The sequence below is a fragment of the Ctenopharyngodon idella genome, chromosome 20 (assembly GCF_019924925.1).
Source record: "Ctenopharyngodon idella isolate HZGC_01 chromosome 20, HZGC01, whole genome shotgun sequence".
NCBI classification, from domain to species: domain Eukaryota; kingdom Metazoa; phylum Chordata; class Actinopteri; order Cypriniformes; family Xenocyprididae; genus Ctenopharyngodon; species Ctenopharyngodon idella.
Genome location: NC_067239.1, coordinates 2,818,260 through 2,890,348, shown reverse-complemented (window position 1 = coordinate 2,890,348; position 72,089 = coordinate 2,818,260). Strand labels below are relative to the sequence as shown.

The 72,089-nt window shown below is 38.5% G+C and overlaps 1 protein-coding gene across 1 annotated transcript; it reads left to right on the top strand.

Moving 5' to 3' along the window:
- The first annotated feature begins 15,231 nt into the window (after positions 1 to 15,231).
- On the top strand, positions 15,232 to 69,641 carry cdh2 (cadherin 2, type 1, N-cadherin (neuronal)). The gene is made up of 16 exons (XM_051874753.1): positions 15,232 to 15,487; positions 18,648 to 18,756; positions 45,667 to 45,875; positions 48,869 to 49,009; positions 49,169 to 49,324; positions 51,742 to 51,886; positions 51,978 to 52,150; positions 53,390 to 53,527; positions 53,616 to 53,801; positions 55,149 to 55,402; positions 56,516 to 56,658; positions 60,121 to 60,354; positions 60,449 to 60,682; positions 62,243 to 62,382; positions 64,593 to 64,757; positions 67,560 to 69,641. The coding sequence occupies exons 1-16, from the start codon at positions 15,440 to 15,442 to the stop codon at positions 67,764 to 67,766; spliced, it is 2,682 nt and encodes an 893-aa protein (XP_051730713.1). The 5' UTR covers positions 15,232 to 15,439; the 3' UTR covers positions 67,767 to 69,641.
- The last annotated feature ends 2,448 nt before the right edge of the window (positions 69,642 to 72,089 follow it).

Below are 72,089 nucleotides of genomic sequence, written 5' to 3'. Positions count from 1 at the left end.
CCTAATAACAAAAGAACCAGGAGTCAAAGAATACTGAGAATGTGTCAACACGAGATACAGCCAACATGTCACATGGACAAACAATGACTTACAAAGAACAAGGGAAACACAAGGGTTATATATACACAAGGGCTAATAGGCTAACATGACACCTGGGAACAAAGAGACTAATCAACAGAGAAAACTACAATGGACTACAAATACGGCATTCAGAACAGGAAACAAGATACAAGAACAGCTCCAGGTGCGAGTTACAGGTACGAACAGCAGCAGCAGTTCTGATGTATTCTGACATTATTTTTGAATGCTAATGTTACTTTTTTTTTTTGTTAAATATACCTGCAGCATTTTAGCCATAAATTAGTTATATTTATACAACAGTTCTTTCTGGTTCTCAAATCTGAGAGCCGTGCGATGTTCCCAGCAGACGCCCAACACTGGAACCGTTTCACTGTTTGTATCACTCCGCTTGCGGCGACTTTTTTTGAGAGTTTTTTTTTTTTTTTTAGGTGAGAATGTAATTATTTAGACCTCAAATATGTGACTCATATATAAACATAGCGCCTGTTTTACAATTTGTTTAGACGTTTTCGCAGATGTGAGCTCCAGGCCATCAGCGCTCATTCAGTGCTCGTGTACCCACAGAGAACAGCTTCATCTCAGCCGGTCCTTGGGGAATTTGCCATTGCTCTTAAGTAGATACTGGTTAAACATGATATATAATTCATTTTATATAATTCTATTTTCTAATGGCTATTGTTGTTCATTTAAATATTGTTCAATAAATATATTTTTTTTATAAATTATATGCCATATTTGGTATTGAGAATGGGTCCGATAGTGATTGTGATTTCGACTTCAGTGAAAGTTACATTATTACGCCATTAGATGGTGCAGAGACTGTCTTTATGAGTGAGTCAGTAGCAAATGGAAAGGGGCTGTGTTCCACTCCACTTTTAGACACGCACTCGCAAACTTCCCTAAGCACTTCCCCTCGGGGGAATCCCTGCCACCATTTTGAAGTGTGTTCAACTTAAAGTGGACGAGGGAAGTTTATATGGACAGACCCTCGCTCCCTTGATTTTGACAGAGGGAGCGAGTCTACTTCATATGTACACTTCAGGCAGCTCCATATACCACAATGCAACACAACTGTGACATATAATAAAAATAAGAAAAATAATAAATCAACTCCATAGCAGATTCCAAGTGATCAAGGGCTAGGACGTTCCAATACAGCCCATTGCACGAGTTCCGCCAGTAGTGGGCACTCGTGTATGTAAGCAATGATGTATACCCGAGTCAACGAGACTGAGGGAAGTTAGCGAGGGAAGGGCATAAAAAAATGAACTGGAACACAGCCAGGGACTGGTTGTAAACAAGGAAGTTGTTTTAGCTTTGTAATGGGAAATCCCCTTAACTTTTAAAAGGACAAAGACAAAGATATTGCTTTCCTCAGCAGACATTCAAACCGATTTTTTTTATATAATTGGATATAATATTATGGACATCGACCTGAAAAATTAATGTTATATCAGATGCAGGTAATACACTCGTTTAGTCAATCTCTTTCTCATAATACCATAATACTCTACATAATACAATGAGCTTCAAGTAGTTCTACACAAAACAGGGGTTTTAAAGACACTCCGTTGTTGTTTCTTATTTATTTACTCACTCGTGCCGTCGAACTGTTGTATAAATGCAATATCACACAAGTAGCCATGCAATATGGCTGTATATTAGCACGCTGTGATTACCTACAATGAATCACAGCTGTGCTGATATACAGCCATATTGCACGGCTACGAGTGTGATATTGCTCATGTTAGCTAGATTATGTTGACTATCTGTCTAGCAATGTATGTTTATTCTAAAACATACTCCCTGGTTTTCACGGTCCATTGTGGGACTTTTTAAGGAGCTGATGTTTCGGTGGAATAGAAGGATTTAACCCTTAAAATGGCAGTCAGTTCCCTGACTACTGAACTGGGGAGCTGATTGAAAAGCACCCAGAGTTTGACATTAGCATGTTGCTAAGCTAATGACGCAGAGTTTAACATTAGTATCTTGCTAAGCTAATGGCGTACAGTTTGACATGAGCATGTTCCTAGAACAGTAAGATAATAGAAAGGTCTAGTGTTGATAAAAAAAATATATATAAAACAAAGAATGTGGTGGTATTGTTACAAATGCACACAGGTGCAATATTGCTATAGGCTTGGTTCAGAAGCATATGAGTATAATATTAATATTTGTCACTCTTATATATGATCTTATTCCTAAAGGGTGGTGGTTAAAGATGTTTATCCCCAAGGCAACTCCTCATAGCCTCCAGCAATAAGAACCGTGCTTGTGTATATCTGTGCGGTTTCATTGCTTAGCACACTGAAGCCTCCTGAGCATATTTCTAAAGCTCTCAAATCACAGAGAAACCCGTTCACGTGAACAATGAGCCTCAGATATCAGCCTTAAATAAATTCAAGTACAAGTTTTGAGTCTTTCACAGATTGTCTTTTCTCCCTGTTTAGAGTTGTTCCACATCTCAGAGAGATGCTGACAGAATGGAAAGCTCAGGAGAGGGAGATGTGAGAATCCTTTGCCTAACCTCAAAGCTACGCTGATAATTAGGCTGAAGAAAGCAGTGTGTAAAGTGAAGAGGAGAAAACGAGGGATCTGTTCCTTTTCTTCTCAGCTCTTTTCTTGTTCTTCACTGCTCCGGTGTAATTATCTGCTCAGCACCCCATGCCACCTACCTAAACCTTGTGTGAGCCGGAGAGTGTGTACCAGTGTGCACACACTTATGTGTATGAGAGCTCACCAACCTCCAAAAACAAGTCACCTCAATACAGGGAACTGAACTCCTTTGCACAAAGGTAATTAGGCTCATTGAGAGAGTGAGAGATGTGGGCTGGGTGGAACGAATGGGATACTGCCATTAGAGAGGGTGACAGAGAAGAACAAGTGTGTATTTTTGGCGGTATTTTTGGCTTTACATGATGCACAACATGCATATCAATGTCCAAGACAAATGAAATTGAAAATGTAACCTTAGAAAGTGCAATCAGGTTTAGTAGTATTACATTAAAGGGGTGGTTAATTATGATTTCACTTTTTTAACTTTAGTTAAGAGCATAAACAACATCTGCAAAGTTACAACGCTCAAAGTTCAATGCAGAGGGAGATATTTTCTTTTACAGAAATCTCTGTTTAAGGACTACAACAAACGGCTGGTAGGGACTACAACGAGCTTCTTCCCAGGTTAGTGACATCAATAACCCTAAAATTTACAAAAACCCCACCCCAGAGAACACCCCACACAACAAAGGGGGCGAGGCCATGTTGGGCTGCTTTAGAGAAGAGGAAGAGTTGTTGTAGTCGAGTGTTGTTACCATGCTGTCATTTTACGCCAGACTGCTTCACAAACGAGGGTCAATTCAACACTGGATTTGCACAAAAGGTTAACATGACGGCACATGCTAGTCGATGAGTTGAATCAACTCCACAACAACTACATAAATTTATCCACTAACCATTCAGAAACGTCCAGTTTCATTCTAAAAGTTGTAACTTCTTCCTGAGTCTCTCCATCAGTGTCGACTCCGGTTTGAACAATGTAAGGCTGAACACCGTTACTGACAATCCTCATTTTGGCTGCGTGAGATTCTCCAGCTTTGTTGTTGTTGAGCAACTGAAGCGCGAGCTGTTAAAGCTCCGCCCTTTTCTGGAAAGAGGGCCGCCGTCAGCAGATCATTTGCATTTAAAGGGACACACACAAAAATGGCATGTTTTTGGTCACACCCAAATAGGGGCAAATTTGACAAGCTATAATAAATGATCTGTGGGGTATTTTGAGCTGAAACTTCACAGACACATTCTGGGGACACCAGAGACTTATATTACATCTTGTAAAATGGGCATTATAGGTCTCCTTTAAAGTGCAACAAAATTTGCCAAATCTTTTTAACCTGAAATAACAAACTATAATGTTTAAATTGCCCCTATTATGATTTTTCGGATATTACCTTTCATGAATTGTTATATAGGTGTTTGTGAATGTAAAAGGTTCACAAGGTTTCAAAGATCAAAGTGCATGATAAATAAAGTTAATGTCTGCCAAAAGAAAGAAATGATTCTGAACTGCCTAAAATGAGTTGTCAGTAATTCTAGTCTTATTTCCTGCACAAACAAATTTGCATAATGGCATTCTATGGTCTTAATTGGCTGCCCTCGAACAACGTCTGCTTTGACTCTCAAACACTGTAGTTGTAGCTGAGGCTGGAAGAGTTTGGTCCATGTTGTCGACATGTTGAGAAGATGTTGTTTTCTGAGCTGTGAAATCCAAAAATCCACTTTGCTGCACTTCCAAAGGATGAGGACTCAAGCTGGAATTGATACAGTAAAACAGAAGCCATCGTTACTGTTCATATCACTGTGTATCAAGCACTGAGGAAGATCCAGAGCTGAAATTTGGATATGGTGATAGACTACTTAAGTAAGTGGTAAACCAATCACAACAGACCAGAGCAGAGCAGGCTCTCGGAAAGGAGGGGTTTAAAAAGACCGAATCCTTAACCGTTTCAGACACTGTGAGAAAAGAGGTGATGCTGCAATGTATATTATGAGAAAATTAAAGTGTTTTTGACCTTGGATGCATGTAAACCTGTTATAGGAGACCTTCAAAACTAAATTAGGAAGCTTTAAAATTGGGGCACTTTAAAATGACAAAATATTCTTTAATGAACCTTAATTCAGCAGAAAACTGTCTTATCAAGAAACATTTTTGCTGTACAGAGTTCTTGAGTTGGCTAAGCAGTTTTTGGAGACTGAAAAAGTAACGTTTCTGCTGTATCTCAGCATATTTGTTAGGTTGAGCGATGGCACTTGTTCTTTTCTGGTACAATTAAAAACATTACTGCTGATATCAGTACCAATAATGCTATAAAAATTGATTTTTTTATGATTGATGAGGATATAATAGGTTATTATAGTCATTTAACATAAAAGATTACATTTATTGATAATAATTAGAACATGATCAGTTAACAACAACTGCATTTCTACAACAGGTCAAACAGCACAAACACCTATTAGCCTTTGATAGATGTCACGTTTAGCTTTGTCATTATTTAGTGGAGTGAAATAACTCCAGATGACGCTTCTTTTCACTGTCATGACCTCAGGCAAGCCCTCTGTTTGAATGAGTGCTGCGAGTGTGACTGAACACTGTCTGACTGCTTGTGCTTTTCAGCATTTCTATGTCCAGACAAGCGGAAGCAGAGTATAATACACAACTACTGGCACGTTCAAATCCTCCTGGGAAATTCGAATTTATGAGTTGTAAAGTTGTAATAAAGCCTTTAGGTGCATTCAAATAACTTTGGTCGAAGCAAGATGGTGATAAAATTCATCTACAAAACGTTGAATAAAGAATGCGCTTTGGGTGCAATTTTGCTTTTTTGTTTAAATACAATTTATGTAAATTAAATCATTATATATTTTATCATAATTGTGCAATACTATGGTATTTTGAAAATGCAGCTTAGATAATTTTAGGCCGTGTGTCCACCAAAGTGTTTTTTTTCCAGCTGCTAGCATACTTTTCCAATTATTTTCAATGGGAGCACCGCATTTTTTAAACGCCGGGAGCGTAATGAGGCGCTGAGTGTCTTTTTCACATCGAAGTGCTGAGCACTCTCCGTTTTTTTACCAGTTGAAATTAATATATTAAAATATTAATTTTTCATCCACTTTGTTCCGTTCTCTGCTTGTTGATGTCGTTGTACAGCAAGAATGTTGTGACAGTTGGTCTGTGTTGTATTTGTCCCGCCTCTCCTCCACTCTGATTGGACGGCTGGCTAAAAAGTGACAGTGATGAGCGCAGCGTTTTACTCAAAGTTGAACATTCTTCAACGCAAGGCGACCGGTAAAAAACATCGAGCGCTCAGCGCTTGAGCGTGAAAAAGACGCTCAGCTCTTAGTTACACTCCTGATGTTTACAAAAAAATGACGCTCCCATTGAAAACAATTGGAAAAGTACGCTAGCCGCTGGAAAAAATGGATGATGGACACGTTGGTTTGTGTAACATTAGCAACACAATATTAGCTGTTTGATAACAAGCAAAAGGCTAATCATATTAATTACCGTTATGTGTCCGACGATGTAAAGAGCGATATCATCGTGCAGCGTTTACCTCAGTAAGTTGACCGAGTGGATCTCTGAGCTTGTGCGAGTGGGTGGAGGCGGGGCTAATTATCATATTCATAGGTCTGCGTATAATAAATGAGGCAAGGGTGTAGAGTTACATTAAAGCTATTTTAAGCTATTTTTTACAAAAAAAAAAAAATTCAGAGGGAAAAAAAACATTTAAATATGTAAATTCAGTGATCAAAGATGAGTTTTAAGGGATCAAATTATTGACTACAGGGGGACTTCTAAAAAATATATTAATTTGAACAAATTTGCCATTTATACAGATGATGCACCTGACATTTTTTCACAACATGCCCCCAACTCTGAAACTCAGGGCTTAAAGAAAATCTAACATTTCCCACTCGTAATTACAACATTGTGGTGACGTTCATGTGCATTTAAAGGGATAGTTCACCCAAAAATGAAAATTTGATGTTTATTTGCTTACCCCCAGGGCATCCAAGATGTAGGTGACTTTGTTTCTTCAGTAGAACACAAATGATGATTTTTAACTCCAACCGTTGCGGTCTGTCAGTCGTATAATGCTTGTCAATGGGAACTCCATCTATGAGAGTAAAAAGAACATGCACAGACAAATCCAAATTAAACCCTGCGGCTCGTGACGACACACTGATGTCCTAAGACACGAAACGATCGGTTTGTGCGAGAAACCGAACAGTATTTATATAATTTTTTTACCTCTAATACACCACTGTCCAACTGCCTAAATAATAAAGGCATTGCTATCAAAAATCATTATTAGTCAACCTTATTCGTATTTATAAATGCATAAAAAGTTTTTATACAAATTCTCGAAACCAGTTTTATATAAGCCTAGATTACACTCGATCACGTTTCATGCCTCTTATTTGCCATATGCGTGCGTGTGTGTGTGTGTGTGTGTGTGTGTGTTTTAAGATTAGTGCACCCATGCTTAGTATTTGTTTTAAGTATCATCTGGTAATGGGAAAAATAAAGCATTCCTGCTTTCACTGAACAACCCAGATGGTTCTCTGTCGAGCAACTGAGCATAATAAGATTCTCCTAAGGCATCAGACTGTATAAAAAAAATAAAATAAAATAATAGAAAAAAAATCTTTTTGTAACCTTCATTGTTTTAAAATGTGGGAGTGTTGTTATTGTTTAAAAGTGTTTGATGATATTTCCAGTCACTGTTATGACAGATTTCACTTTCACAATGTGGATGTGACAGACTCATATTGCACAAAATTTGTCAGATAGTAAAGCAAATCCACTTCATGTTTAATATACAAAGATGCAAAGACAAGCTTAAAGGCATGTGAAAGTGTGCATGTCATGTGAGCTTGTAAGATGATAGTTTACAAATGGTTACGAAGAACAGAGTATTGAATGCAAATTCTGCAGCTCACTCATACATATAAACCTGTTGTGGCAGCTGACATTTAGATCAGAAACGTTCACGCAGCATCATTGCTGTTTTTTACAGTCGATATGGTTTGATACTTTGTTTTGACTGTGACTTTTAGAAGATTGTTTTGAAGCCTTTCAAAGTGGATTGTCTTTTCTAGGTTTCTTGGTGCTTCGAGGCCTAAGGTGAAACTCAGAAGAAAGCTGGAGGAAAAACTGGACAAGAAAAAAAGGAAAGATGCTTTGATGGGAAAAGGGAAGGAATGGATTTCGTAGACTATTAGACACACTGTACTGAAGTGCATGAGAATGTGACCCTACTTAGCTCAATGCACGTTCACACACACACACACGCACACACACACATGCAACATGCAGAGCATCTCAAACTCCAGAAAACACACAGTGGCATGCTAATGGGATAAGTAGGAGATAGAATCAGAGCTTTCTCATAACTTACCTCCCTCAGGGAACAATCGCTACAGAAAAAGAGAGATAGAGAACGAAACTGAAGTCATTGACCGTACATAATTGCATTTAGTCTTAAAGGGACAGCTAACACACACACACATACACACACACACACACACATGTCATAATTATGGACACAAACATTCTTCAAAATATCTTCTGTTGTGTTGAACTGAAAGTCATACAGGTTTAGAATGAAATGAGGGCGAGTAAATATACTTGCTGACAGTATACTCATGCTGAAGGTGTTTTTCGCTCTTTGCTTAGGGGTAAAAAGAAGTTTGAAATGCCTAAGTAGCGGTATATTGTTGGTGAACATCCCGACAAAGACTACACTGCTGAGAGTGCTGTTTAGATGAATATGTAAATGTGCTGCCCGCTTTATCTCAGTAACAAAATACATACGACAATAATGATAGCAGTTAAGAAAGCATCTGATCATAGTGATGTTGATGTGTTTTTGAACAAATTCTGCACATCAGTTCAGCCCTCCAGTCAAGTCATGTTTATTTATATAGCACTTTATACAATATATTGCTTAAAACAAGCAGCTTTACAGTAACAACCATGAAATAAAAACAGTGTCAGTGTCTCTTTCTATTAGAATTGCAACTTCTAAGCAACTCTACAGTGTGCTCATGTTTTTACTCCCATCTGACCTCAACGGACTTAAAGGCTTAGTTCACTCAAAAATGAAAATTCTGTGATTAATTACTCACCCTCATGACGTTCCACACCCGTAAGACCTTCATTCATCTTCGGAACACAAATTAAGATATTTTTGATGAAATCTGAGAGATTTCTATCCCTCCAATGACAGATACACAACTGACACTGATGCTTCAAAAAGTCCTAAAACATGATACGCAAGAACCAGTGAGGTTCATTCTCGTGTTACGCAGCACATTTGAGCTTCCTCAAGAACCAATGAGGTTCATTCTGGTGTTACGCAGCACGTTTGAGCTTCCTCAAGAACCAATGAGGTTCATTCTCGTGTTACGCAGCACGTTTGAGCTTCCTCAAGAACCAATGAGGTTCATTCTGGTGTTACGCAGCACGTTTGATCTTCCTCAAGAACCAATGAGGTTCATTCTCGTGTTACGCAGCACGTTTGAGCTTCCTCAAGAACCAATGAGGTTCATTCTGGTGTTACGCAGCACGTTTGAGCTTCCTCAAGAACCAATGAGGTTCATTCTCGTGTTACGCAGCACGTTTGAGCTTCCTCAAGAACCAATGAGGTTCATTCTGGTGTTACGCAGCACGTTTGAGCTTCCTCAAGAACCAATGAGGTTCATTCTCGTGTTACGCAGCACATTTGAGCTTCCTCAAGAACCAATGAGGTTCATTCTGGTGTTACGCAGCACGTTTGAGCTTCCTCAAGAACCAATGAGGTTCATTCTCGTGTTACGCAGCACGTTTGAGCTTCCTCAAGAACCAATGAGGTTCATTCTGGTGTTACGCAGCACGTTTGATCTTCCTCAAGAACCAATGAGGTTCATTCTCGTGTTACGCAGCACGTTTGAGCTTCAGCAAGAACCAGTGAGGTTCATTCTGGTGTTACGCAGCACGTTTGAGCTTCCTCAAGAACCAATGAGGTTCATTCTGGTGTTACGCAGCACGTTTGATCTTCAGCAAGAACCAGTGAGGTTCATTCTGGTGTTACGCAGCACGTTTTAGCTTCAGCAAGAACCAGTGAGGTTCATTCTGGTGTTACGCAGCACGTTTGAGCTTCAGCAAGAACCAGTGAGGTTCATTCTGGTGTTACGCAGTGCGTTTGATCTTCAGCAAGAACCAGTGAGGTTCATTCTGGTGTTACGCAGCACGTTTTAGCTTCAGCAAGAACCAGTGAGGTTCATTCTTGTGTTACGCAGTGCGTTTGATCTTCAGCAAGAACCAGTGAGGTTCATTCTGGTGTTACGCAGCACGTTTGAGCTTCAGCAAGAACCAGTGAGGTTCATTCTGGTGTTACGCAGCACGTTTGATCTTCAGCAAGAACCAGTGAGGTTCATTCTGGTGTTACGCAGTGCGTTTGATCTTCAGCAAGAACCAGTGAGGTTCATTCTGGTGTTACGCAGCACGTTTGAGCTTCAGCAAGAACCAGTGAGGTTCATTCTGGTGTTACGCAGCACGTTTGATCTTCAGCAAGAACCAGTGAGGTTCATTCTTGTGCTACGCAGCACGTTTGATCTTCAGCAAGAACCAATGAGGTTCATTCTGGTGTTACGCAGCACGTTTGATCTTCAGCAAGAATCAGTGAGGTTCATTCTCGTGTTACGCAGCACGTTTGCACTTCCGGAAGAGGTTTGTTCTTGCGCGTTAAGCAGGTTCGGTTGAGCTTCTGTTTATGTTCGCTGATGAATGTTTATATGTGAATGAAAGCCTAAATTCAATCTGTTCATCATATAAAGCAATCGAGTCTCTTCAGAAAATTTGGACTAAACCACTCAATGGATTAGATTTACAATCTCTTTATGAACTTTTTGAAGCGTCAAAGTGGTAGTTGCGTATCTGTCTATGTAGGGAGAGAAAGCTCTCAGATTTCATCAAAAATATCTTTATTTATGTTCTGAAGATGAACGAAAGTCTTACGGGTTTGGAACGACATGAAGGTAAGTATATGATGACAGAATTTTCATTTTTAGGTGAACTAACCCTTTAACAGAAGAAATGAACTGAAGAAGATTTCTGTGTCAAAGAAGGTGGAGCCACAGAGCCACAAATACCTATTACATAACTGCCACAGACCAAGTTCGAACCAGCCAGAGTGAACTTCAGAAACATCCTAATTGAACTTTGTTTTGTTCAAAATGACGTCACACCAGTTCGTTTTTAAATTTTGCTTCGAATATAGGTCCTTTAATGATGGCAGAATTTTCATCTTTGGGTGAACCGTCCCTTTAAGACTGAAGAGAACTTAAGAAACACATCTCAAATAAGCCCTTATACGATAAACACAAAAAACACTCTCAGTGCAACCTTTAACCGTAATAACTGTTAAAGTACTCTAATACATCCATATCCATCTCTCAGTGGACCAATGAGACTTTGCGTCCCCATTCAAAAGCCAATCACTGTGAAGTAAATTAATAATGAGCTTCAGTTTCCTGCATGTCTCCTGCATCATTCATGTGTGGTTTCTAAATACTTCTGGCTCATATGAAGACCAACTAGTAAATCTCCATATATCCTTATGGGACAGTGTAATATTTGCACAATTTCATTTTATTCATATAGCAGATGCTGCAATTCAGCATGACTCATGACTCAAAGGGACGTCAGGGCATGAAAAACATGGTCTGGTTGAAGTATGGTTCAGGGCATGGAAAATGTAGTCTGGAGGAAAACAAATCATTTCTGAAGTCTGTAAGGAGTCTGAAGCTCAAGTGTAGGGTGGTCTCCCATGAGGAGCGATGGCTAGTTAGCTAGCTGACCATAATGTTCTGCTCTGACCATAATGCTTTTAGCATTGCAGGAGTAGTGGACTGTGTCTACATATAGATTTTGAGAGGACCTCGCTGGTCATTTGCTCCCAAATAATTCATTAAGCAGCTAAATATGTGTGACTATTAAGTAGTTGCTACTATTAGTCGTACATAATGGGCCAATCAGCATTTCAACCTCAATGAATTGCTATTACCATAACGATCAAGTAAGGGACAAGTTAGCAGAACTGCATTCCATAAGAATTTAATTAAGAATGAATCAGTTAAATCAGTTCACAAATGTGGACAAAGAGGATGCAGCGATGCACATTTGCAATTTGAATTTAAAGAAGTGGAATTAAAATGGAATCAGGGTTATTATAGTTAAAGCTACAATCTGTAAATTTTTCACCGCTAGAGGTCGCTCATTCAAAACAAAAGCGTAGCTTGATGATGCCTTGATTTCACGGAATCATGGGAGGTGTTGTCTTCACATCTACAGTCGGTGGAAAAGAATCGGGATGGGACTCGGGCAGAAATCATGTTCATGGATGAGATTATTAACGTAATTTATAGTTATTTATAGTGCTACTCTGCGTTCGCTCGGCGGCTGCTATGAGACACTGAGACTGAAGTAAGCTAGATCGATATTAAGCATGGTAAAACATGGTACTCGCTGTAAATCAAGAAAATGAGATTTAAACAATAAGACTTGTTGTGTTGAGCTATATAGCATGATTAGTTTTCTGTCGATGAATGTATCCAAACAGTTGATCACTTGGCTAAAAAAACACATAATATATTAATGTGTCTTTGGTGTTTCCATGCTTCTACAAAATAAAACCAGAAATCGAGTGTAACGCAGATTGATATCATTGATAAGCGATGCACGGACACATCCCGAGTCCTGGTTAAAATTGCTTATTTCTCTGGATTTAAACATTCTTGGAAGCATTTGGGATAATGTAAGTACTCAAGTCAACAAAATATATAACACTGTTCTAGTGGTTTTTGGATATATTTTAATCCAAAAATTTTACATATTGTGCCTTCAACTAAAACTAAAACCATAAAAAAATTCTTGAAATAAAATAAACAATAAGTGATTAAAATAAAATAAAATAAATTTCTCATTTTAATTTAGTTTAAAAAAATTATCTCTGTTCAACTGCATAATTTTAGGTTTTATAAGAACAAAAGGTCTTAATTAATGTTTAAAATTCTTTATAATGTGTATTTAATTTGTATTTCTTTGTATTTAATGTAAATTTACAATATTTCATATAATTTTTTTTATATAACTGTGAAATTATATAGAGAGAAATTATATCTATCTATCTATCTATCTGTCTGTCTCTCTCTCTCTCTCTCTCTCTCTATATATATATATATATATATATATATATATATATATATATATATATATATATATATACACTGTAAAAAATAAATCCACAAAATAACGGAAAAAGTACTGGCAGCTCATTATTATCCAGTAATTTTACAGACATTTCCGTTAACCCTAAAACACAACTCAATGAAGTGCGGAAAAGTATTCGGTAATGCTTTATTTTACGATGCCGTAGTTACTAAATGTACTTACTATAGTAATAACAGTGAATTATGCATAATTACAAGTAACTAACCCTAAACCAAACCCTAACCCTATATGTAGTTAATTAATAGTACTTAGTACTTATTTGAGTAATTGCAATGTAACTACTACAACACTGTAAAATAAAGTGGAAAATTCTGGTAAATTAATACAGTACATTGTGTCATATTTTTACGGATTTATATATATATAATGTATTTATTTATTTATTTCAGGAAATATTTGCATTATTTGTAAATTGAGGATGTCATTGTTTGTTTTGTGACTGTGTTGAGTTCATTTGAATAACAACAGAGAAAATCCTTATCTTTTCATTCCCATTCAAATTCCAATTCAACATCCTGTGGATTGAGACCAATTGAATCTAAATTCACACTCATTATATGAATGGAAGCCAGTTCTTAAAGTCTGAATTTTGCCCCATGCAAGGTAGCGCTTCTTATTAACTTTTTTTAGTATAAATTTGTATCTGATGATGAGCTGATCCATGAAGCATGGAAGGAAGATAATATTACAGATAATTTATAGTTTGCAATCCAGGTAACTTTGAAAACCTTCTTAAGCCATCATATTGAGAACACATATCACTTGTCCAGTTCTGTTAGTAGACCGGTCAACAATAAATTCAGAGAAAAATAACAGTGCCAAAGACAATACACAAACATGAAAAACACGAGCGTGATGAAATTCCTAGGTAACACCACTGTACAAAGATAGACTTTGTGGATACAGGTTTTGAAAAATTCTGTCATCATTTACTTAACCTTGTGTCATTCTTTCTTCAGTGGAACCCAAAAGGGGAATTTTTAGGTGAATATCTTCCACTTTTTCATAATGAAAGTGAAAGAGGACTAGGGCTGTCAACGACAAAAAGATGCACCATATAAGTATTTATTTTTTTTAAATCTTAGAATTGTGTGAGGATATGACTACAATTTATTCATCATTCTTTAAAAATTCACCTTGTTCCACAGAAGAAGTGAAATCATGTGGGTTTTGAATGAGTAAATGGTGCAATGTTCATTTTTCGGTCGAACCATCCCTTTAAAAATTGATGTTAGGACTACAGGTTCCCCTTTGTTCCCCCCTCTTTATCGCTTATCTCTCTCGCTCTCTGTCAAGGCCAGCCTCTCTGATGTCACCGAGACAGACCGGCGGCTCCACGGTTGGTGTGTGTGTTTGTGTGTTTCGGCCGGGCCGGTAATGATGAGCAGATGGTGGTGCGCGCTGATGACCGGAGACTCTCTCAGAGCGCACAGGACATCTGCTCCATAGACATTCGCTGCTGTCACAGGCACTCCAAGTGCCAGTTTCCCTGTCCCTGTCCCTGCCTGTCACGACTAGAGACGCAGTCATGCCCACAAGACAGCCGAGTCTGGAATAAGACATCACCTGAGCAAATTCCCTAATCAACTTTCAGCACTGTGTCATATAATCCATTTACATTGTCAATTCACACTATTTAAGATTCACAGCATAAGACGGGCATAATCTGATGCTCATGAGATTTTTGCCATAACTAAATTCAAATTGGCCTGTATTGAGTTACTTTAACTTGATTTATTACACAGGTTTCTGGAATACTTGATTCTAATTGGCCATTCAGTGATCAAATATTCTGTATAACCGACTATTCGTCTCAAAAAAACAAAAACAAAAAAAGAATGGTTGGTTTAACTTAAAAAACGTAAGTCACCTGGTTGCCTTAAAATTTTGAGTTCATTGAAATTAAAAATTTAAGTTAATACAATGAAGGTGACTGGTTTAATCAACAGAAACTGTTAACCGTTTATTTGAGCTTCTTGGGTGTCCTGATCACCCCGTCAGGTTTATTTTGCAATAATGACCCGCTGACAGTACATTCTCTCTTACATGAGGTTTTTAACAATGCTTTCACCACAACATCAGATTTTCAAAGTAGCCCACCCGCATGAGACATGCACTTTAAATCCAGGAATTCTCAATACCTCTCGCCGATTAGTGGGCATTAAGGGGTTGGGTGGGGTTAAAGAAAGAAGATCTTCCTTTTGTTGTAGTGAAGGAGGCGGGGTCTTGTCTTCTTCGCTGTGACTTCCGGAGGCTGAAGAGGGTGACATAAGGAAAGGAGCCCCCTCTCCGGCGCAGTACCACTGAGCGTGGCTAGAGGGCGCCACTGAGAGCGCTGTCTGCCGTTGAACTGCGAGAGCGAGCGGAGCGTCAGTACCAGACCGAGAGCAGCACGGATCAGTGCCAGAGAGAGACGGAGGAACGATTCTGTCGCTACATGCCGCCGCTACCTAACGGGACATTATAACGCAGCGGAAAACGGCCAACTCTATCGGTTTCTTCACAAAGAACGGAATTTAAACGATGTACCGCTCGGGAGGCGTGATGCTGGGGCTTCTCGCCGCTCTGCAGGTAAAATTAAGGGTCCGAAAAGCGATGTGCGCTCGGGCACGAGCTGCGCGTTGTAGCGATGCTGCTTTATGTTTGGGGTTTGGCGTGTCCGTATGTATACTCTATACGTTTGTGAACTGTAGAGCAGTTATTTGTGTGCGTTTATTAGTCAAAATACAATTAAACGCTTTTGTTAAGTGGCAGGATATTTAAATAGGGCGTCAGTGCCTAGATCAAATTCAGTACTATCGGTTTTCTGATCGTCTCTAAGGGTTAAAGACTTAATGTCGCATCTAATTTGCTTCGTATGCAGTTCTAGAGAGTCTTTATTCTATTATCCTTGCCTCACAATTAATCACAAGAGATTTAGACAGTGTTTTTTATTATGTTGTATAGCCGTTGGATTGTACTAGCAGCCCCGTTTCAACCGTCCCGTGCTGAACCGGAGCCAGTCGCAGATGAATGCGGATTTTCAAACGCGCTCTCGCTTCTTTTGGCACGAGATTGAAAAGTTGCCCTCGAGGAGGTGATTAGGTCACAATGGTCCCTTTCCGAGTGATGAAACAAATGTAGGAATAATCAGTTAATGAACAGCTCATTGAGGTGGCCGCAAGGCGAGTGTCCTCTTCCGCTGACTCTGTCTCTTTTAGATGTGCAAATGTGAAATCTCACGGCGAACAACGGCTCTGTGCGTAACCCAAATTTGACAAATCACTCTGACCCGAATCATCGAGCGGAGAAATGAATCTTGCTGTCAGGTTTCGCGAGAATAGCTGAAAATGCAGAGTCCGGCTGAATTAACATTTGAACGCGGGGAGCAGTCATGTTGTGTTTCCGACCGTGAGAAATCACTAGCAAATTGTTATGATTGAACCAAACGCTTGAAATCTGCATGGCAATAAAGTTAACATTTGGCCATCAGCCATTTGGCCCGGGTTTCAATGTTTTTATTGTATTTGTGGTCTGCAGTAGCAGAAGTAGCAGTCCTGACCTCGTAAATGTCTTATTGCGGCAAGTTTTTAAAGTGTAACATCAATGTCGCGTTTTACTATTGTTTGTGTGTTATAACGGTTCCACATGTTTTAAAACCCTCTGCTGTTTGATAGCGATGTCCGCTTGGTGAACGAGTCGAATCTTTCAAGTGAATCATTTGAACCGATTCCGTTGGCTGAATTGTTCTCAAGCCAACAACTCAATGATTTATTGAATTGTCGCGATCTTGTTTAAAATTAAACGTACTGGAAACATGTTTACGACTTGATTAAATCACAGTTTAGTCAATTCACAAACAGTTGTTTTAAAAAATAGCAATTTTTTATTGCAAAAAATTTTTATAACTTGACTCTTTCACCCGAGAGATAACATTTGGTCGTTTAATGACCGTTGAAAAGACGTCCCTCCGACACGTCCCGTCATCGTTTAGAAATAGTTACAAAATGAAAGTTATGAAACGTATCTGAATGCATTTTTAGGAAATGTTCTGTGTTACATATTTTTACCGATTTATGCCGTCATATGTGACTATTTGTGGTCAGGGACACGACTTTGTCGTCGGACCAGTGTTTGCTGGGAGGCTACAAATGATGTTTGTATAGTGTAAATACTAATTATATTTAGGTTAAGAATGGCTTTATGTTTTTTAATCATGACAGCAACAAAATGAACACATGAAATTATAATAAACAGTCTTTAAAAAAACAATTAACAGGAATGTTAGCCACACTGCTTTGTCAAGAACCAAGAGATGAGGTAAAAGAATCACTCTTTTAAAAACGGTTCTTTGAAGCATCGTGTCACTGCACATTTTAAAGAGGCTTTAATTTTAAATTATAACCAGAAATCTCATTGTAATTTATCTCAAGTGTGTCTTTATATGATCACCATTGGCTTTACTGCCTCTTTCTGCCTCTGATTCTTCATGTCAGCAGGGCCGGTGGTGCGGCTCCATCTAGAATCATTCGCTCTGTGTGGATGTGCAGAGGCAGCATATTGCTAAGCAATTGCTGACAGGACAGTTTAAAGTCAGATTTTCAAACACACCCCTGTAGTGCCAGCTTTATATAGGGGTTCTGCAGATATATCATCAGCAAGGCAGCATCAGATGACGACATTAAAAAAAACTGATCAGTAACAGCTCATGGTTGACGATGATTTTGTTAGCACAAAAGCAAATGTTTGATCGGTCGTTGTGTGTAGGCCATTAAGTCAGCATCCACCGAGCTAACAAGTAATTAGCATGTTTGATAAATTGACTATGGGGCCATTAACAAACACAGCCAGCCGTCTTCTTCAAGCCTCTGATCTTATTCCAACAAAAAGAGGCTGTTTCACAATGGACATCACCTTTGATCTTCTCAAGCATCCTTTTAAAGCCAAATTCACCTACACTAAGATTCTGACTTTATGTGTCATATCAGCTCATGCTATTAAGACAGAATGTCTCAATGCTGGTGGCTTATTTTCTAATAAGATTCACGAATGAATAAGTCTTTGTCCTGCCCGTTAAATGCTAGGTGCGCGCGCCTGTTTTAAGCGTGAACCATAAAGGAGGATTTGTGACTTGTCGCCGGAGTGCTCACAGCAGCTGCACAAGTGTGTGTTTGTGTTTTTATGTGATAAGTGCTCCACCAGACCACGCCATTCAAGGCAGAGTATGCGTAGCCTGGTCAGCTCTGCTTTTCTAACGTCTCGCCCTCCTGACCTCATCAGTCTAATTACACCCACCTCAAAATAACAGATGCCCTAGTGCCGGAGGTGGAGGTGGGGGGAGATAGAAACCCCTCGCTATCCTTTGGGGAAAGTAGAATGAAGAAAAATGAAGGAGCAACCGAGTAAATCGTCATGCAATGAACCTTATTTAATTTCGCCGATCTGCTGCAAATTAGCGAGTAATCGGTGAAAAATACAATAGCATTGCTAATTCAAAGAGTTCATTTCGAGCTTGATCGATGGACTCGGTGGCTCTGGAAAGTCTCATCACTGTGCTTTTCTTGAGTGGAGTTCTGCCTCATTTCCTCTGTTTATGGTGAAGGAGCGTGATCGTTATGTCCATCGATTCCTCTCGGGATTCTGGATATTTGGCTCTCGCCACGGTGGAGGTTGGCCCATGCTGAGGGGCGATGTTTATTAATCACCATTAATCGGGGGATTAATTTGTCTGGTGCTTTTGTGTTTTTGGCAGGTGGCAGTCCAGGGCACGGGGGCGATGCCATGTCAACCGGGTTTCACCGAGAACGAGTACAACGTCATGACCGCCGACGTCATCACTGAGGGACAGTTTCTGCTCAAAGGTAAACAAAGATGTTTTCTTTGCATTTATTCTCTTAATAAACGTGCAGCAAAACGCTCCCTCGACGTGCTTCGGTTTCCACCCTGATTCTGTTGGGAAGAGAAAGAGAGAGGGAGGATGGGGGAAGGGTGGGCTTTATGTGTGTATGTGAAAGAACGGGAGAGGGGGAGGGGGTTAAGTGTTAGGGTTGATTTAGCGGGGGGTGTTTATAGAGGGGGATATATGTGTGAGGGAAAGAAAGGAGAACAGCTCAGTGTTTTGGTGGAATGTGTTTTGAAGGGTCACAGTGTGAAAAATCTGGGGGGGCTGAATCACCCGCCCCCGCCGAGGTTGAAACCCCCCCCCGTCGTGATCGATAGCATTGATTAGACCAGTCCGTATCCATAGAGTCAGTCGATGGCACAGATCCCAGTCAGCCATCTCAATACATTCTGTCAATCCGGCAGGGGCCACATTTGTGCTGCGGTTGTAAACTCGGGAGGCCTTATAACTTCCTCGCGTCATATTTAATTACGATGTCGTAAAAAGGCCATAACTACTGTACGTGTTTTACGTTTCCAGTAGATAAACCAAACTAAACCACCAGTTACAGCCATGGCTCATAATTCTGTCAAAATATTTTATAGCAAAATTAGTGATAAACGGAAAAGAAGCTTTTACTGAAACACTGAAAACAGTTTTCATTTAGCCAAAAACCGAAAATAAAGTACTTAAAGGCATAGTTCACCCAAAAATGAAAATTATCCCATGATTTACTCAACCTCAAGCCATTCTAGCTGTGTAGGACTATCTTCTTTCAGCCAAACACAATTGTCCTGGCTCATCCAAGCTTTATAATGGGAGTGAATGGGGCTCATGGTTTTGAAGGCCAAAAAAGTGCATCCATCCATCATAAAAGTCAATTTGCGTAGGCCGTCTGCCGGAAGCTAGTTACTTTAGTTTATAAAGTTTTAAATATGGATATTTTTCTTACAAAAACCCATTGCTTCCCTTCAGAAAGCCTTTATTAACCCCCTGGAGTCGTATGGATTACTTTTATGATGGATGGATGAGCTTTTTTGGGCTTTAAAATCGTGAGCACCATTCACTACCATTATAAAGCTTAAAAGAGCCAGGATATTTTTTAATATAACTCCGATTGTGTTTGTCTGAAAGAAGATAGTCATATACACCTAGGATGGCTTGAGGGTGAGTAAATCATGGGATAATTTTCATATTTGGGTGAACTATCCCTTTAAATTTGGGTAAATGAACTCTGAATGTTGTCCTTTAAACCAGTCATAATAGAGCCGCCCCTCAATATTTCAGCCAAACAAATGTGACATATTGCTACTCTAGCATCATTCATCAGTCATGGTGAAAGTGCATCCGCACTGCCTACTTGTTTACCTGTTATAGCTTATCCACATTGTGTGGATGAAATAGATGCTGAAACAGTCAAAGCGCGTCTAATGAAACATTCCGTCCCTCAAAAATGATTTTGGCTGAAACCGAAAATGGAGAATATTTTTGGTTGTATCACTAAGCAAAATATTTTTATCCCTCAGAGCCAGGGAGTTGTTCTTTTTTACTTGCTTGTTACTCGACTTCTGACAAGTGACATATTATTTTTACATTTCCATATCGTTGACTTATTCATGGGTTACCGTGGAAGAGCGAGTTGTGGAATACGAACAGACGGTCGCAAGCTGTAGCTTTGTGCTTCTTGAGGTCTATTTGTGAACTGTGGGACAAACACACACACACACAGACCTGTGACAATTACAATAAAAGTGATAACACTTGCTTTAAATTTCACACTGAGAATCGACATATCACACCCTGATAGGAATTTCCCAAGTGTGTGTGTGCGTGAGTCAGGAACTGCTGATGGCCGAGTTTTGCGCTCACAAAGACTGGTCATTTGATCTCACAGTTGACTCACTGATTCACTTCCTATGTCCTTTTCAGTGGAAAGGTGAGCTGTATCGCATTGACCACACGAACACAAAAGCGGCTCTCGTTTCATTACCATTTCGGCCTGTACGGTTTGCAAGTCAATGTGAACTCTGTTACGCACAGTGCCTTTTGCCAATGGACACAAGAATTCGCTTTCTATCTTCCTCCCTCCCCCCTTCGCTCTTTCTCCATCTCCCCCTCCTGACCGAGGACTGGGGGAGTCTCTTGTTAAACATGAGGTGGATGTTTTGTGTCCCTGACATTCATTCATCACATCCTTTTTAGGCAAATGACTTAGGGATGAAGACTTTCTCTTCTCCCCTGCAGCCTCTCTTTCACTCTCTCTCCCCCTCGGTCCCTCCTTTTCTTTTTAAGTGGGACAGAGGAATGTACAGTTAGTGCTGTCTCACTGAGCCCACTTGGTGATTCGTACCCAAAGAATGTGCTTATGCAGTCTTTGCTACTCTGAAGGATTTTAATTTCCTTCCTGTGGGGCTGGAAAAAGTACCTTTTATTGGCCTTCTGACTTTTTATTATGTTTTGATATTTATACATGCCAATCGACAACAGCCATTGTTGCTAAGTAAGAAATAAAACACAGTAAACTTAATAATAAAAACAAAGGCATGTTTTCCCAACTTATTTTGCACTAAATGAACACAAGTGAGGTTATATTTACTCGTTTTCATTTGTACACATATTTACAAATAAATACACACATATGTTTATATAAATATTTTTATTTAATTCTATTTTTATACACTATAGATCAAAAGTTTGGGTTTCTCATTCTCACCAAGGCTGCATTTATTTTGATTAAAAATACAGTAAAAACAGTAATATTATGGAATACCATTTCAATTTAAAATAACTGTAATAATAATTCTATTTTTATATATTATAAAATATCGTTTTTTTTAACATGTGATGGCAAATCTGAATTTTTAGCATCATTACTCCAGTCTTCATTGTCACATGATTCTTTAGAAATTATTCTAATATGCAGATTTGCTGCTAAAGAAACATTTCTTATTATTGACTTATTATATATACAGTACTGGTCAAGAACTCACATTACTATTTTTAAAGCTTTTGAAAGAAGTCTCTTTTGCTCATCAAGGCTGTGTTTATTTGATCAAAAATACAGAAAAAATTGTAATATTGTGAAATATTATTACAATTTAAAATAATGGTTTTCTATTTTAATATACATTAAAATATAATTTATTTCTGTGATGCAAAGCTAAATTTCCAGCACCATTACTCCAATCAGTGTCACATGATCCGTCAGAAATCATTCTAATATGATGTTTTATTATCAATGTTGGAAATAGCTTAATGTTTTTATAACCTGTGATGCTTTTTTCAGGATTCATTGATGAATAAAAAGTTAAAAAGAACAGCATTTATCTAAAATAAGTCTTTACTATTGCTTTTTATCAATTTAACACATCCTTACTGAAAAAAAAAAAAAGTATTAATTTCTTTCAAAAAAGGAAAGAAAAAAATGACTGACCCCAAACTTTTGAATGGTAGTGTATATTGTTACAAAAACAAACAAACAAAAAAAAACTTTAAATAAATCAAAGATACCAAGGCCACCTGAGACGTTCAGATCGAGAAATGAGTCTAATGCAAATAGTCTCTTTCACTTTTTCATTTTTAGGAAAATCACTGTGTTATCCATGGAAATATTCATCCATTGGAAAAAAATATCATGAATATTCATGGTATTGCACAGCGTTACATGCCAGTAAACTATTTTTTTCCCACTTTTAGGACTCCTAAGCCTCTTCTCCAGCTTTCATGTGTTTTTCTTTTCCTCATATAATTCTCCCATCTCTTCTGAACAGAGATAACGCTTTGAAGTTTTAAGACAAACTTGTTTTACCAGAGGAGTCATTTTGTAACTTTTTTTCCCTGTGAAATACCTTACTCAAGCCTCTTTTAAGCGCTGAGTATGTGTACTCCACGAATTTCTCTCTCACTCCGCGTCCTCCGTGTGTTCACAGGAACTCGTTTTCTACCTCGTTTGATCTGTTTTAAAACAGGAGAGAGCAAATGATCAGAGGAAGATGCAGTGGGTGAGAGGTGATTACCGTATTGGCGCTCACGCATCGCACCAAGCCGGAAGGCGGTGTTTGTTTTTGATCGCTTCCGATCAGAGCGAACCAAACACAACTTTGAGCTCTGCCTGTTTCCATGAACAAGTAAAAGAAAAGAGCTGAAGACAATAATGAGTCAACACAGAGAGGGGGGAGAGAGTGACAGAGACAGAGTGGCTTTTTTGTCTGGCCCATGTGGGGGCTGTTGGTCACTGAGATTGACCAATCAGAGCGCGGCAGTGAGGTCATCAGCATGCGGTTCAATGCCCCTCAATGGGCTGACTGAGGTGGAATTAAAGAACGGTTACGGGAATACAGAGAAAGAGGGGAGCGAGTGAAAAAACAGAGAGAGAGAGAAAGAGAGGTAGAATTGGGGGGTGGGCACTCCTGGTGCTTTGTCCCTTCAGTGTTTTTAAATTTAATATGAAGTACCTAATGAGCTGTCTAAAGATTACCAAGCGTGCTATTGTCTTATTTGTTCAGGCACCGAAATTCTTTGTTGTGTTCGTATACATGTGATAATGAGCTGACATTTTTAATTAACCAAAAAAAAACAAAAAAAAAAGAAAAAAAAAAGTTAAAACCCTGGGTGAGAGGAAGCTTTACAGGAGTGGATTGTTCCCTACTTAGTTCACAATCAAAATTTGAGTCCCAGAGTTCAGTTTAGTCCTAATCCGCCCATTTACTTGAGTGACAGTGCGAGTCACACAGTTTGACCTTTGCTGTCATAGTTTTTAAAGATCACATCGCCAACAACTGCGCTTTCGATCTTCATTTAAAGGGATAGTTCACCTAAAAATGAAAACTCAAATCATTCCAAATGTGAGTGACTTTTATTTTTCTGTGGAACAAAAAAGAAATTATTTTGAAAAATGTCTCAGTGAATGAAAGTCAAACAGGTTTGGAACTACATGAGGGTGAATAAATGATGACAGAATTTTCATTTTAGCAGCGATTATATTCACTCAGTGAAAATAGCATATTTTCATGCACTAAGTGAAAATAGCGATGTATTCTATATTTACACAACAGTAATTCAGGGAACCTGTTACCACAACTTAAATAAATGCATGGTTGCAAGTTAAAAATTTAAGTCAACCTTTTAAGTTGCAAACATTAATTTGTAGAGTTCTGTTGACATAATAATGTTGATCGTTACATCAACTTAATATCGTCGGTAATTTAAACTCAAATTTCTGTGTTAATTGGCTTTTTTTTTTTAAATTAGGTTGTAGTAATACAGTCTTAATGAAATTGTCTTGATAACTTCGGAAATTAGGCAGTGGATTTGTAGCTTCCAGCATGCTTTGCATAGGACTAGATAAGGAGAATAAATGCTGAAATTAAGTGTTAATTTAATCGTTTTTAGTGAAGGGAAAGACCTGTTAGTGTTTGATATGTTATGTTTGACAGTTTTTGTGGTTACCATTGAGCTGAAGAGTAGATACATGAAGGTAAACACTACTTTGACTGTGCTAATGTCAAGTGACAAGTAATATTTTACTTGTTCATTAAATATACATGTTAAATAAGTTATGTTAGCATGTGCTATGATAGCTGTTGATTTGAACCAAGATTAAATGGTTCCAGGGCTACAACTCTGGTAGTTTGAGTGACTTAATTTTTTTGAGTAATCAACAAAAATTTGTGTTTATGCTACAAATTATTTCTTCTAACTCAATGTAGCTTGTTAGTTGAACATAAATTCACTCAAAGTTTTCATAACTAAAAACAAAATTGATGCAAACTGTTGTGTTAATTGTGTATTTTGCATACACATGTATGCAAATTAACAGTAGTTTTGCAAGTTAGATACTATTTGCACCTCAGTATTTTAGTACATTATAAAACAGTATGCAATAATAACATATTGAGTGTAAATGATTATATTTATTAAATAAATACACCTATCCCTAACCCTACCCCATAAACACTTTATTATTAAATAACCATTAGGCACTTTAATTCAACTTTTCACATATTTTCTTCATATTTATTGAAAATAAATGCCTTTCCAATCTGATATGCAATCTGAAAAGAGAGAAAAATGAGTTCAGCAAAAGGATTTGAACTCGGGACGATTGCATCAAAAGTATCTGCAACGCGCCTTTCGACTTTCTTTTATCTGGCCAGACATTGGTGGGTGGAGTTAGTGTAAATAGCCTCTGCAAATAAGGCAGGCGATCTGCACTTAGTGTAAATAGACACTTCGTTTCATTTTTTGGGTGAACTGTCTCTTTAAGGCTAGAGAAATGTGCGCAAACGCATCTTCCTGATTGTTTAAATGCAGGAGGACGGACGTGCTTAATTAATGACCGTGTGGAGAGGTTGTCTATGTTAAAGAGGTAAAGAAGAACGGATGAGAGTAAAACTAAAGCCTCAACCTCTGATCCGCATACGGTCAAACCTCTGTGCTTGACAATCCCTCTCTCTCTCCCTGCTGGATTTGGCTACATGGACTTCATTACCCTAAATCGATCTGGCAAAACAAAGACCCTAAGAGTATTGATCAGAATATGCATATGTGAGAGAGCTGATGCATGTGAGAGAAAAAAAAAAAGAGAGAAGAAAGAGAAAGAATGGATTAATCCTTGGGTTGTGAACCTGGGAAAGACAAAAAAACTAGACCTTTGAACGTTTAGTTCAATATAAATTCGGGTGGTCTGTACCAGACATACCAGGATTACATTGGACCACGAGATCCGGCACTCTCTCATTAGAGTCTGTGTGTATGTGCACCTGTTAATGTTGCGTTAAATCGCTGTAAAAATCTCAGTCTCAGCGCCACAGTGTTTCTTTAGTCAGCTGGTCTCAAGGTTTGGTGCCGTGGGGGGAGGCGTGGAACCTGTCCAGTGTGACATCAGCCCTCTCGACGGATATTTTTAGAGAAGTGCTTTGCTCTAACACATAAGCTGTATTTTCGAAGAGCAAAGAATGACATCAGACAAGACTCAAGCCGTGTTCGATGGCTATCATTGGCTGCTCATGGAGCTGGATTGTAGTTTTGGCAAAGCTTACGCAGGGATTTTTTTTTTTACTGTCCCAGTCGGGACAGTAGATCAGATTTGCACTCGCCTGCCAATATTTATTTTTCAGTAGCATTTTTAAATGTGTTAGAAAAACAGTAATATATATATATCAATACATTATAATTAAAAAGAAATATACTATAAAATATTACATATGAACAACAAATAAAGTATATAAAATATAAATGTTAGATTTCTAATTTTAATATTTGTAATCAAATAATAATTTAACAACATGGAATACATTACTGATTTGTTTATTCATTTTTTAACACATTCTAAATTTTTTCACAATTTTTTTTCAGATTATCACAATTCATAGCATTACCTACCTACATATTCAAATGTGCTAAATATTGATATAAATTACAATATATTATAATTAAATATAAATATACTATAAAATATGAATTTAAAGTATGGTGTGTATATATATATATATATATATATATATATATACTGTATATACAATCTAAATATAAAATATATTAATATATAGTATGTTTAATTATAATACATAATTAATATAAACATTTCATTATATTACATAAAAATAGCTATTTTTGTTTAACATTTTAATTAAAAAATAAATTAAAAAACCTGGAAAACATTACTGATTTGTTTATATTTTTTAATTCATTCTAACTTCTGTAAGTTGATCACAAGTCATAGCATTACTTTGATGGCATATTTAAATGTGTTAGAAAAATATTAATGTAAGTTTACAATATAAGTATATAATATAAATTTACTATAAAATATTGATATAAAATTTAGTACATAAAATATATAGTATATACTTTAAATATATAATAAATTGAAAAATATTTATATCAAATAAAATATTTTTTGATGAAATAATAAAGAAAATGCAATTAAAGCCCCCTCTGTGGTGAAAATGAAGTTTTTAATATTGTTTATGTGTCTGTGGTGTTTTTAATATGCTTCAAGACAAACCATGTGCAAATTCACAAGTCAACACCATTGCAGAGTATTTTCTCCTTAAAACTGCAGTGAAAAAAGACACGGTTTGAAATCGCTGGTATTTCTGACGTCACAAACTACCTTGTAACCCGTGTAGAGTTACATTCAAGCTATTTTAAGGCATTAAGAATTTTTTTGCAAGAAAAAAAAAAAACATTTAAATATGTAATTTTGGTGATCAAAGATGAGTGTTAAGGGATAAAATGATTGACTACAGGGGGACTTTAATTGAAAGCTAACAGCTTGATTTGTTTATTTGTCTGTTTTAATTTCATAGCATTAATAAAGTCATAGCATTGCCTTGGTGTGACATTTAAATGAGCAGAATTCAACAATCATGTTCAGTATGTCACAGACATATTTGCAAGGCATAACAACACCTGATTAATGGATGTAAAATGTAGTGACAGCGCAACAGGCCCAAAAGAGCAAGAGACTGTCCTGTCCACTGGCCCGAAACTCTCTCCCACTGGGCCCTGGGCCGTCTTTATTGTTAAACTCCTTTTTCGAGACTGCTTGAGGGTGTTGGAACGCTAAGCAAACACAACACCAAGTCTTTCTGTCCTTCTCGATCTGTCTCTCACGTGCACGCGTAAGCCCCTTTTGACTGTTGCGGGATTATTATTGGGTGCTTTGGTGTCATGGCAACTGTCTGATTCCATTCTCTCAGGGTTTTTGTTGTCAGAGGTCAGGTGACCCAAAAACACTGTTGTCTCTAATTTTGTGCTTGACTCTGTTTCTCACGCGCATGCTTTCAAACGCACTACGCAAGTTCAAATGGGATGCCCTAGTTTCCGTACTAATGATGGATTCCTTCCCACTGTGCTGACCATATTGGTTCAAGGGGAGGGGTAGAGAGAGAAACAGAGGAGAAAAAGAGGGAAATATGGGTGTGGTTAGAGTTTTCATACTCTGAGGATTATTGATCGTTGAACAGAAGGCATTTTAGACATCATTTACGCAGTAATGGTGTTTAACCGCAGGAAACGGGTAATTATGTGGCGTGTATGCTAATCACTGCGTGGTTACTCGGTGAGACTAAGAGTTCCCTATCGGATCGTGGACCTGTGCTCTGTTTCTGAGCGTGTTTGAGTGCATGTTTATGCAGCACTGGCTGTAAAAGGCAGTTTTTGTGTGTTTGGGCCTCACTGTGTCATCGTAGGCTGACCGCTGCTAAACAGAGCCCGCGGTTCAGAAGCCCACTGCTCACGATCTCTCCCACACACACACACTGGTCAGTGGCACTGACCTCTACGTGCCTGGAGTTTGCGGTTGGGTGCATGCCTGGGTGACTGTGTTCTGGAGCGCTGTGAGAATGCGGGGGTGGCTGAACTACTCTGAAGTCTGGTTTCAATCATCAGGCCGAGGCAGGGGCTTTTGGGGGAGAGGATGATTGAGAGATATGAAGGTTAAATCCAAGTGTTGGAGTGGAATGGAAAACGCGATGTAATATATATATATATATATATATATATATATATACACTACAGTTTTATATATATATTTTTAAATGTTTTTAATTTTTTTTTAAGTTTTAATTTTTATATGTATATAGCAAATAATCATCATAATAATATTTTTAATTAATTATAAAATATATTTATTAGTATAATATAATTGTATGTTTTGTATTGTAATTGTATGTTCTTATGTTTATTTTCATATATATGTGTGTGTGTGTGTGTGTGTGTGTTATATATATATATATATATATATATATAAACAAATGTTATAATCATATGTTTTATTATTATTATTATTTTATTAATAATTATTATATTTTAACATTATTTTCTATTAATATCTCTCTCCCTCTCACTGTACAGTATATTATATATATATATAATTTTTATCTATATGAATTTCATGTTTTTTATGTTTTAAGGTTTTAATTTTCATATGTATATATGCAAATAAAAATAGTATTTTTTAACCATCATGTGTATTAAAACACACAAATACATTTTTTATATATATATATATATATATATATATAATGTTTTTAAGTTTATAAGTAAATAACCATAATGATAATAATAAATTTTAATTATTTTTAAATTAATCATATATATTAAAAATGAGTAATTATTGTTATTATGTTATATATGTATAAGATATTTATTGGTACAATACAATTTTATGTTTTATGTTTTCATATATATATATATATATTATTATTATTTTTATTATTTACTTAATTATATATTACGCAACAAATTATTCTCAACAAATTTATTCTCTCTTTCTCTCTATACAGTATATATATATATAATTTTACACACTAGGAAAAGAGCCCTGATAGAAAAAAGAACAGAAACAATTCACTGTATTTTATGTCTTTCTTGTTCATTTTAGATGGTGGTTGTGAATTTATGAATCATTCCTAAATCCAGTTAGTGTGTTGCAGTGACATGGAAAGGCCAATTATGATGTCATCAATACCATCCCAATGATTCAGTGTGCTCATAAACAAAACACCAGTGTGCTAAAACAGCCCACTGAATGGAGCGATGCTTTTCTCCCCGTGTGTGTGTGTATAAATGCGCTCCTATGGCCGCGGTCTATTTCATGCTCTGCCAAATCTCTCCTTCTCCCATCCTGCAGAGGGAAGATATGGGACACACACTCTTAGCGTACAGTTGTGTGTGTGTTGGATGGTTTAAAATGCCTGGCAGGAGCTCTTTTAATGCTTTATTAGTGTTTATGTTGCCTTGACTTGTGGCACGTACGGCTACCGCAGACGCAAAGAATGCTAGTCGACGTACTTCAGAGACACGCATTCCAGCGAACCCAGCAGACGTTACCCCGTCTCCGTCTCGCCACCCGCCCAAAACACCCTCCCCCTCACCCCTAATCTGGCTGGTATTTGTGTTATTCTAATCTTTATCCATAAAAGGTTATAGCTGTAGACGTAATTGTGCACGAGTGTGTGAGCTATTCAGATGTTAAAGGCCGTTTATTTGATAATGGTGAACGACGGGTTAATCCTGTCCTAATGGCATCTGACAATAGCACTGGATTTCCGTTTTGCACATATGCATGTGATATGGACTTCTAATGCCATCAGAGCCCACCGGTTGACAGCTGTAAGTACCCCTACCCTCCAGCCCCCCGACAATCAGGATAAGCCAAGATCGGCATGTCTCAGACAAATGCGTCATTTTTTCCCCCCTCCGTGTGTAAGTGTGTGTGTGTGTGTGTTTTTACAGGAGTTAGGATAGTCTACATCAGAGAGGGGACAGCTGGACTGGCATGTGTCCATCTCCGCTCAGGTTTCTGAACGCTCTCGTCCCATCATTATTACACCCTTCCTCTCGTTTCCCTTCTCCTCACACCTCTGCTTCTGCTATCAGCTCGCTCGCCGATTTAGGTGTGTCAGCAGCTAAGAGTGTGAAGTGGAATTCTTGCATTTCCCGTAAGATAGAGGGATATATTTGGATCGGGGGTAAAGCTAGCATGACCTTAATACAGGACAATGGATCGCAGCTGTGCCCGATATGGGTCCGCTTTTTTAAATGCGCACACACGCAACAGGAGAGGAAGGAATGGCGATTAAAAATGATTTCTCTAGTGTTTAATGAGAAAAGACATTAGCTGGCACAAGAGTTAGCGGGTGCAGGAGGTGATAATTGGACCGGCTCATGTGACTTCTGTTCTCCAGCTTAAAGGAATAGTTCAGCCAAAAATCACTCACTTACCCCGGTGACGGTCCAAACCTGTGTTATTTTCTTTGTTTGGTGAAACACAAAAGGAGATGTTAAGCAGAATAATCAAGCAGCTCTTTACAATGAATGTGGATGGTGGTGTGTAATGTCAAACACTTAAAGGCATAGTTCACCCAAAAATGAAAATTATCCCATGATTTACTCACTCTCAAGCCATCCTAAGTGTATATGACTATCTTCTTTCAGACAAACACAATCAGAGATATATTTAAAAATATATTTAGTAATGGTTGTGAATGGGGGGCGTGTTTTGAAGTCAAAAATAATGCATCCATCCATAAAAAAAATGAATCCATACGACTCAAGTGGGTTAATAAAGGCCTTCTGAAGCGAAGCGATGCGTTTTTGTAAGAAAAATATCCATATTTAAACTTCATAAATTCAAATAACTAGCTTTCGGTGGACGACCGTACGCAAAATGCGCATCTAGGATTGCGTGAGGGTGCGTAAATCATGGGATAATTTTCATTTTGGGGTGAACTATCCCTTTAAAAGCACAAAAATCATCAGAAAAGTACCATTATAATTCATACTGCTGTATTCTAAGTAGAGCAGCATGATTCTTGATCAATTGAGAATCACGATTTTTTTGTTTTAAATAGAGTTTCTTCAACGATTCTGAACAGACAACTAAACAAAAAATAACATGTAACTTACTAGAGGTTCTGACAAAAAGTTAATTGCAGTCTGTTTAAAATGTTTAATTAATTTGAATAAATTATTTAAAAAAAACGGTTTGAATGAATTAGGGCTGCACGATTTATCGCGATAAAATCGCACACGATTTGGCGAAGGCTGCGATTATTTAATGCGCAGCTTGTCAGAGCTTTACGGCTCTGTGATCAGTAGTAAATGTTTCTCCATCTGAAAGCCAGAGGGCGCTCTTGTGCAGAAACTCAAAATATGCCCTGCCGCAGAAGAAGATAACATGCATCATATCTCTGTAGCTAAATAAACAGAAGATAGAAACACTTTGATTAATTAAACATGACTAATAAACACACGACTCCCTTATTCTGTGTGAGAAGCCACATCATCTCACAGAAGGACACTCAACTGTCGTTATGAAGTGAGTTTGGAGTAAAACAAGTTATTAAATATTGTCTTTTGTTGTACAAGATGTTAAAAAATGCTTCTCATGTCTGAAAAGATGTTTGACGCGTGTTGCTTTTTCAAATGTGCATTATAAGTGACTCAAACTCGCAGTGCTTTCAGATGGATTAGTATTTGGAGCCATACTTCATTGACAAGCTGCATATAAAAAAAAATAATCGCAGCCTTTGCGAATTCATAATCGCACTTTTAAGCGATAATCGCGTTCAAGTTTAATGTTATTTTTCGTATCGTGCGATAAATCGTGCAGCCCTAGAATGAATGATTCAATGACTCACTTCACTTGTTTCATTACCGGATGAATCAGCGTTTTTGAACGAATCTCTTGAAAAGACAGTTTGTGAAGCTGTTTCATATACATGACAGCGCTCTCTCTGGCTCAGCGCCGACGCACATTTGAATGTTCTGGTGTGATTTTGTAAAGGTTCAATAGACACAGGAGAATCGTTGTCATTTAGGAATGAGATTGTGTGGGTGATTGAATCGAGATTGTGATCTTTTAACAATTAATTGTGCAGCTCTAAGTATTCTGAAATCAAGCAATATCTTCTTCGTTTTATGGTGGGTTCCAACCAACATAAAAAGGTGCATACTGCCATATTTAGGCCTAAATTTAAGATTTATGTATTTGAATTGCATATAAAATGTTCATATGTTTGGATTACACCATTTTTAACATAAACTAATAAACTTAATGTGATGCATATTTGTCAGTCATACAGGTAAGATTTCTGTAATAGTACTAATAAAATTAATGTGTTTTAAATACACAATAATCAGGTTTCTATATTTATCATCAGTATAATCTAATTGGTTACACTTGAACTAACTAAATCTCGCTTGTTCCACAACAAGCCATATTTTAATCATGTTCATACTTTTTAACTGAATATATTTAATTGTTTTCACAATGAACAGTTTTATGCTTATTCTCAGCAATTTGTGCAAATAGACAAATGTGTATCACATTAAGTTTATAGCTATAGTTTATGTTAAAACTGCGTAATCCAAATGGTAAATCCAAATCTGTTTTTATTGGGGGGTTTGGAAGTATTTTATGTGATCTGAACAAAAAAAAAGACAATTTTCAATAGCACAGTTGTCACTGTCAGTTTCATACCCGAGTTTGTAAACACCTTTCCAAGATGGCTGCCATATGACTTTAGAATAAGACTTGTATAGCACACAAGTCATATGGATTAATTTTATGGTGTTTTTTTTGGAGCATGACATTATAAATCACCATCTATTTTCACTGTATGAACAGCTTGGACCTTCTGCCTAACATCCCATTTTGTGTTTCAGTGAAGAAAAAAAGAATGCTATGATGGTAAACAAATGTGGATTGTATTTTCATTTTTGAAAGAACTATCCCTTTAAAACAGCGGATCTGTACAGCTTTCCTCAGAGGGGCCATCTCAAAAAACTTACAACGCTGACATCATCTCGGTCTGTCTCCCTCCGTCTTGATCGCTGTGTTTCTCTCTCTCTCTTTCTTTCACACTCTCCCACTGCCTGTCTCATCATGATATTCCCGTTTTTGTGTTGTATTGTCTCAGCCTCTCCTTTGAAGCATCGTTTACTAGTGTACGCTCTCGCGGTTTTTACACTCAGCCGTTCCTCAAAGGAGACAAGCTTTTGTGTCTTTTGTTACGTTCTCCGTCTCTCCTTTTCTGAGCCCCACTTTTATTCCCCTATCACCTTTCCGTCTTTTATTTTCACGATACTCTATCACCTGTGCGAATGCCACGGTTAATATGGCACCGCCCATGTGCCGCAATGTTTCAACCTGCGTATCTATGCTAGTTTTGCGTTGTGGCTACGTTATTACAATGTTTCCCATATGGCCGGAGAGGTGAGAGAGTGGGCTTCCCTCGAGCGAGATTTATTGGCCCCATATTGATGTCCTTGGGCGTTGCCGATTGATTTGACACGGCTGACATTGTTTTGCGAGCCTGGGGGGAGGTGTTTTGTAAGAGCATGCGGCCGAATGAAACTCTATTCCGCCCCTTTGCAAAAACCCTTCCCTTTTGCTCCCGAGCTGGAGGCCTTGGGGTTGTCAGGGGAGACCAGCATGGCGCTAGGCAACCTGGCCTAATTCGTCCCATTTGGCTGAGCGCGGTTGCGCGGGGAGTATTGTTCCTGAGTCAACAGAAACTAGCCAGGCGCAAACGTGATCTCACAGCCGGAGGAATCTTTGACGTCCACTACAAATCAAAAGCGTATGCTTGTTCAGGATGGATGTTTGATAGTTTTATCTGCGTGTTACATCTGCGCATGGTTATGTAATTTGAGAATTTTGAAATACATCTCTTGCTTATTTTTCTTCTGCTCAGTTGGCGATAATCCTGAGGCACACACACACACCTCCCGGCACTCGCACACATATCAAAGTACTAAGTCCGCCCTTGTCCGCAATACTGTATCCCACTGTCTCCCCAGCTGTCACCATTCACACACACAGAAGCTGACACACTTATGCTCAAACAGACTCAAAATGCGTTTGTTCTTTATCTGACAGACGTTTAAAGATGCGTGAAAGTCCACTAAACCAAAAGCACATGTAACTTTATTCCTGACATTTGCTTTTCGGTACTCGCAAAGACAAATGGGCAAAGCGTTCACGCACACACACACACACACTCCTCGGCTGCGGGCTTGGTTATCTGGGTCAGTGCCTGTACAAATCTCATTACACTCTAGTCTGCCATCCTGATGCATTATGGGTAATGTAGTTCTGACCTAGTATTAGAAACAACACCTCAGGCACACGCATTACTTTTTAACTCCTTTCTGCACAAGATTAGATTTGCTTTTAGCATTTGTAATAGGTATACACCCTCCCTTTGCCTTTAAAAAGGTATCGGGTGTCTCGTCGATAAATGAAAGACGATCCTCCATTGCTCGTTTTGCGCTACATGTGTGTGCGCGAGTGTATTTGAAACCTCTGTAGGCTCGCTGGAGTCCTATTTCACACCATCTGACACACCTGAGGACAGGTACTTTACTTTCTCACACACCCTGTTCAGAAACACTGTATTTTTCTGTGTCCATAGTAAGGATGTTTAACCCTGAACTGCGGGATCTATTGGGCATCTGTTGTGAACAGGAGGTTATGGATTTCTGCTAGCCAAAAAAAATCAATATTCACAATTCTGCACCCTCACCACATCCGAGTAGGATTGGGAGCGTGCGTAATAGACAAAGTGGTTCGTTCACAATTTGGTTTGCATCGTATTTGAGCCTCATCTGATGTGCTATGCAGATTTTCTCATACGGAAAATATCGTCCCCTCAGGGTGTACTGTGATTCTCCACAACAGTGTTTTCCGGTTTTGTGTTACGGTTTGTCTTTTTGCTTTTGTCTGTGTGAACGTACCTTTATTGACACAGGCGGTTTTATCACCGTCATCCTCGCTGCTGTGTGTCAGATGAAGGGATCAAAGAGGAAGAACCTCTTAAACAAATAACGCCGGGATGCCAGCACACATGCCATGCACGCACTATAAATTTAATCAGGGTTTGAGCTCAAATCACTATTATTTTCCCAGGAACTCAAGATTTGAGGAAGTCTAATCCTGCTTTTGTCTTCGTTTGTTTGCAATTTGCTTTTTCAATCTGTGCTTTCTAAATACAGATTAAAAGAAGTCGCGAAAACATGCGCCGGCACGCAGGTACATACACAGACAATGGGATGTGTTTTAGAAGAGGCAGATTATAAAATCTGTTGTAGATTAAAGTGACTGTTTTTAGCATGGTGTATCAATCTGTTAACACACACACACAGACACACACACACACATGCACTGCCATTTCAGAACTCACAACGGAATTTGGTTTGTTGAGCAATCTTGGTAAATTACAGTATCATCTGCGTTCAGCGCTGTGAGAGAGAGTGCAGATGTTTGCAATTATTTGCTGTTTGTTATTTCCTGTCAGTCTTTGCGGTACACAATGAAGAGCGATTACAGTGGTCAACGTTACTGACCCGAGGGAGTCTTCAATCACTCACACACACATAATCTGGAGCCTGTATAATCCCGTCCCCCCTCCATCAACCTCCAATTAATGAATCCTGTGGCTTACCATCCATTTTACATCAAACCCTGAACACTTGTGCTGAAGAGTGTGTGTGTTTGCAGGTTCACAATGTCCTAGTAAATGTTAAAATAGTTACTTTTTTTAAAAAAAGGATTCTCACTGTTTTCCAGGTATGGATTCAAAGAATCTAAGTGGTCTAAATCATTTGCTAGTGAATGATTCCATACTGTAAAGATCTTAGAAAAGTCATGGAAAATCATTGGTCAAATGGGGGGAGGGGGGACCTGTTTGTTATTCTTGTGCTTTAAGTCAACATGTCATATTTCCATTTACTTATTTCCTCCTTTGTTACTGTGCAATAATAAAAGAACCTCTCCCTAAATTACCACACTAGGTCTTTCTTTGTAACGTTGTCCATTCATGACACTGCAGCGTTTTGTTCTGGTATAATGCTGTAGGTCAGTGTTTTTCTGTTGTGTAGCTGTCAGGCATGATTCTCTCACTGCTCTTCTAATCCTGAAAGCAAATCAGGCTGTGGCCATGATAGACATTGAGAGGGACACATTGATATTCAGATCAATATGGTTTCTATGAACCGTTCTTTAACTTGCACATTCACTCCAGTTTGGATTCCGTTCTCGCTTCAGATCATACCACCAGACCACATTTAAGAAACAGCAGCAGCAGAGAAATGCTTTAAAGACAACATTAAATCAATCTGGACTTACTTTAGTAATAAATATCCCTGGTCATAATGTACATCAGTGCATGTTGAAAAGAAATGTGCGCTTTCATCAAATTGCACGCTTCTGAAACACAGCCTTAATTTCATATCTCAACATGTTTTCACTTTGCATGATCCAATCAAATACTAATAGATAAAATCCTGCCCTACATTATTGCCTGTTGAATGTTCTTTTTCACCCTGAAATACCCTTATTACCACACTTAAATGCGTTGTGAATGGCATTTTGTGATCTTTAAGTATGCTTTTCTGAATCCATAATAAGAAGACCTATTCCTCACTTAAATGTGAGTACTTTATGTGTGTAGTGTGTGTAGGAGACATGATAACGTAAAAGAGGCAGGGGAGGAAGGTTGCTTGCTACTGTAATGTCTGTCCATTGACGCGGCAAATTTTGTGACCCAGTCAGCGTCCCCACAGGCAACATTGTCACAAAAGCAATTTTCTGGGTTTTCAAACCCAAATAATAGTAATTGTCATGGACATTTGGTCACACATTATAATAGTCTCCATGTTAGAGTACAATTATATGAGTAAATACAAGAAGAAAATCATGAACAACATGTAATATGGAATTATGTAGTTTGTAATGAATGCTAGTGCAATTAATTGCTTTAAAGGCACAATATGTAAGATTTTTGGATTTAAACTAAAACAATGTTATATATTTTGTTGACTTTGTGCATACGTACTAGTGTTGTCAAAAGTCAGTACTGAAATTTTAAAAATGTGACGATACCAGCATTTCCGCCCAGCATTTTGAGCGGATTTGTAAACACCTCTGATTGGCCATTGTGTTCATGCGCTCAACAGATATGTCGGTGATTGGCTACAATGATCAACGCTTCAAAAACATGTTGTAAATCCATCTATCAGCGGATATATTAGGGATTTGCTGATAGACGCCTGCTTTCAAATGCTCCTGCGTGTATCTGTGTAAGCACTCGGTGAAGAGCGTCATTGATGTCTATTTACAACATGTTTTTGAAGCGTTGACCATTGTAGCCAATCACAGACATATCTGTTGAGCACGTGAACACAGTGGCCAATCAGAGGTGTTTAAGAATCCGCTCAACAGCGCTCAAATGCTAGGAGGAAATGCTGGTATCGTCACATTTTTAAAATTTCAGTACCGACTTGGTACTGAAGTTGGTACTTTTAGTACTTACACTATCCCAAATGTTTCAACAATGTTTAAATCCAGAGAAATCAGCAATTTCAACCAGTGTAAGCGGCTGTGCATTGCATCGCCTGTCAATGGTGTCATATCCGCGTTACCTTCGATTTCCAGTTTTAGTTCCGTAGAAACCATGGAAAAACCAGACACGCTTTGATATATTATGTGTTTTATTAGACAGGTGAGCAACTGTTTGGATACATTTATCTAATCATTGTTATAAAGCTCAGCACGGCTTAATGTTATACAGTCAACACGGTTAGCAGCGAAACTTACATACTGTGCCTTTAAGTTTTTTTCATGTGAATTAGCTCAGAAAAGATGGAGCCATTTGTTGTGTCTGGTGTGTTTGAAACAATTTCTGGTTAATGTTATGAGATGAAGGTACTGAAATGTGTCTAATGTTCTAGCAGGAATACTGAGTTTAACTGCTGGACTGCATTTATGAAGGCTCAAGACATGCTTGACAATTAGTCAGAGGCTTTAAACATCAGTTTATGTTTTGTAAAACAGCAGTTAGAAGTGTTTTTTTGTGTGTGAGGACGAGGAGGACAGACAGCAGTGGAATGCGCTGCCCGCTTTAAGTGTTCAGGATCGGGCTGGCATGGAGCCCCTGCCATATGCTGCCTGTGTGTGTGTGTGCTTCAGTGTGTGTTTATGTGTGTTGCTCTGTGCACGGTCATAAATCCTAAGTCCTCACAGACACCACCAATCTAGCGAGGTCAGAGGTTAAAATGACATCGCACGCATGCGTACATACACAAACACACATGCAAAACTGGAGCGTCGCCCTAAAAAATTTATGATTGAAAAAATAACCTAAAGGCCCTTAGTGCTATTATGATGCAGAATGAATAATTGAGTTTGTCTGTGACAGAGATTATCCAGTGAATGCCAGAAAAAATGATTTTTTTCCCCCTTCTGCATTCAGTATCGCACATTTTATTTGTGTCTGTGTTGGAGGTGTCTGCTGTATTGGCATTAATGGTTAGAAGCTGACAAATGCTCTGCATGTGAAATGTGGTGGTGTATAGTTGTATTCTGCATTGTGGTATATATCTTATTCGCTTGTTTAGCATCCAGGTTATGTACTAAACATTACTACACACCTTCTTCTAGAGCAAAGCATTTGCAGAAACTCAAAATTTGCATGCAAATCCAAAATATTCAAATGAAAATGTCCAATTTGTTAGCAGGGAGTAACCAAATGACCCATACAAAAATATACCATGGTGGTGCTTCAGAATACCATGCTAATAACATGGTACATGTCCAGGGCACAACAATAAAGATGCATTGTCATGATAGCTTTAAAAATCATAAAAACATTTATATATTCAAAAAGCGCCAGATATCATGACAATGCAATATAATATACAACTTTAATGTAACTCCTTTTAAATGTTAAGTTTCTTTAAAGTAAAATAATAATAATAATAATAATAATAAATAGTTATGTTGTATTTTGACTGTTAAATGTTAGATTTTCTTAAAATAAAAAAGATTATATTGTTTATTATACAACTTTGATTAAAATCATTACTAAATTCATAAACACTCTTGCTGGAAATTGATTTAAAATTTTCAAAACAAAAGACAATCACAACTCATTCACACAATTTCTGCAAATCCTCATCTATGTCAGCCAGCTAGATAATTGTACTAGTGCAAAATTCACAGAAAGCATTCTGTTACAATGACATCACATTAGTGTGAGGAAAAAAGTACGAGGCAGAAAATGAGTGTAATGTCGCTGTTCTCTCTACATGTATTTATCCGAGCGCGCATGCATTTGCATGTGATCAAGTCATTTAACAGGTTGAGATTGAGCTTAATCAGCCGTGAGATTCACCATGTTCTTTTGATCTAAAGTATAAATCTGAACAAATGAGGAAAGAGAAAAGAGGATATTTTAAGAGGGTATGTCATATTCTCTTTCCATGTTTTACTCGCTCTGTTTAAGGGAAAACAGCACGAGGCGAGTAGATACGGTATGTTGTTAGTTGTACTTTTGGATCAAAGGCTTAGATGATTCACATTAACAGAGGAACACATAAAAGCAGCTGTTACTCACCATTATAACATTTTGGCAACTAATCAATAGCCATTGGCTCATTATAGGAGCTACATATTGTGCTGGTTTCCAAAAGAGATAATGAGTCCCTTTATGAGCTGAAAAGCTCTAACAGTTTAATGTGCACTTTGGTTTTCAAATTGATTTAGTTCCCATTGGTGCATTTTCTCAGTCTGCGTTTAAGGTGTATATGTGAATGTGTCTGTCTTTTTGTGTGTTTTTGGCCGTGGAAGTGCGTACGAGTTGAACCTAAGTTGCCATGCCCACCGAGGGATGTGGCTGAGCGATGTGGCCATTAGAGGAAGCTCACCCATAGAAAAGTCATGGAAAAAGGGCAATTATAGGCAGGCGGTACAAAAGACAGCTCAGCTCGGTGCGGAGTGGGGTCCTAAGTGCCACATCCATCTGAATTCTTTCACAGGAAGGCTCAGTATGTCTCGGAGACCATGAAACCCCAAACGACGACATTAAGACAGCTATTTTACGCTCTCTCATGGGGGCGGTGGGCTAAACAAAACTATTTTTCCATTACTTTCCTCATTTATGTCTTGCTGCTACTAAAAGCTTACACCAGTTGTAGCCGGCTTGTATTAAAATGAAGTAAGAGTCCCGTTGGGAGGGAATAGCGGGGACATTTTGAGCGGTAAAGATGTGAAGTTGGTGTTGAATGCTAAATGCTAATGGATGAAAGAGATTGCTTACAGAGCACATCACACCTCTGCTGGCTCACCGGATCAGCACTTCAGCTTGAATGTGCATGTGTGGCCGGGCCCTCGTTTGCAAAATATACAGGATAGTTCACCTTAAAATGAAAATTATGTCATTATTTACTCACCCTATTGTCATTTCAAAACTGTATTTGGACATTGTTTTCTGTGGAGCGCGAAACTCTTATCATACTACAGCAGTTCAGCTGTTAAACTCAATAGAAAGGACAAAAAATAATAACAGTAGTCCAAGTGACTTAATGTGTAATGTTGCAATATTATTCAGTGAAATGAGGAAAGTTGTGTTTTCGCTATGTCCACAAAGTTGGTGAGAGCTTTAGGGAAATGGTTGGATAATGACTTAAATTTCAGCCTATTTGTCACATAAAGTTTGAATTTAGAGTACAAGTCTTAGGCCTTGTTTCCACCTGGTATTAAGATGCATATTAAAATATTACCACCCCTTATTCTGCATGTTTCCACCCACGGCACCTGCCATTTTGTTTTCGCAAGCAACAACTGTGTACCAGTTCTAAAGCCATGGCAAAAGTTTGAGCAAAGAATGCTAACTGTTCTGTCATTGGCTGAATTTATCCACTAACCATTCAGAAACGTCAAGTTTCATTCTAAAAGTTGTAACTTCTTCCTGAGTCTCTCCATCAGTGTCGACTCCGGTTTGAACAATGTAAGGCTGAACACCGTTACTGACAATCCTCATTTTGGCTGCGTGAGATTCTCCAGCTTTGTTGTTGTTGAGCAACCGAAGTGCGAGCTGTTAAAGCTCCGCCCTCTTCTGGAAAGCGGGCCGGGAGCAGCAGCTCATTTGCATTTAAAAGGACACACAAAAATGGTGTGTTTTTGCTCACACCCAAATAGGGGCAAATTTGACAAGCTATAATAAATGATCTGTGGGGTATTTTGAGCTGAAACTTCACAGACACAGTTTGGGGACACCAGAGACTTACAGTACATCTTGTGAAAACAGGCATAATAGGTCCCCTTTAATACCAGGTATAAACAGGGCCATATTGAAGATTTTTTAAGATTTTTTAATAGTTTTTTTATAGTTTTTGCAGCTTGACAGCCTCTGATTACAATGCACTGCGGTGTAGGACAAAAATTGCGTAAAAATTCTTCAAAGATTTCTACTTTTGTGCTTCACAGAAGAAATAACAGCATACAGGTTTGAAATGACATGATGGGTGAGTAAATAATGGCAGAATTGCTTTAAATTCTCAGTTCCCCTTCAGTCTGCCTCTTAAAAATCATTCTGGTGATTTTGAAGAGACATAGTGAAGGGCAACTTACTCTCGTCTTGCTTCTCAAACACGTCTACCGTGTCTGATCACCTTCTCACACACGGATGCAAATTCATAGACATGCATGCATGCGCATATCAAGCCTCCTAAATCTCCAGCTTGCATTTAGCACTTTGACAAATTATTTTCCATCTCATTGGTCAAGGTGACAGAAAATGGATTGTTTTTTTTAATTGCCTCTTATTTAGATTGTATCAGTTCATTACAGATAAATCAAGAACTTGTTTGTCCCCTGATTTTGTAGCTAAAGGATTGAATATTGTATGTCATACATCCTACATCATCAATACTGAACAAATAACACCAGGCATAAATGTCAGACCCTTCAGTATGGACAAGGTTGATGAATATAAATGGGTCGAGAATATAATAAAACCAAATGTAACTGGGGAAACCTGGTTTGTAGAATAAAATCTTAGTCGTTCTGTTTATCCTAATCATATTGCGGTTTGAAGAACCATAAATGCACTCATTCGATGAGAAAACACAGCTCAGATTTTCCTTAAAATAATTCAGTCATTTACCTCTGTCTTACATTAAATCACCCTAATAATTAAATCAATTTCCACTGTTTTGCCATAACCGTGTTTACTCCCGAGACGTGATGAGTAATGCGGCTTTTACTCGCTGCATTAAGCCGAGTTTGCAGGGATGCGTAAAGAGACTGCAGACGAGAAGAAAGACTCAAAGACACTGTTTTCTCTGTTTCATCCGTTAGAAGAGCAGCATTCGGTAATGGAAGGAGACAGCGCGGTAGACATATAGCGCTCGACAACACCCTCCCCCCGTCCTCATGAAAACTGCACAAGAAAATGCAGCTGCAGGCGAAACTGGTGCAGCCATCTAATAAAACGTACTCAGTGCACTTCTTCAAGCTAGACTGACACGCACACACCACAAGCACCTACCTCGCACCTGCCGAGCGGCAGATCTTGTGCCACCAGGGCAATCGTGTTACATTAAACGCATTACTCCGTGATGGGTGCCGGTGCGCCAAGGGCCAGAAGAGGAGTCTTTTAATTTTGAAAAACGAAAATTAAACAACATAGGAGGCCCTTTACACAAGTAATGCGCAAGGATGTCGGGACTACCAATATTAACAATCTGATAAACGTAATAATTGCTCGCCCCCTTCAGCAGGTCTTTATCTAATAATCAGCAATAAGGTCTCATTGGTTGCCATGTCTAATAATAGTGAGCGATTATTTTAGCCTACTGTAATACCCTGAGAGGTCCTCGCATAATAAATGGTGATTAACAAGAGTGAAAGGTGTAATTTACCTACGGACCTGCCTAATTGCTATACTGCAAATCAGCGTTTTACCTCGCACATGCACGAGAGCAAAGAATCGCAAAAACAACGCAACACACACACACACACTGAGAGCGGATTGGTAGAAAGCCACCTGTGAGACAGAAATTCATCTGTGAGGAGGACATGTAGCCTGTGCTCGCTGGTGTGTGTTCCTCTGTCAGAGAAAGAATGGAAATTTCCATAGAGTTGGAAAATTGGCTTTTGCACCATTTTTATTGACAGTGATAGTCGAGAAAGGACAGGAAATGTTCAGGACATGAGCTGAAGTTTTTCTCCGTGAGAATCATGGTTCAGTGTGTTACTGCTAAGACACAATTGTATAGCTTGTAGAGCTGGGTTTCGATAGATTTGGATGTATTTTTTGATCATGATGTCCATTTTGCTGAGATAAGAAAGAAATTCCCTCTGCTACTGCTGTAGATTATGTTTATGTAACTTGTTATATTTCAGACTGATTCAATCCGTAATTTGTCTTGTTGAAAAAAGATCCAGCTAAAAAGATTTGGTTCATAAGAGTCATTGGACAACATTTGTCAAGTCTAAGTGTGTTTTTGCAGGCTGAATTTGTGAAAAAGTGAATTATTATCTGAGGAAACATGTTTTGCTCTGAAATTTTAAAACAATTTAAAGTAAATTTGAAAAATGTACTGTATGCGAATAATCATATGCAAATATTAGGAGTGTAGTTCAAATTACTCACGGTTTTAGGGTCATGGTTTCCGGCACGTGGTATGTACTATGTTTGAGGAAATAACTACTGTTAAATAAAAATAAAGAAAATAAGAACAAATAATCAAACTACAAGCAACAACACAAATAAATACAATAGAGCAAAGATACAAATAAATTAAACAGTGCTTTTCAGGTTATTTAGATATCTAACAGTAGTTTTCAGGCACAGAAATTAAATAAAAATATAAAATAACTGATTATTATCTCCACTGTATAAAGATTAATAAAGATTAATCATTATTAAAGTTACAAAAGCTATTCAGTCAAGAGCAGTGAGTGATTTCATTGTCTTTTGTTGTTTAACATTAAAAACACAGACAGCAGGAATATTAGGCTGCTGTCACTTTAAGACATTATACATTGATCCAACATAACGATACTGTACACATACATTGTCTTTCTCGACTGTTTACGTTCACTCACCTAATGTGTTTGCTAGGATACTCGCCAAGACAGGTATTTTGACATAATTTTTCTGTGAATTTGTCCGTTCAAGCGCAAGACAACTGAAAGAGAACTGAATATTTGCGTGCTGTCTGAGACTCTGCTTTCTGTGCACGCGTTTCAGATGAGTACACACACAAATATTCTCACAGCACACGCGAGTTCTCTTTTGCATCTTCTTGCGCATGAATATTTAAATTTGCAAGGATTAAATGAGTTTAGTTTAAACACAGATAGCAACATGTGCTGTTCAGGTCTCACCTGCAGTTGCGCACTATCAGCACCCGGGTGATGACGCCGTAAATGACTGGTCATATTCACTCGTGATTATTTTGTTTACGTTTTTTGGTCATCGCTGTTGTAATGTATTGGGAATGTGTATCCATCGACTGAAACATACATTGTCTGTTTTATGCGTTACTTTCAACAAACCATATTATAGATACATCAGATTTAAGATGAACCGCTTGTCGAACCTTAGGTTGAGAACAGTATGGTTTGATTTTTTACTGTTACACCCCTAGCAAATATAATGATATGCAAATTGATCATGCATATTCAACTATCTGTGCATGTTTGCATCGAAGTAGCCAAAATTTTACTATCATACCAACCCTAATGTGCTTACATGTGTTTTTATGATTTATTCATGTCCTGACAGGACTAATGAACGACAAAATGAATCCCTGTCAGTAATCGTGCGTCCACTGCAGCTATATACCGTGTCACGTTAACGCTCTGCGAGGAATCACGTGCGCCGTCCACCTGGGCTGGATAATGAGATCTGGCGTTCTGCTTGAAAGATGAAAAATGTCAGACAAATGAGCCCAGTCAATACAAGGCTTCTCGCAAACAAATGCGTCCTGATAGGAGAGCGTCCCGCCGTCGCTCTCAGTTCTGGGCGTGTAATTGTCTGTCTGTGTTCTCTAATTGCGGCATAATAAATAAAGCGCATTCATTTGTTTATGTCTGTACTTCTAATGCGATTCCCTCCAGTGCTGTGCCGCAGATACCTCTCAACTCGGCTTTTTCTCAGTTTTCTCTCTTTTTCCCTCCCCTCATCCCTCTCTCTCTTTGTCTCCTCGTCCTCCTGTTCCTCCGTTCCTCGGCACACCTGGGGGCCTGCAGGGGATGTCTCAGCATGAATAATGCAGAAGAGCTTCAGAAGTTGTACCTGCTCTCCTTTCCTACCATCTCTCTCTCTCTCTTCTCTGTTTCTTTCTCGATCTCTCTCTCTATCTCTCTCTTTTTCTCTGTGTCAGTGCACACTTTCCATCTCTCGCTCTCCTTGTCCTCACTTTTAAAACCAAGTAAAACCATTATTCCCTTGTGGAGGAGCGGGAATGTGATTTCCTGTGTGCTTGTTTTTTTTTGCAAAAAAAAAAAAAAAAGATGTTTGCAGTTTAAAAACAAAAGCAGGCCTGCACTCAGTCCACTCTCTCTCTCTCTCTCTCTTTTTTGCAGTGGATTTCGTGGACTGTGGCAGAGGCTCCGGCTTGCGCTTCGAGAGCGGAGACCCAGCGGATTTCCGGATAGAGGCCGACGGGACGGTTTTCGCAGCGCGAACCCTGCAGCTCTCTGACAGGAAGGGGCGGAGCTTGGAGATTAAGGCCAAGGACGTGAAGTCTCAAGAGCAATGGCTGGTACACGTCAACTTCACCCAGCCCAAGCAGGTAGGAAGTCAGGCGCGCTCGCACGTTAACAGGGAACGGCGGCTGCGTGACTGCGAAAATCACACTAATTATAACTGTGTCAGATCGCTAACAGCGCATGGCGTTTCTAAACTAGCCTCACGCTGCAATTACACCATCAAACAGCCATTGTGCGAATGTGAGCTCACAAAAATGTCTCTCTTCATCCGAGGGCCTCTGTGACAAAGCCAAAGCACTAATAAAACTATATTAGAAAATTAGCAGAGCACTAACACGTTGATAGTAGGGCTGTAATTAATGTTTAACGATGCTAAAGAGACATTAAGGCAGGAGGATACATTAGACAGTGGAGATCTGGACCCTCAGCTTGGGAACACTAACCATATGTCTCATAGCCCTGCCTTCTGCTCGGAGACAGGGAGAATTTACTCTTTATTACTGACGCGCACATGCCCACTCACTGCCGCCAAGGGGAAGGAGGACGAGAGGAGCCAGCGGGGGGATGAGAGCGGATAACGGCGAGATAAAGGCCGAGATGGTCGAGGAGGCAAAGGAGGAGAGGGTAAAGGGTGGGCAGTTACGAAATGTTACCCTTGAGTTTGCTGGTGATGTTAAAACCAAGCAACTCTGGGAATACCATGGCGATTGTAATGAGCTTTTAATTTGGCCGTTAAGTTTTCTAAAGAACTTGTCATTAGACTAGTTTTGGAACTAATCCCCCTCTTTATCTTGAGATGTTTTAATACATCTCTGATTTAAAGTAAGTAGCTAAAACTATGGAAGCTTGTTTCCGCCACAGAATAAAACATTTTAAAAGATAATTGCGACTTTTTATCTCAAAATTCTGACTTTTTTTCTTGCAATTCTGACTTTTTTGTTGTAATTGCGAGTTTATCTCGCAATTCTGACTTTTTTCTCACAATTCTGACTTTTTTCTTGTAATTGCGAGTTTATATCTCACAATTCTAAAAAAAGAAGTCAGAATTGTGAGATATAAACTCGCAATTACAAGAAATAAATAAAATAAACTTTCAGTTTGCAAGTTATAAAGTCCAATTCCGAGGGGGAGGGAAAGACTGACTTTTTTTCTCAGCAATTGTGAGAAAAAATGTCAAAATTGTGAAAGAAGTCACAAAAAAGTCACAGTTACCTTTTTTATGTTTTATTCAGTGGTGGAAACAAGCGTCCATTAAATGTTTAAATGGGTACGTTTGATTCATTTTTGCTTTAATGAATCGATTCAAAAATCAACAATTCATCATTTCTCAGAATGTGGTAAAAGTCTCGGCAAGGCATTTTTCATGTATTAAACTGAAATTCACTGTACACTACCATTCAAAATTTTGGGGTTAGAAAATGTACAGTTTTTGTAATGTTTCTTATGCTCTCCAAGGCTGCATTTATTTGATCAAAAATACAGTATAAGCAGTAATATTGTGAAATATTATTACAATTTAAAATAACTGTTTTCTATTTTGATGTTTTTTAAAATGTAATTTTGTCCCATGATGGCAAAGCTGAATTTTCAGCAGCCATTACTCCAGTCTTCAGTGTCACATGATTGAAACATTTCTTATTATTATCAATGCTGAAAGCAGTTGTGGTTCAATGCATCCTTGTTGAATAAAAGTATTAATATCTTAAACAAAAATCCCCAAACTTTTAAACAGGTAGTGTAGATAAATATCACTATTTATTACAATGAATTGATTTATTGGTGCATTTGAATGAAAATTATTATATTCAGGGTTCCCACGATCCTGAAAAACATGGAAATATCAGGGAATTCAGTATTCCAAACAATGAAAGGTGTGCTTTCCAGGGCTCTATAAATCATGACAATAAATGGAAATTAAAATCTTAAAAGGCCATGACAATATAATTATTATTTCTAGTTATGGTCAAGTATTTTTTCTGCTACAGATGGCTCGATAAAGGGCAAACTCAATACAAATCCTATTAAGTATTCACGAATGGCTAATTCATGGATAAATCATAGAAATTAATTGGCCAGAAAGAATGGGAAACCTGTATCCATCATTCTTAGTGAAAAGACTGTGGAAAAACACGCCTTGCTTAATTTAAAGTAGATTTTTATTGCTTTATTGTCTTTCATAAAACATTTCAAATTTCATTAAATTTCATCAAAAGCCCAGCCCAAGTTTATACAGATAGAAATAACAGATAGAGATAGAAAGGCGATGAATGTGGAATGAGAGGGAAAATGTGAGATATGAAAAGCAAACGAGAATGAACTGTGATGTTTTTTTATCAGTTCAGCCGATGTTTATGTTGTCGGTTTGTTCGTTTGGAGAGATGGTGAGACTGTGAGTAGGTACAAGGCTAATGAGTTAGCTCATCACCTGAGTCATAGCAGCGAGAGAGAAAAATGAGAGAATCTATCTCCTTCCGTCAACGCCGAACTGCCACCCGCCCCCATGTCGCTATCATTACCTGCAATATTTCACCACCGAGAGGAAGAGAGAGAAGATAGGTCAAGAGAAAGGGAGGCTTAGTTGATATCAACTGAGAGGAAATATTGAGTCCCTTTATAAGCAAACACACTCAGAGATTTTGTACTTGCATAAAGAAGTCAGTCTTTGTATTGTGTTGGACTCTTAACTGAACACTCAGAGGGGTTTTTGTTCTGTATAACACTAAGAGCAGGGCAAATGTCTGGTCAAGCACATCTCTGACTGCCTTTGGCACTGAATAACAAGGCTCATGGAGAAAGAAAATGGAACAATACTGCAAAGTCGACACACACTTTCACATTCACTATGTGGGTGTTACTGCTCTGGGATTTAACGATGGAGCAGCAGTGATATTTATGACCCCATTACAGAGGGTAAAATTAATTCTGTAATTATTTGGGGCCGGGTCAGACGTATTGCAAGTGCTGCAGTGTGTGTGTGTGTGTGTGGGTGTGTGCGCATCACCTAATGTACATTGAGTGTGTGGGTGTTTGTGAATCTAACTGTTGTTCTTTTCGCTGTTTTTTTTTTCTTTGCCAGGTGCCAGAGATACTGTTTCCGCGGCACAGTGTGGTTGTCAAGGGCGACGGCAGTGTGAATCGCGTGAAAAGAGACTGGGTCATTCCTCCTGTCAACGTGCTTGAGAACTCCAGAAAACAATTCCCTGAAGAGCTTGTGAAAGTGAGTGTGTACACAAAGAAAAACAACATTGGTTCATCATGTGAAGTGTATTCGAAAACGTACGGTAAAAATAAACGGTAATTCATTCATCGAGTTGCTATGCACCTGCACAGAATTCAATTTTATGTTTATCCTGCAAAATTTGTGTTTGTGTTTCAGATCCAGTCAGATAAGGACAAGAGTAACACACTGCGCTATAGCGTGACTGGGCCAGGAGCCGACCAAAACCCCACCGGCCTGTTTATCATCGACCCCATTACAGGAATCCTGTCCGTCACCAAACCACTGGACAGAGAACACATCCCCAACTTCCACGTAAGTGTGTGTGTGTGTGTGTGACTCAGTGTCCTGAGAACTTTTGTGTACATTTCATCCTTAAAAAACAGGTGCGCAAAATTCTTCAGATTCATGAAGTCTTATGAATGATTGCACAAGATTTCCTTTACAAATATGTAGGACTGCCCCCGACTAAAGATTTTTCTAGTTGACTAGTCGTCGCTCATTTAAGCTGTTAGTTCATTAGTCGGATGTTTATGAAATTAAATGGTTAGTTCACCCAAAAATTTAAATTCTGTCATTAATTACTCACCCTCAAGTCATTCCAAACCTGTAAGACTTTCGTTCATCTTCAGAAAACAAATGGAAGATCTTTTTGATGAAATCTGAGAGCTTTCTGTTCCTCCATAGACAGCTACACGACTGCACATTTGAGCTTCTGTAAGAACCAATGAGGTTCATTCTCGTGTTACGCATCACGTTTGATCTTCCGCAAGAACCAATGAGGTTCTGCGACTGAACGACTTAGCCTCTTCTCTTCAACTAATGTTTGGTTGACTACAAATATGCTTTGGTGGAAGATTCCCTACTGAAATAACTACATATTTTGCTATGCATGACATCATATAAATATAATTTTCAATGCATATTGGCATCCAGATATGTTATGCAGTGCATTTTACAGTACTAAAAACTAGGAAAATACATGATACAGAACGTAACTGTCATCTGTGCCGATAAGATATAAGTATTGTACTTGTAAAAATCATTTTCTTAGTATCTTTTCATATAAACATTCTTAAAGCAACAAGATCTATTACCCAATGTCCCTTCATGTTATAATGTTCTAATGTGTTTTCACTTAGCTATAAAAAAATATATAATTTTATTACTCCTGCATGATGCTAAAAGTATAAGACTAGTGTTATTATAAATGTGGTGTTTTGAATTGTTCAGTCATTTTTTTTTGGGCCACAGGAGTCACCAGATTGCCCAGTAAAAGAGTTTATTTATTATTTAAATTTTAATTTAAAGTTTATTTTGTAATAAATATAAACATGTCCATGGGTTAGGCTGCACACTTTTCAATGCCTGTTTCTTGCATACACAATGTTTAAACATCAGGCTTTTGGTCTTTAGATCTGTGCATTCCATCCAGGACAGAGAGAAGCCCTCTAAAACTCCCAATAAATTACATGTGTCATAGTTACCATGGCAGCCAGTCTGAGAATGTGACCTTTGACATCCCTCTAATCCACTGTACCGTGAAGAGGAGAGCAGGCAAAATTAAACTCGGAGGAGCTTATCCTAACACTAAGTCACACACACACATTCATTCATTGTGCTCGCAGGGGGGCATTCCCTAAATCTGGCTTTTCCTAAGTAAGAACAATCCTCAATCTCCACTGGAAGTAGTTTCAAACTTTTCCTGCCTGGTTTCAATACCCTTTCACTTCACTACTGGACCCGAGAGGCTGTTAACCTCCCTCAGTGTCCACCTAATCCACATTCAGATTCAAATTATGCAGAGATTACATGAATATGAAATGATTTGCTTCCTAATGGTGCCAGAGGTGGAGCATCAGGCTTCCTTCGGATAGCTCATGCATATATGCAGCAGACCTAAAACTGCTCTAGCACGCAAACGGCAACCAAGTCAACTGCAGCAGTTTCTTAACCCGAATGACCGCTGTAAATGAGTGTGGCGGTAAATAGCCTCTTTTCCACTGACAGTATATTAGAGTTACAGTTTTGCTCATTTGGCTGCAGAAAATGTGGGAAATAATTATTATAAATGTCTTCTGAATGTTGCATCAAAAACAGCTCTTAGTGGCATAAGGACACTGAAACATACTGTGGATGTTCAGTGTTGTTCTCAAAACTCGCAAAACTCGTGATTCTGAGAGCAGTTCACTGCGTGCATCATACTATTGAAGTAAATTCTACTTCAAACAAGTGCTGTTTGTTCTATTAATCAAAGGATTCTGGAGAAAAAAAAATTATCATGTTTCCAGAAAAAATATTGTGCAGCACAACTTGTGCATAATAATCAGAAATGTTTCTTGAGCACAAAATTATCATATTAGAATGATTTCTGAAGGATCATGTGACACTGAAGACTGGAGTAATGATGCTGAAAATTCAGATTTGATCACAGGAATAAATTACATTTTAAAATACATTAAAGTAGAAAACATTGTAAAAATATTTCACAATATTTTTACTTAATTTGATCAAATAAATGCAACCTTGGTGAACATAAGAGACTTCTTCCAAAAATACATATATAAAAACATACCAATCCCAAACTTTTGAACTGTAGTATAATTTTGAAAGGGTAGATGTTGTTTGCGTAGCTGCTCAGATGTAGACTTGTGTGTTTATTGTTCCAGCTTTTGTTTTCATGAGGAGTTTTCATGTAAACGGTGACTATAAGTGTGTGTTTGCGTTCACAGCTACGTGCTCATGCCGTGGACATCAATGGGAACCAGATGGAGAACCCCATTGACATCATCATCAATGTCATCGATATGAACGACAACCGGCCCGAGTTCACACACCAGATCTGGAACGGAACCGTGGATGAGGGCGCTAAACCAGGTACACACGCACGCATTCACGCTTTTGACTCAGTTTATTCCACGCACCTTCACCAATGAAGTGAAAACTGATATTTATTGCTTGCTTCTAGGTACATTTGTAATGACGGTGACCTCCCAGGATAAGGATGACCCGAATACAGCCAATGGGATGCTCAGATACAAGATCCTCTCGCAGACCCCGGAAAGCCCCTCCTCCAATATGTTCACTATCAACAACAAGACCGGCAAAATCATCACTGTAGCTGCAGGCCTGGACCGTGAGGTACGAGGAAGTGGGCGCTATAGCAGGAATGTCAAAAATACACAATAGAGGTTCTAAACCAGTTATCGTGTAATTATTTATATATTAAAGGGATAGATCACTCAAAAATGAAAATTTTCCCATAATTTACTCACCCTCAAGCCATTCTAGGTGTGTATGACTTTCTTCTTTCAGATGAACACAATTGGAGTTGTAATAAAAAATATCCTGGCTCTTCCAAGCTTTATAAATGGGAGTGAATGGGGGTCGAGATTTTGAAGTCCAAAAAAGTGCATCTATCCATCACAGAAGTAATCTATATGGCTCCAGTGGGTTAATAAAGGCTTTCTGAAGCTAAGTGATGGGTTTTTGTAAGAAAAATATCCAACTTTATAAACTATAATAACTGGCTTCCGGTAACGGCCGTATGCGAGTCTAGTTCTGGCGGAAGAGTGACATCTGACCCGACACATGATGTATTGATGAACGCGGAGGCACAGAGGACAGAGCAAAACAAAACACCGGTCACGAATTAGAAGTCTAAAATGAGAAGTTTTAAAGAGAAACATCGGAGGATTTCGATATAACAGAAGAGGAGCTTCAGTTTGTTGCCCAGCCATATTTGTTTGAACCGCGAGAAGCGTCTGAGCTTACGATACTCCTACATCCTACGTCATACATCAGAGGTCAGAGGTCACTCTTTCGCCAAAACTAGACTTGCGGACAGCCATTATCGGAAGCCAGTTATTATAGTTTATGAAGTTTTAAATATGGATATTTGTCTTCCAAAAAAACATCGCTTCGTTTCAGAAGGCCTTTATTAACCCCCAGAGTCATATGGATTACTTTTATGATGGGTGGATGAACTTTTTTGGGCTTCAAAATCTCCATTCACTTCCATTATAAAGCTTGGAAGAGCCAAAATATTTTTAAATATATCTCTGATTGTGTTTGGCTGAAAGAAGATAGTCATATACACCTAGGATGGCTTGAGTTTGAGTAAAGCTTGGGGTAATTTTCATTTTTGGGTGAACTTATCTGTTCTAATGGGGTTAAGTAATAAGATGCAAACAAAATGCTCCACATCCAGTGGAGAACCACTGGTGTAAACCATTTCCTTCTTGTGTTTTCAACCCAACTTGTTGTTTTTGTTTTTTTTATGTTTTTTGTTTTTTATGCATATGTGCTTAAAGGCCTTAAATGCTTGAACCCTGATAAATGCAACTTTAATTTTTGTTTGGTTTTTTTTGTGCCGAGCAGAAGGTGCCTCAATACACCCTGATCATTCAGGCTACCGATATGGAGGGAAACCCCACGTATGGTCTGTCCAACACCGCCACTGCTGTCATACGCCTGCTGGATGTCAATGACAACGCTCCGGAGTTTACCCGAGAGACTGTGAGTGACACACACACAGACACTTGAACACGCGTCTCGCGAAAGCCATCTTTGCTGAAAATCGATCTCTCTCTGTCTGTCTCTGTAGTTCCATGGTGAGGTCCCAGAGAACCGTGTGAATGTGATAGTGACGAATCTCACCGTGACTGACAAAGATGAACCAGGGACTCCTGCCTGGAATGCCGTGTACAGGATCATATCTGGGGATCCGACCGGACGCTTTTCCATCCCCACTGACCCCGTTACCAATGAAGGCCTTGTCACAGTCGTCAAGGTAACATTCTCAAACTTACTGAGAAATGAACATACTGTGACAGATCAGGTCTGGAAATGAGTATGTGAACGATTCCGCTCCAATTCCACTTTGGGTTTTACACTACTTTCTGCTCACTCATAAGAGAAAAACACACAACGTTGCTCTACTTTCAGTCCGCATCCCTCACATACTTTTGTCTGGAATGCTGCATACACAGATAAGCAGAGAGATACAAACAGTGAAAAGTCTCAGCACTCTGCTCAGCCAATCAGATCCATGGACCAGTACTCACTGTTGTAGGGCTGCACGATTAATCAAAATTAAACCGAACACGATTTGGCAAAGGCTTTGCGCAGCTTATGTGCAGCTTCTCAGTGAAGCACGGTTCTGTGATCAGTAGTAAATGCTGCTCCATCTGAAAGCCAGAGGGCGCTCTCAAGCAGAAACTCCAAATATGTCCCGCAGAAGTACGATAACGCACATCATTCCAGGAAATCCCTACGGGCATCATACTATCGCTGTAGCTGAATAGACAGAAGATTGAAATGCTTTGATTGATTAAACATGATTAATAAACACACGACTGTGACAGTATATGGTTAATCTGAGTTCTTCGAGCCTTCTCTGGTTTTTTCATGATTATAAAGTATATTCATAATGCAATGCTAATCGACATAGCCTTTATCACTGTATATACTGAATACTATGAATAATATGTTGTGTGCCTTACTCTGTGTAAGAAGCCACAGAAGAAGGCTTTCAAACACTCGACTGACGTTATGAAGTGATTTTGCGGTAAAAACGTGTTATTAAATGTCTTTTGTTGGACAAGAGGTTCATAAATGCTTCTGCGTGTTGCTTTTTCAAATGCACATTATAAGCGACTCAAACTTGCAGTGCTTTCAGATTGAGCAGTATTTACTACTGATCACAGAGCCGTGCTTCACTGACGAGCTGCGCATAAAAAATAATTCGCAGCCTTTGCCATTTCATAATCACGCTAAGCCAAATCGCGATTTCGGGTTAATTTTGATTAATTGTGCAGCCATAAACTGTTGAATAAACCCCGTAAATTGGTTGTGTTGCTATTCGCTAGAATCTCACTAGAGGCTCATAGGCACGGGTTCAAATAGAGAGTAAAAGACGGTCTCCATGGAAACAGCTTCCACCTGCTGTTCAGCTGAGTTAATGGTTTATATGTCTCTTAATTGAGAATGAGTCATTCATTAATTATTATTCAAACATTTCTCCTCTGTGTATTTAATTGCAACACGATCCATTCATTGTATCATTTTGATTCTTTTCCCTAACAGCTCCTTTAACTTGATTGTGTATGTGTGTGTGTTTGTGTGTCCCTATGTACAGCCAATTGATTTTGAGATGAATCGATCATTCATGCTGACTGTTGTTGCTGAAAATGAAGTGCCGCTGGCAAGCGGGATCCATCGCACCCGCCAGTCTACAGCCACCGTGTCCATACGGGTCATCGACGTGAACGAAAGCCCGAACTTTGACCCCAATCCCAAACAGATCAGACTGGAGGAGGGGCTTCCACAGTGGTCGAGTCTAACAACTTTTACTGCTCATGATCCAGACAGATATATGCAGCAGAGTATTAGGTATTGAAACACACACATGCATCTACACACACGGTTGGAAAGGATTTTTTTGAAATTGGAGAGTTTGATGCACTATGAAGAACAAAGCAGAGCTTTCTTGCTAGTCCAGCCAGAACATTTGTGGAAACTAAGCTGCAAGAATGTATCACTCAGAAATTGTCGCTCAGTCAATCATGTCAGAGGTTATTTACATACAGAAGTCTTAAAGGCGCAGGAGCAAAAAGAAGAGGTTGTAACCTAGTCATGTAAAATGGATGGCCATGAATATGGTCTATATAATGGCTATGTTCATAAAGAAATAGTAGCTCACAACTTATTGAATATTTCACATTATATACTGTCTAGAATTTTTAAAAACAATGTGAAAAAGAGTTGGCATTATGCAATGATAAATGTTTAAACTACTATGCTACATTGTTGTCACATGACCTCATGTTGCATGTTTTATTTAACAAAAGATTTCCAGTTATCATTCTCAAAAAAAATGATTATGAAATCATTATTGATAAACAATATTTATAAAAAATATATGTCTTCAAATACCATGTTAAAAATTGTCACTGATACTAATTCTGATGTTTACACTATTTTTACAATATTTACACTCATTGTTTAGTTTTATTTATACAGTATTATAGTATTTATTGAATCATTTGAATATATTTGAATCATCTTTTATTTTTTATGTTTTATCAATTTTGTTGTGTGCTTTTTAATATTTCTGTAGCTTTATTTATTTTTATTTCTGTGTTAGTCATTTCAGTACTTTAGCTTAAACCTATTTATTTCAGTTTCTAATTTTCATTTAAGTTTGGTAAGTTTAAGTTTTTCTTGTAATATTTATATTTTTTCAGCTTTATTTCAATTAACAAAAACAATTTTTAATAGTTTTAGTTAACAAAATAACTACACTGCTCACACTGGAAAATGGGAGGTTAAGTTAAACACATTGCAACTTGACAAATGTAGTATACATACTATATACTGCAGAAATAGTAGGCCAGTATAAAAGTATATAAACACTGTGTTTTGTAATGTTTCTCCCATTTCAGTGGTTATTATATGAAAAAGGAAATGATAACCAACAATGTTCGGTGTGTTTTTGTATTAAAGGTACTCTAAATTGTTTGACCCTGCCAACTGGCTGGAGATCGACCCCAACAATGGACGAATTTCCACAATTGCTGTTTTGGACCGAGAGTCTCCCTATGTTAAAAACAACCTCTACAATGCCACATTTATGGCCTCTGACAACGGTAGGAGCAACTGTGTTTGTATGTGTGTATATGCAGAAGCAGTTGAGATCGAGTGATTCCATTGATTTTGGCTGTAGGGAGAAATTGCAACCAAACAAACTCATGAGATATACGCATGCCCACACATCCATGTTAATGATCACACCAACAACATATGCAAACTCATTCCGAATGTCTACGCGCTCACTTTCTTTGGGTTGTTCTTTGAAGCAGCCTCTCCCTCTCCTTCTAACACACACATATGCACATACACTACCCGCTGTGTGAAAGAGTCTACAGAAGTCTGCTAGGCCCTATTCTGCTGTGGTGTTTAACATTCTCACTGCATCAGAGCTCTGAAACAAACCCCCTCTCTCACACACACGCTGTAAATTTGAAAGCTTGTCTACAGAAACACTCACTAAACAGTTGTGCCATTTTTATATGCGGTATTTGAGTGCAAAAACCCACCTGTTATCCAGTTTAAATGCGCTGAAATAGCAATGAACTGTATGTAAATGAAGTCATTGTCATTCTTTTTAGCACAAACACACCTTTCTATGCAAATTAGGCTTGTTATAGATCAGCACTGTTTGAGTGAAATCAATGCTACTTGCATGGGCAATTATCATTGCGGTGGAAAGCAGGGGTTAATTTTATTAAGCAATTTTATTTAATTAAAAAAATATAATTTTATTTAAAAGGGATGTTTGTGTACATTTTCTAGACATCACTGAAACTGTAATTGATTAAATTATGGAGAAGAGCGTTGTATCCAGCTGTGCGCTGCAGTCAGTATTTTAAAGGTAGATCGCAGTGGTGCAGTGATGCTGTACAGTTACAGAAAAGTATTTTATATTATTGTAGTCTGCTGCATCCATCACAACCGAGCACTCAGAACAGATCTGGGGTGCATTTCCCAAAAGCATTGTTAGCCAGCTACAAAAATACTGGGTTAAAAACAGCCCAAGTTGGGTTAAATGTTTGACCAACCTGCTAACTCAACTATTGTTTAAAAATTACTGTATTGCTCAAAATGAACCCAAAATAAGTTGGAAATTAACATTTATTAACATGTTTAAGAAATGAAAATTTATTAAACTGCTTATTAAATGTTCACCTTTTGATTATTATTGTTGCCTCTAGTAATTATGTGTCTGATTTTTAATTTCCAATCTATTTTGGGTTCATTTTAAGCCAGTCAGAGAGAAATTTTTAAACAATAGTTGAGTTAAATAAAGCTGTCCAGCAGGTTGGTCAAACATTTAACCCAACCGCTGGGTTTGTCCATATTTAACCCAACTTGGGTTGTTTTTAACCCAGCATTTTTTAGAGATTACTGTCGCAAGTTCCGCTATTACCAACATAATTCAATGGTTCTGTGTTTCCCAAAACCATAGTTCCAACGAACATCTGCAAACATCATCGCAAAGTTGTGTGGTTGGAGTAAATCAAGCAAAACAATAGAGAACAAAAAAACAGCAAAGTGATCTTATAGCAATAAAGCAAAAATCTGACACTAATTCAGTCTCAAAACCAGTTAAATAGCAGAAGTTATTACTCCATCTCCTGTGTGATGTCATTTACCACAGTTCTACATTGTTGAACCAATATTACAATATTATACATTTTCAGGAAACTCTTGTGACTAACTAGTTAATTCGCACTATAGTAGTTAAGCAGAGAGTTACTTTGTGGAACAAAAGTTGCATTGTGCACACTGTTGCATAATTAAATTTGTAAATTTGCGAAAACAAAACAATCCACTAAAACAATGCAGACTTAGAAATAAGCAATGCTAACTTAGCATTCTTAGTGAATTCCTGCCTCAGCTCAGTTAAATCCTTGTGTGTGCTGATCGAAACCCTTTCCCACAAAGAAGCCTTTTCGCATCTAGTTCAATGCTGATTCGCACACCTGATTCAATAAATTAAGGATACTTAGTTGTACTTGATTTAGTTGTTTTCAGGCTGGAACGGATTAAAAAATGTGCTGTGAATGCCAGCAGGAGTAGAAGAGAAAGCCGCAGCTCCGTCAGCCTGCCCGTCTCTTGTTCTTTGTTTAAAGATTAGTGAAAGGTCTTGTTACTCTTGTTGAAACAGAAACTAAGCTCTTTTCTAAGTAGTAATGGTCCAGTCTGTGCTGGTTATAAGGGCTCTGGTTTGCAGACATTTCATGGATGTGGGCAGGATGATTGAATCTTATAGACAGTGCATTATGGCTTATAAATGAGTTATCATGGCAACCAACCCAGATGAGAGGAACTTAAAGTCATTAACTGCTGTAGTTCATCTGTATTGTCAGTTTTCAACTATTAGTCTCGGGCTCAAATGTCACGCCCACGAAACATTCATAGTCATGAAGCATATTGCTAACAAAAACGTGTGCAATATACAGCAAGGGTTGTATGGAATAATCTTGAAGGCCCTGTTTAAACCTGGTATTAAGATGTGTTTTGGTCGATCGGATCACATGTGGATGATGCTAAATACAGGTGTAAACGGGTTCAAAAATGTTTTGAGCTTCTCCACTTTCAACCACATCCACTTTTAACCACATTCGACCGGATTGCTTTCGTAGTGGAAACACTCATGTGGTCGAATATGTTTGAACAGCCACAAGAGACGCCTACTGACCTGATGCGTAAACATTATGGGAAGTGCGCTAGCCAGACGGGATTTAAACTTTGAAGAACCAAGTTTGGGTTGAAGTACCAAGCACAATGTTCTCGCCATTCCTGATTTCTAACACACATTCACAGCGTTTTTTCGCTGAATCAAAAGCAGAAACAAAAGCTGATGCTCTCCTCGTGTTTTTCTGTCGTCTCCGGTCGCGTTCATATGTAAATTGCATGAGCTTATTTCATCCATTAGATCGAAAGATCTGAAAAAACCCATACGTTTACCCACCCATAGACAGGGTTGCCAGGTTTTCACAACAAAACTCGCCCAATTGCTACTCAAAATTAGCCCAAAACTAGCCCAATCGCGTTTCAAGGTGGGGTTCCCCCTGGTAAAATTCACATTCCAGGGGCTAAATATCATGTTATTTGGGGTCGCTTCAACCCGCGGACATGAAAAACAACCCCACGGCAACCGTGTTAAAGTAGCCCAATTCCGCGGGAAAACCACGGACTTGGCAACGCTGCCCATAGACCTTCCCTTCGGACAGAAGTGGTTTAAAGTGGACAAAAGAGACAAATTAAAACACCAGGTGTAAACGATGTGTGATCAAAACAACCAAAACGCATCTTAATACCAGGTGTAAACAGGTCCTTGAAGTCAGTTTCCAGGATTCAAGATGCACAAGTTTATTGCATCTTTTGTTTTTAAACATCTCATCACGTAGGTTACGTTTTCGTGTTGAAAATGGTGTTTAAAAGTTTTAAAATGTGATTAGTTGACTATTCTTAGTCAGAAGTCTGGCTACATGAGACAGTGTCTGTATTGACTTTCCCTTCTTTTCCCTTCTGTCTGTCAACAGGTGTCCCCCCTGCGAGTGGGACGGGAACTCTGCAGATCTACCTGCTGGACATAAACGATAACGCACCTCAAGTGTTCCCTCAAGAAGCAGAAGTGTGCGAGCGTCCTGAACCCAACGCCATCAATATCACAGCCGTAGACGGAGACCTCAACCCCAACGCTGGGCCCTATGCTTTCGAACTGCCCAACCGACCCTCTGACATCCGCAGGAACTGGACACTGACTCGAATCAGTGGTACGCCACAACTCTTTATCAAAACACTCAATTATTTTTCTTGCCAGACTTTATCTGACGTATGTGTTTTGTCATACTTGTGGTTGGTTTGTAGGTGATCATGCTCAGTTAAGTCTGAAAATTAGTTATCTGGAAAGTGGGATATATGAGCTGCCCATCAGCATCACAGACTCGGGTAACCTGCCCATGTCCAACACCACCTACTTGCGCATCAAAGTGTGCCAGTGCGATCACCACGGCGACTGCGTGGACATGGAACGCATCATGGCAGCCGGGCTGGGCACCGGAGCCATCATCGCCATTCTTATCTGCATCATCATCCTGCTGGGTAAGACACACACCAGACAGTGATTGTTTCTTCCAGGCAGTGGAGTTCTTATCAGTTGGTCACATTTCTGTCAGGCACATGTGATCTGCTTTTGGTCTCGGAGGCGATATAGCCACAAAAGACTGTTGTGGAAATGATAGGAACCGTTCTGTTCAGGGCTTGACATTAACTTTTTACTCTTCAGCCACTCTGTCTAGTGGTTTTCCAAAGTTACTAGCCACTCAGCATTTTCACTGGCCACAATTTTGACATCGATACCATGGGGAAAAACTGCCATATAGATATTTTTAATATTTTCTCATAATTTGGCAGCAGGTTTATTAGGCTGCTGTCACTTTAAGACCTGACGCACGGATCCATTATACTGTTACACATTTCTCAACTGTTTACGTTCACTTAAAACATAACTGACTGTGTTTACGTGAATACTCACCAAGACCGGCATTTTGACATTATTTAGTGTGTGTTTGACTGTTTAAGCGGCGAAAAAGAGCTCAGTTTAGTACTAAGAGGCAGCTTTACGGTTTTGTTCACTTAGACCAATGTTTTCAGTTAAATCAAAATAAAATTATGCTTTTCTCTTTTCGATTGACTTTAGCATATTTTTATTTAATATTTCATTTAAAAAAATGCTGGATGGAAACACCAAGAAGTGAATGCAGTTTTCGTAAATGTGCATAAAAAATCTTGAGGTGGATAAATGCTTTATTCAGTAAGAAGACATAAACACAAGCTATGATAGAAACATTTGTAGAATACATTTCTAAATGTGCATAAAAAAAGTCACGTGCTTTGAGACGTGACTGAATAATTCACTTTGGACCAATCTCATTGCATAAATATGGCTCTGGTTTTCATGAACGCTGCCAAAGCCAAAGCCTGTCATCAAAATGATTGGCTACTGTCACCACCAAAACTGTCTGACATGCTGTCGCCCACCAAAAAAAAGCCATTTCCCCTCCTTTCACTAGCGATGAGATTTTTCAGAATGTCTCTGCACTCTAAAGTAATTTATTACGTTTAATAAAAGAGCCACAGTAGTTTCCCAGTGGCCACAACTTCCATTTCTATTTTGCTCAAACTTCCATGGAAGTGACAATTTGGTTCTTGAACACATGGGATGTAGAAACTGTTTTTCGTTTAAATTAAATTTGCAGCTTGGATGGAAACACAGCTTATGATTAGCTGTTGCGCATTTCAGATTCTCCATCTGTACGGTTTTAAATCACATTACTTGTGTTAATTTACCTGTTAAACTTTAAAGAAAAACAGCAGATAAAATACTTAGCACTGTCACAGAATTCTCTCAGAATAGCTGAATAATATCAATCCAGTTTTTACTACCTTATGCGCTCATTTTACTAAAAAATCACGTTGTTCACGGAAATCTCTGAAGCTTGTCTGAGCAAGCAACAGTAACTGAGGGGGCGGGGCTTGGAGAATTGTCAATTTTGGTTGGTGGTGCTAAAATTACTCACTGCACCTATAACTGTCTGATCTCAAGTCATTTTGCTCGTTTTATATTGATCTCTCTCTCACTTTCTGTCTCTCTCTATGCAGTGCTGGTGTTGATGTTTGTGATGTGGATGAAGAGACGGGATAAAGAGAGACAGGCCAAGCAGCTGCTGATCGATCCAGAGGACGACGTGCGAGACAACATACTCAAATACGACGAGGAGGGCGGCGGAGAGGAAGACCAGGTACATGCGCTCCCTCTCTACTGCTACTGCTGCCGGGCATACAGAATAATTTCAGCTCAGAATAACTCGAGACAATCTAGCTTGTTTAAAAAAAACATGTTAAAAAGTTTCATTTTAAGCAGTCGTTAAATGTTCACGATTTTAATTTGAGCTGCGTGGTGCGGTTTGAAATCTCGATGACTAATTTTCAGCATTCATTTTGCAAGTAATGCTGATTATAAGACAGAAAATGTTAGAGACTAATTTTAAATTGATGAAACAGTTCCTGCTTTGCCTGATGGTGTGAGCACGTATGTGTGAGACTTGTAGATTTGCATTTGAGTCAGACTTTGGTTTTTGTAAAGTGTCTCAGTGCTAATACACACACACACACACACATTTTCAGTTTTATCATTTTGGAGACTTTTCTATGGTTTTATGAGTTAATGATATTTTCTATCCCTAAACTCCCACAGGAACATTTGGCATTTTTCAGGTTTAATTAAAACATTAAATCTAAAGAAAACCATTAGTAATGCACTTAAGCCTGGGGTACTCTGCATTTTTTCTACCTGCCTTTACTGCTCTAGCTTTTCAAAGTAATACTCCATGGACCATGAGCACTTACAGACATGTGTCATCTTTTAAACTTGTCGCGGGTATATTCTAACCTCTTGCATATCCATTTTTGTTGTTTCCACCTGCTTCTTTGGGTATTTTTAATGGCATTTTCCATCATCTTCTTCAAGTAGTTCTTGAAAACAGCAAGCCAACTGTGAGTATTGCCACATAGTGGACCAGCCAATTAGTGCGGTCAATTACAGGCATGTGTGTGTGTGTGCGCCATAAAAAACACTGACCCTGCTTAATTCAAAATGTAGTGGCAAATCGAAATTTAAAGCATACTTTTGGCTATTGGCTATCTATGTAAAGGAGGAAGTACTATAAAGTTTGATTGTTTTATCAACCTAATATTTAACGTATCAGCAAGCGTGGCCATTTTGTAACTTGAATGTGCTTCCAGTTATTTTAGCAGCATAAAAACAGTCTGACATACGTTGCTTGATATTGCAAACTTGTATTTCTTATCATATTATTTTAATGTATTTTATTAATCATAAACACACTGGCTTGTTGCACAAAAATAGTACTGTTTACTGCACTTCGATATTCTTCTAGTTATTTACCTGTAGCGGCTGATGAGAAGTCTCTCACATTCACAGAAAAATAGTTTACTTTGGCGTTGCAAAATAAGGTGGATACAAAGCTATTTATGAATACTCGCTAACCTAAAAGAAATAAAATATCAGAATGAATGGAAAACATTTTTTTTTTTTTTTTTTTTTTACATTTTTTGTATTTAATTTTAATTTAAAAGTTTTATTTATTTTTTATTTAGATGTACTTTAAGTATTTTTTAGGTATGTCAAATCGATTAATCATGATTAATTGTATCTAACATAAAAGTTTGTCTTTATATAATATATGTGTGCATATATTATATTTACACACACACACACACACACATATATATATTATATGTGTGTGTGCATGTCTGTGTGTACACATACACACACACATATATATATGCATACATAAATAATATAAACAGAAACTTTTATTATGCGATTAATCATGATTAATTTGATTCAATTCCAATTCGATTAATCATGATTAATCGCATGTAACAAAAGTTTCTGTTTGTATATATATATATATATATGTATATATGTGTGTGTGTGTGTGTGTGTGTGTATACAGAAACGTTTATGTTAGATGCAATTAATCGTGATTAATCGATTTGACAGCAATATCTGCACGCAGAACAAGTAACGTTTTGACCTTAGATTTGCTTTGCTCCAATTCGATTAAAATTCGATTAATCACGATTAATCGCATCTAACATAAAAGTTTCTGTTTATATTATGTGTATATATATATATAAACAGAAAATTTTATGTAAGATGTGATTAATCACGATTAATTGATTTGACAGCACTAATTTTATTCCAAATAAGGACATCCCCAAATTTTCCTATAGGAAGGTTTTATCATATTTAGCTAACTTCTGAAAAGAAAACCCATATGAATGTCCTTCATATGGAACAAAGCAAATTTAAATTGCATTACTAATGTCTAAACGTTCCTTATTCTGCATGCAGATGATTCCAGAAACCCATGAGCTTTAAGTAGCCCTCTAACCCTGTTTGTGATTGTCTGTGTTTCTTCAGGACTATGATCTTAGCCAGCTGCAGCAGCCCGATACTCTGGAGCCAGACATGATCAAGCCCGTCGGGATCCGCCGGCTGGATGAGCGACCGATGCACTCCGAGCCCAACTATCCCATCCGCTCTGCCGCACCCCATCCCGGAGACATAGGAGAGTTCATCCACGAGGTACGCCATTCTTCTGAAGTCGCGCCATATAAAATGGCTCGATGGCACCAGTGATAAGACTTAATGGTGATTGATTGGTTAATTGGAGCAAGTCCTTTTAGTTTTGTTGATCATTAGCCAGGCTCAGGGATTCAATATCTCATGCTTCAGTCTGTGGATGCGCGCCCTCCCACGCACACATGCAGACCTCACACGCTCCAAGCAGTGTGACTGCACTCAAAGCAGTGTGAGATTAGCAAGAAACTGCTTAAATCAGGTAATGAATTAAACATTACAGCTAAATGTAAGCAGCCTCACTTAAAAGACAGACAGGCTTTATATATGGCAGAATTTGCCAATCGTTTCGACCAAACTGTATTTTAAAGAAACCCGTCAGTTAGGATTTTTTTTTTTTTTTAGCATTCAAACGTGAACAGAAATTGTCACTTATGAGTTTTGTTTAAAGTCATTTTATGTCTGTAGAAAGATTTGTTTGGACAAGCGACTTCACGATTCAGAATTATGTCAACTGAACGTCTATACAGTGTTTAGTCTATGTTAGCACTCTGTCTGGATAGTGTTATGCTAAAAATAGAACTTTATTTGTATAATATGGCAGTGTTTCAAAACCAAGTGAGCTGCCTACCTAGACAGCACCAGAGGCATTTTAAACATTAAAATTGAATGTGCATTCGGATGTTTGATTCACTACCAAAATTGGTTGGGCACATATAGTAAATCAAACATTTGAATCTGCCCAACAATGATGTGTTCTTGTATATAGAATGTTTGTGCCTCTGTTGCATTATCTATCTAAAATTACGTCAGAAATGCCGTACTACATACCTAATACTGCTCGTTTCCCTTTTAAAGGAAATGACGTTTCAAGTGCTAGCTTTAGCACGTTTAGCTCTTCTCTTTATGCTACATTGGGAAAGCGACTCTTGAGACCATTGAGTGCATGAAATGTCCTCAAATATCAGCTTTTTTTTGGCTGAAGAAGTACATCATCCAGTATTTTAATATTTTGTATAGTGTTTGTTATTATTACAGACAAAACATGCAAGCATAGGCACTAATTTATGTTTCTGCCATTGGGTGCCCACCAGGGCTTGACATTAACACCCGCCACCCTGCCAAATGTGTGTGTATTTCAGCAGTGGCAAGTAACGCAGTCACTCCTACTAGCCACTTTGGCAGATTGAATTTATAGATAATATATACATTTTTCAGTTGTAGTCTTTAAAAATGGCATCTAAAATATTAAAGTAAGTGCAATGTAGTGTTGTCAAAAATATTGACTTCGATACATATCGATACTGAAATATCTGAAATGCTTCCAATACTCATTTTCCGCAGAACAGATACACGATACCAGCTGCTCTTTCTCTCTCTCTCATCTCTCCGACAGCGAGTCGACACACAAACCCTCCTCCCCTCACTCACTCGTTTCATTTGCTCCGGATGAATATTGTTGGTGTTACAGGGCTTGAATTTCGGCGAGGGATTGCGTGTATTGCGCATAATTTTACTCATTCCCGCAGATTTTTTGCTCACACCTAAAGTGCACCACATAAAGCCAGCTCTCAGTACTAAATTGAGTTCTTTTTCACTGCTTATTGCGCTTAAACAGTCAAAAACTCACAAAATAATGTGAAAATGCCGGTCTTGGTGAGTATTTATGTAAACACAGTCAGTTATGTTTTAAGTGAACGTAAACAGTTCAGAAAGACAGTATAATGGATCTGTGTGTCAGGTCTTAAAGTGACAGCAGCCTAGTATACCTGCTGCCAAATTATGAGATATTAAAAATATCTATATGGCAGTTTTTCCCCATGGTATCAATGTCAAAATTGTGGCTAGTGAAGACGCTAGTATTGGAAATCCACTAGCCACAGTGGATGGTGAGCAAAAAAGTTAATGTCAAGCCCTAATTTCTTAAAATGCAATTTATCATCATGCAAAAAAGAAAAAACACAGAAAGTTTTGTGTCTGGTTGTTATGCTGTAATGCTAAATATAACAGTAGAATTGTTTGTATTACTGATGTGAGGTCCACCAATCAGAGACGTTCCCAAATCTCAATCAATTTTTTGATTGGTTAAAATAAACGGAGAATATCTTGTTTTTTGGCACCTAACGCATGCAAATAAGTGCTTAGTCAATAAAAGAAATAGAATAAAACAAAAAAGGTTAATATATTAGTATTTATAATGTTTAAAGATCATAGGTTAAACTTCAGAGGATCATTTTAAATGTTGGAGAGACTGCAGATTTCCAGAGAGGCAAGATACATTATTTCATAAGAGGAAATAATGGTCAATACACAGTGGTCTTTTTGTTCATTCAAATAAATTCACCTGCACACATATATTACAAAACAATAGAGAATAGTGCAGAAGCATGTGAGATTGGACGCACACACTCTTTTACTTAATGGGTTTGAGTTCTATTGTCACTCCTTCCTTCCTTCCTCTTCTCACTTTAGTTGTTTCCCATCCAGTGCCCTGACAGAGTATTCAGTGCTTCATTGTTTAATTGTGCGAGCTCAGACTGTGCGTTTCCAGAACGCAGCCGCTTATAAATAAACGCTTTAGTCTGTTCCAGAGCCCAGCATCTGTTTGCACGGCGACCCCAATCCTTCTCCCCTCCTCCTTTTTTGTTCCTTCTTTTCCTCCATCCCATCCCCCTCTTCACTTAAACAGAATAAGCTTGTACCAAACGAGTGATTCGACAAGAAAACAGTTGTACTAGATAATGTCCATGTGCTATTTTTGAAATGTGTGTATTTTAAAAGCACATCCGTTCTCATCATGTTCCCTAGGGTCTGAAGGCGGCCGACACCGATCCCACGGCCCCTCCGTACGACTCCCTGCTGGTCTTCGACTACGAGGGCAGCGGCTCCACGGCCGGATCGCTCAGCTCCCTTCACTCCTCCAGCAGCGGAGGCGACCAGGACTATGACTACCTCAACGACTGGGGCCCTCGCTTCCGCAAACTCGCCGACATGTACGGAGGCAACGACGACTAGCTTACGCCATCACCGCAGGACCGCAGAAAGACAAGGGAGAACCGGAGGAGGAGGAAAAATAAAAGAAACAACATCAAAACAAAACAGTGTGGCACTTTTTTTTTAATTGCAGGACATGGACAGTGTGCAGAATCAAAACAATGAAGAAACCAATATACCCTAAAGAGACAGAGAAACGAAGAGACAAGAAAGTGGAAGGAAGATCACCATGGCAACAAAACCAGGTCTCTCCGAGGCCCTCTGTTGCAGACGGAGGGGGTCTAATGAAGGAAATCTGCCTAGTTTGGGTTCAGTCCAGGATTTTTTCGCCTAAGTTTGAAGGATCATCGGTACGAAACGTATGAAGGAACGCTTAAAGAACGTTAAATGAATGCTAAGTTACACTTGAATCTCACAGTACAGAAGCACTGGGATATTATGTGCCTTTTTGTACATTTTTTCTTTTTTTTTGTTTCGTTTTTTACATTTTTCTTTTTTTCGGTCTTTGTTCATTTGATCTGATGATGTTGTTTTTCTGTTCAATGGCTTTGGTGGCTCAGAGTTTTGGAGTGTTTATGTCGTGAGCCTGTTTATGACGTTTATGCTTCTGTTTGCGTTTCTCACCATCACGCTGTTCGTTCACGTCACGTATCAAAACGAAGGCTGTGGAAGAATGAGAGCGGCTAGACAGAAAGAACAGCTTTGTACAGTATGCTAGAAAATAGATTTCAGTTTTTTTTCTTGTTTTTTTTTTTTTTTTTTTGCATTTTCTTCTTTCTTTTTTTTAAATAAAAAAAAAAAAAAAACGATATATATATTCACTGTTTTTCCACCAAAACGTTAACTTATGCAGCCGGTTGCAAAATGGGAGACGAGCATTATTATTTGGTAGCAGAACTGTTTGTTTTGTTCATTTATTTTCTCTCTTTCTTTCTCTCTCTCTCTCTCTCTCTCTCTCTGCATTTTTTTGAAGTGATTTAGTAATTTGCAAATGAAAACATTCTGTTTTTTGAAATGTCATCTGCCTTAGTCATCCTGGTATTCTTTCATGCCTGGTATTCTTTCATTTTTTTACTCCACTGTAAATTAAATGGTGTGTACATAGTTTTTTGTTTCGTTTTTCCTCTTTTGATGTAGTCTACGAAGAAGAGCAGGGCGTGAAGAACTTGTATATGTATAATTTGGACTACAGACAAAAGGATTTTTGCATGTTTTTATCTTTTACGTATAAAACAGTCTTTCTGAAATTTATTTACACACGAATAAAGAAATGTCCACCTCGAAGGAGACTTAAGCGAATAAGTGAGACAGAAGTTTGGTCCAGATACCCGTTGTTTTCATCCCTCCCCTTTTCATGACGTAACATTCCTTTTTCGTTTCGCCCAGTTAATGACCTTCCATTTGCCCGTCGTTCTCTAATTTCATTGCTTGACGTCCTTCGTCAAGGATTCCATGTTGACCTTCCACTTCCTTTGTTCTTCTCTGCTACGTTCTGCATTTCCATTGTCTTCTCCCCCGGGCCACTCTCACGGATCAAAGAGGTCGACTGACGTTCGAGGCTCCGAGGCCATACTCCTAAACGCACGATCCTTCGGGATCTTCATGTTTGAACTAAACTGTAATGGTGGACCTAAGCCCTCATCATAACTGTCTCTGCCTGTTAGAGAACCGTAATGGTGTGTGTGCGTGTGTGTGTGTGTATCACTGGAGGGCCAATTAAAAGAGCAGGATGGAAGTACAAGGCCAGTCCACTCACGAGGCTCACAGCCATAAGATGATTAACAGCTTTTTAATGGACGATGGCTGTCCAGAGTTCTGTGGGCTCTGTTTGCAATTACTTGTTGATATTATGACCCATTGCAGCCCAAATGACCAATAAAAGTCTAATTTTGGAAATGCTGATTTGTTGGTTTTCTTTGCTAGATTGATGTATTAGCTCTGTTCCGAAGCCTAGCAACTCCCTAGATAGGCAGCTGGCTTCTGAGGCAGGAACCTAAGCATCATGGGAGATCATCAATGACCGATTTAGAATGCTCCACATGGGTAGCAAATCACAAATAGCACTTCACGTGAGAGACTCGCAATTGATTTCAATGGCATTTGATGTTAGTATGTTGCTGAGCTAAAAGCTTTTTACTCTTAATAAACATAGAGATGCACTGAAATTTCAGCACCTGAAAATATAATTTGGTTTCACATTTTTTTTGGAGGGCTGAAATCACTGACCGAAGCGCTATTTGGCATCTATTTCATGCACGCAACGTGGAAAAATGGTACATCATGCCAGCTGCGTGGACGGACGTACTTCACTATGACTAAAAATAATGCTGAAATAACATGTAAAATTTGCTCGGATGAAATATCAAGAGGCGGCTTGCTGGAGAAGAACTTCACTATGACTGCTTTAAAGAGGACCTAGTGTATTATGCAAAATTGACTTTTACATGGTGTTTGAACACAGATGTGTGTCGGCAGTGTGTGTACACAACCATCATATAATGGTAAAAATCCACCCACTCCTTTTTTTTAATACCCATAAATCATAAACAGTGTCTCAGAATAAGCCGTTTGCTTAGGCCCCGCCCACAACTGCTGATGAACTCTGCCCTATTAGCATAGACCCCGCCCTCAGTGAGCTGTACACAGTCCGCCATGTTTATCTCCTCACCAGAGATTTAACAGCAGCATTCAAGTAAGAAATGTATTCTTATTAAAGTTATTCAGTCAAGAGCAGTGAGTGATTTTCTGTTTTTCTTTTCATATTAACAGCAGATACAGCAGTAGGTACTGTATATTACGCTGCTGTCACTTTAATACACAGATCTAATATACACATGCGATTTCTTTCCCTGCTGTTTACGTTCACAGACATAACTGACTGTGTTTATGTGAAGTTTTTGACATAACCTTGTGTGTATCTGACAGTTTAAGTGCAATAAGACGAGAAAAAGAACTTAGTTTAATACTCACACGACGCGCTGTCTGACAGCCAGCTTTCTGTGCTTCAGATGTGTGCGCTCAGAAAACCATAGATCAGAAGATTAAACTGTTATGGCTTTAAAAAACACATGCAGATAATTAACTTTCATGATAATGAAGAACTGCAATGTCACGTGACTGCAATAGAAATGATAATCAAAACCAAACAGACGTTTTAGTATTCGAGGCACAAGCTGTACAGGCTCCGCCTTCTTCTGGAAAGCGTGGTGGGGAGCAGCAGCTCATTTGCATTTAAAAAGATGCACGAAAAATACATGTTCACATGTAAATGTTTTGAGTACTGAATTTAATCTATAAATTACATATATCTTGCCTTATCCATCATTTTGGATTTATTTTTCGCTAAGCTCGATGCAGTGCATTATGGATCACCTGCTGCTGCCATTGAATTTTGATAAATTCAGATACATTTTTGAACAGCCTTTTATTGTCAGAAGTGTGCCTGAAATGCCTTCAGATGTTACCTACATAGGCAGCTCACTGTTTTGGAATGAGATAATTGTATATATGCATGCTAAATTGGCTCCATTAAATGGAAAAAGGAAATGCCGTTGCATACCTTGACCTTAAAAGTGATTACTGGCAGCTGGGTCATTATCTGGGTCTGTGCGTGTCTGCCTCCATCATTTGAGTCAGTCTACAGTCCACACACACACACACACACACACACACAAAATTGTGTATTTCTATACTCCCTTCAGGGCTATCCTTTGCTCCTCCTTCTCTATCTAACGTTCTCCCGGGACTGAGATTATTGTGCCAACATCAAAGCCTGGCCTCCCCACGTCCCATTGTGTGTGACTGAGAGAATGAGAGAGCTAAAAAGTGCAGTCTTGTTGCTTAAGGTCACATGAAGGATGGGGAATAAGCTTTTCTCTGTGCTGCTATCTCCTTCATTCCACACTCTCTACGTATATATACACATATAAAACTCCTTCCTGCGTTTTATATTTAGAGTTCTTTTCCTATTTCCTTTCATACTTCATGTTCCATCCCCCTCTTTCTCTGTCCTTTGTTTCAATATTTTTTTCTTTTTTGTGCTCGGTTTTGTCAGTAATGGTCTGGGCAGTCCAGTGGAACACTTGATCCTTTGTTACGCCAAAGGGATACGTCTCTCTCTCTCTCTCTCTCTCTCTCTCTCTGTGTGTGTAATAGAGAGAAGGGAGGGCAGTGAGTGCTGCAGGGATTTGCTAGATATAAAAGAGATAAAATTTGGATAAGATATATGTTCATATGTTTACATACTCATTGTCCATGAATTGTCCTAATTTTAGTACTGCTCTAAGGAATTTATTTGATATAACAGATATTCCACAGTACAAAATAATCACTGAATTATGCTGA

Bases quoted from the DNA above. Each gene is read 5' to 3' on its own strand.
- cdh2 (XM_051874753.1), top strand. From the start codon at position 15,440: ATGTACCGCTCGGGAGGCGTGATGCTGGGGCTTCTCGCCGCTCTGCAG. The intron at 49,325-51,741 runs GTAAGTGTGTGT...TTGCGTTCACAG, and splicing joins AACACATCCCCAACTTCCAC to CTACGTGCTCATGCCGTGGA. The intron at 56,659-60,120 runs GTAGGAGCAACT...GTCTGTCAACAG, and splicing joins ATTTATGGCCTCTGACAACG to GTGTCCCCCCTGCGAGTGGG.